Raw genomic sequence first — 72,089 nt, forward strand, 5'->3', positions numbered from 1 at the left:
TACCAATTGGCACGGCCGTGCAGATCCATACCTAACCCGACCGTGTCTAAGACACGGCCGTGCCCCTGCCCATGTGTGCCGCCCACCTATCCAAAATACCCTATTTCCTTCTCTTTCTTTCCCAAAAGCCTTCTCCTCCCTACTACACCTCATCAAACCCTAATTTTCCACCTCTAGAGCTCACTTTTCCTTAGATCTACATCTAGATCTAACATTTCTTCAAGCCACAAATCTGAAAAGAGAGAAGAAACTTCCCTATTTTCCCTTCCTTCTCCTCCTCTTCCACCCTCAAGACCCATTTCCACAAGAAACTCTTCAAAACCTTGCACCATGTCGTAGATCTTGAAGAGACTTCGTCGAAGAAGCGATGGATCTGGTGAAGGAGATGCACCGGGAGGCGACAAAGGCAAAGGGAAGACGTCTACTTCAAAAGGCAAAGGAAAAAGGGTGGCACGCAACGAAGGTAACGAAAATGAGTTCAATATTATTTTTAGAAATTATGAACAAAAAACTAAATATGATATCCTTATCGCTAGGAAAATTACATGTACTAAATATATGGATACCATTACTATGGGCATGTTAGGAATTAGGGATGATGTAGATTGGATGATAAGCTCTTTAGATTGGAATGATATTATATACGCTCATGCACTGACTTACCCCCGCCTAGTCCTTGAATTTTTGAGCTCACTTGATGTTAAATTTTCTTTTGAAAATGACTACGTAGGGGTCATAACTTTTAGGTTGATGAATAAAGAAGTTCAGTGGAATTTTAGTTATTTCAATAATTATTTTGGTTTACCCAATGGTGGTGCCCGAGGATTTGATGATGAAATTAGGTGGAATGAATTTTGAATGTCGATAACCGGATCAAAAGACCCTTATGAACCCTCTAGAGCCAAAGCATTCCTCATGCAAAACTCGACCTTTAGATACCTTCACCGAGTGATGAGCAAAACGATCTTTGGTCGAGGAGAGAGTGATGGGGTAGTTAGAAAGATAGAACTCTATTCTCTTTGGGTGATGTTAAATAAAGTTGATTTTGATTCGGGATTTTATTTTTTGCAAACTTTATGGAGGGCAGCTAAGGCATCTTCGGGGATGATAGTGTTTGGTGGATTAATCACCCAAGTAGCATCCAATTTGGGTTGTGCACTTGATGGATTAGAGGTGATTCATGGTAATGACAAGATCGATATCGATTCTTGTCATGCTATGAGGATGATTTGTCGGGATGAGAATGAGTTTGCTTTCCCTAGAACCAATGGTTTTCCATTACCCCTTCCTTGCCCCGAGCGCACTTCAGTTCGCGACCCCGCGAATTAGGTGATTATTGATTTACACCCTGATAATGTACCCTCCATTGTAGAAGAACTCGAGTACCACCAAGAGCCCTCATCATCAGGATTCCCGCAGCCTTCCGGACATCTGGACCCTCCTAGACACTCTTTTTCATATGGCACGGGATCCTCTAGGTTTGATTTTTCTGACTTCTGTACCTCTTTAGACTCCCTTCATGAGAAGCAAAATACCCAACAACGATTGTTGGAGGGTCGCTTCAAGTCATCTGAAGACTAGTTTAGGGAGGTACAGGATCATTTTCGGTTCACTAGGAACTTCTATAGTCAGGTGACAGGGTTCGTGCAGGACTATGATGTTGACCAGGAAAGAATGAGAAATTTTATGGATGATATGGATATCACTAGACAACAAGTAGATGCCTTGTATCAATATCATCAACACCTTAGCCATCTTCCTGGTATGCCTAGATTTCCCCCTGACACACATCGGGGACCCCCTTATCCCCACCCCCGCCACCGTATTGATTTCATCAGGACGATGAAAAGTCTAAGTCTTGGGGGGGGGGGTGTTGTGTCTGTCTGAACAACCCGAGTTAAGTTTTCTTTTCTTTTTTCATTTTCTTTCTACTTTGCATATTTTTATTTTTAGTCTGTTTTGTTTATCTACATTTTTCTAGTTTCATGTTTTTATTTGCATCTCATTTGCACTTTACTTTGTTTATTTGCATTTCTGGTTTTGAGGCATATTTGAGAATATCAAACCTTCTACTTTTTCTGCTACTTGTCCGATAGCAAAATGACTAGCATTTTCTTACTTTATAAGTTGTCAAGATAGTGTTAGTATGTTTGGTGTATCTCCTTTCTCTATCTCTAGTAGCATGAAATAAGATAAGTATTGTACGGAGTTTGGTATAAGTTTTGGCATAACCTTAAGGATCTTGTTTACACTACACCTAAATACTTAAGCTTGAATAGTAGAAATATTTTTGGAATAGTTATGATTCATCTGAATTGTTTAGTACTTGTGTTCCCATGGGGATTTCTTATTTACATTTTGGTTACTGGATGACCTCGGATCATGGAAGTTCATTTGGAAAAATCAAAATCCCAACATATGCATCCCACATGTGTGATTAGTGCTACACTATAGCACCAAAAAAAATAAGGGATAAAAAATAGTTGTCGTGAGTGGAAACTAACAATTCACCCATTTGAGACCGAGTTAGGTTACTGAAGAAATAAATGTTATGTTTCTCTTGATTCTAAGAAATATCCTTTGAGACCTTGTGTAACTTAAGAAAAATGAACCAAGTGTGTGACAAGTAAGTGTCTATCACCGCGAACATTAGGAACTCAATTGTATGATGACTTAACTAGGACAAAGAATGAAAACTTGAAGAGTTTGAGCTACTTATCACACCGAGCACAAAGGACTTATGCTTAGGACATACTTAGATAACTCTACGATCATGCTTATCGATGAAACTAGTTGATAGAGTTAGGCAAATACACTAGGGATTATGAAACACTGCCAGGCGCTCATGAATATAGTTTGTAGTGTTTTGCTTGAGGACAAGCAAAGGTTTAAGCCTAGGGGTGTGATGTGCGTAAATATTATGATAGTTTATGCATGCTTTTACACACATTCACTTGCTTTATACGTACGTATACTTTGTATGATCGCCTCTTTTATCATGTATTCATCATATATACTCTTTTGCACAGATATCTACTCTTTGTTTGGTTTTGTGTTGACAGGAACAACTTTCGGAGCGAAAACAACATTTGTCGACGCACGAGAGTGAACTAGAGAACATGGTCATGCAAGCTTGCACGGCCGTGTGGCCAACCAAAAGAGGAGAAATGCACGGTCGTGCAACCCTTGCACGGCCGTGCGACCAATCCAGAAGAGGATCAGAACACGGTCGTGCAACCCTACACGGTCGTGCCCCCCCTCCATGACCGAGGCCAAGCATCACACGGTTGTGTCCCAGAAGCTGTGTCCCAGCATCACATGACCGTGCCAATCGACACGGCCGTGCAGCGCATCCAGAGCCAAGTTAGGGCATGGTCGTGCCGCCGCGCCGCGCCCAAGCCTATAAAAGGTGTTTTTAACCCTTCTCCGAGGGGGGAGAGCCGAGAGGCGAGCCATTAGGAGTAGATTCATTTTGGTGTCGTTCCACGTCGTCCAAGACATCGATCCAGTGACCTTCCATCACCAAATCAACTCCAGAAGCAAAGAATTGGATCCAAAGATCCCTCATCTGTTGGGTTTTTTGGGCCGCGAAAACCGCATTTTCGCGTCGCGAAAACCCCGAATCACCCATGCCACTGGATCTCGTGCGAAGAAAAACTTTCGAAAATATGAGTATGAGTTTAAAGCTTCAATCTACAATAGATCTACAAAGGAAGAAAACATTTTTTATACTTTTGAAGCGTGCCTTTCACGTATCCCGCTTGTCCAAAATGTCGGATCTCTAGACCGTCAAGCGTACGGTCCTCTAGAAGTATCCACACGGACAACTTAGGTGGAGAAGACCTAAACAAAGGTGTGCTATCACCTTGATAGGTCACGGCAAGAAGAAGAGAGGGAGAGAGCAAGAAGAACTCAAGGAAGAAGAAGGAATCAATATGCCTTGAATGAAAAATCAATTTCATTCACAATGATAAGTGGCCGGCCACATCTCTAAGGTGTAACCCCCATTCTCATTAAATGTAGCCATTAAAGAGAATGGAGTTGTAACTCCCATGAGGTGGCACACTTTGATGATGTGGCACATCATCATTGGTCCACATCTTGTCATCTCACTAATGATGTGGCAATTAGTCAAGTCAAACTTGACTCTTCCTCTTCCTCTCAAGTCAAGTCAAACTTGACCAAATCTCTTCCATGGTTGATCGAATCCAACCATTTGATTCAAGCCAACCTAATATAATTGATTCAATGAGTCATAATATAAATTAGACTCATTGAACACATGAATCAACTTGAGTCCAACTCAAGTTAGCCCAATTAGGATTACTCTTGATCCAATTTGATTCATCAAATGAATCTAATCCTCTTGGTTCATCATATGAACCTAATCTCCATCTAATTGTCCTTAGTGTGTGACCCTATGGTTCTTGTAACATTGGCAATGCCCTAAATTCATTTAGGAGTATAAGTAATGAGTGGTATCTAGCAACACATCATTACTACCCAAGTTACAAGAATATTGAAATCCAACATCACCTTGTGACTACTAATTGTGACTCCTCACAATATATGACAAGTGTCCTTCTATCCTAGACATCTAGATTGGTCAATGTGAGGCATAGACCGTGTCATCCTCTGACCAATCTAAATCTTGAACTCCAAGTAGACTCACTAAATCAAATGAGCTCAATATCCTATATTGACTCATTTGGGCATGGGCATGCACTTCGTGGTCTCACTCTATCAAGAATACCGATGTCTCTCCCGTCATATAGGAGGGATAGATCCCATCTACATCACTCACATCCCTCTGCATAATTTGTTATATACCCAGTAATCGCCTTTATAGTCCACCCAGTTACGGGTGACGTTTGACAAAACCAAAGTACATAACTCCTTATGTAGGGATCTATAGTGATTTCAGGTCTAAGGACTAGTAGTCATACTAATAGCCACATGAGAAAGTATATGACACTCATATAACGATCCATGATATTTTCTCATGGCGGGTCATTCAGTATACATTCTCTAATGTATACCCATGTGTCAACTTGATATCTTTATATCCATGACTTGTGAGATCAAGTCATCGAGTTGACCTACATGCTAGTCTTATTGCATTAACATTGTCCCTGAATGTTAATACTCGACTAGGAATGATTAAGAGTAGTGTTCCCTATATCATCTCACTATCAGTTCAACTAACCGATTGATATAGGTGAGAACCATCTACTCAAGGACATTATTATACTTAGTTTATTTGACACCAATATAAGTAAGTATAATAACCAAAATCCAAATGCCTTTATTTATATAGGTAGAATATGATACAACAAGTCCAAAATACAATCATCAAATGATTGGCTCTAGAGCTCTAGCTAACAATCTCCCACTAGCACTAGTACTAATCAGTGTAGGCTCTAAGCCCAAATGACCTAGTGTGACCATCATGCTTCCTCTGTGCCAAAGCCTTGGTCAAGGGATCTGCGATGTTAGCCTCTGTAGGTACTCTGCAAATCTTCACATCTCCTCTCTCGATGATCTCTCGAATGAGATGGAAGCACCGTAGTATGTGTTTGGTCCGCTGGTGTGAGCGAGGTTCCTTTGCCTGTGCTATAGCTCCATTGTTGTCGCAATAGAGCTCAATGGGGTCAGCAATGCTAGGAACCACCCCAAGTTTAGTGATGAACTTGCGGATCCAAACTGCCTCCTTTGCTGCCTCTGATGCAGTAATATACTCGGCCTCTGTCGTAGAATCAGCTACTGTGTCCTGCTTCGAACTCTTCCAGCTCATAGCACCACCATTAATGCAAAATACGAACCCCGACTGCGATCTATAGTCATCCTGGTCGGTCTGGAAGCTAGCATCACTGTAACCCTTTACAGCTAGCTCATCATCGCCTCCATATATCAAGAAATATTCTTTAGTCCTTCTTAAGTACTTAAGAATATTCTTGACCGCTATCCAGTGACTTTCACCTGGATCTGACTGGTATCTGCTCGTCATGCTCAAAGCATACGAGAAATCAGGTTGAGTACATAGCACGGCGTACATGATCAATCCTATGGCTGAGGTATAAGGGATCTGATCCATGCGGTCTCTCTCCTCTCTAGAAGAGGGACCTTGAGTCTTCGAAAGACTCACGCCATGTGACATCGACAGAAATCCCTTTTTGGAGTTCTGCATGACAAACCGTAGGAGTACCTTGTCAATGTATGTACTCTAACTTAGGCCAAGCAATCTCTTAGATCTATCTCTATAGATCTGTATCCCTAGAATGTGGGATGCCTCAACTAAGTCCTTCATTGAGAAGCAACTCCCTAGCCAGGTCTTGACAGACTGAAGCATAGGGATGCCCTTCCCAATGAGTAGTATGTCATCCACATACAATATGAGGAAGACAACTATATCCCCTACAACCTTCTTGTAGACACAAGGCTCATCTTCGTTCTTGATGAAACCAAACTGTTTGATTGCATCATCGAATCGAAGATTCCAGCTCCGAGAAGCTTGCTTTAGTCCATAAATGGACCTATGCAGCTTGCATACTCTGCTAGTATGTTGTGGATCTACAAAACCTTCAGGTTGTGTCATGTACACATCCTCGAGCAGGTTTCCATTCAGAAACGCGATTTTGACATCCATCTGCCATATCTCATAGTCATGGTAGGCTACAATAGCAAGAATGATCCGAATGAACTTAAACATCGCTACTGGAGAAAAGGTTTCATCATAGTCAATACCATGAATCTGCTTGAAACCTTTAGCTACCAAGCGACCCTTATAGATAAGTTCATCCATGTTAGTCTTTCTCTTAAAGACCCACTTACACCCAATGGGTTTTACCCCTTCAGGTGGATCAACCAAAGTCCATACTTGGTTGGTGTACATGGATTCCATTTCGGATCTCATGGCTTCTAGCCATTTCTCGGAATCTGGTCTCATCACACCTTCCTGATAGGTGGTAGGCTCATCATCTATAAGCATAACGTCATCATGGTCAGACAAGAGAAATGAGTATCTCTTAGGCTGATGACGTACCCTATCAGACCTGCGAAGAGGTATGCCTACTTGAACTGGTTGTTGTTCCTCAACTCCTTGTGGAACAACATCATCCACAACACTTTGTGGTTCCAGTTCAACTTCCACCAAGGCTTCAGTGCTAGGATCCGCATCTTGAACTTCTTCAAGATCAAATGTACTCCCACTAGTCTTTCTAGAAACAAAGTCCCTTTCTAAAAAGACCTCAGTCTTTGCCACAACTACCTTGTGCTGACTGGAAATGTAGAAGTAATATCCCTTAGTTTCCTTGGGATATCCTATAAAATAGCACTTGTCGGATTTGGGTCCTAACTTGTCTGAGACTTGACGTCGAATGTAAGCCTCACAACCCCAAATCCTCATGAAAGACACCTGGGCATCTCTCCCAGTCCATATCCTATATGGTGTCTTTATCACGGCCTTAGATGGAACTCGGTTGAGTATAAAAACTGTCGTGTCTAGAGCATAGCCCCAAAGGTATGTCGGAAGATCTGTGTGATTCATCATAGATCGTACCATATCTAATAGAGTACGATTTCTCCTTTCGGATACACTATTCCACTGTGGTGTTCCAGGAGGAGTGAGTTGAGATAGAATCCCACACTCAGCTAGATAGTCACGGAACTCATGGCTAAGGTATTCTCCACCTCGATCGGATCGAAGTATCTTAATACTCTTGCTAAGCTGGTTCTGTACTTCATTCTTGAAATCTTTGAACTTTTCAAAGGATTCAGACTTATGTGTCATCAAATACACATAACCATATCTACTGAAGTTATCAGTAAATGTGATGAAGTACCTATAACCGCCTCTAGCAGCGACATTGAAAGGGCCACATACATCACTATGTATGAGTCCTAACGAATTAGTCGCTCTCTCGCTGTGCCCACTAAAGGGAGTCTTGGTCATCTTGCCTCGTAGGCATGACTCGCATATCTCATATGATTCAAAATCAAATGAGTCCAACAAACCATCCTTATGGAGCTGGGATAAGCGCTTGTCATTTATATGACCTAAGCGGCAGTGCCAAAGGTAGGTTTGGTTCATGTCATTTGACTTGAACCTCTTGGTATTTACGTTATAGATAGGGCTCTCAAGGTCTAGAATATAGAGTCCGTTTATTAGAGGTGCACTACAATAGAACATATCGTTTTAATAGACGGAACAACATTTGTTCTTTATAGTAAACGAGAAACCTTTCTTGTCCAAACAAGAAACTGATATAATGTTCTTAGTTAATGCAAGCACATAACAACAATCGATTAACTCTAGTACAAGCCCAGAGGGCAGAGATAGAAAGTAAGTCCCTACAGCAACAGCAGCAACCCGTGCTCCATTGCCTACTCGTAGGTCCACCTCACCCTTTGTCAATGCTCTGCTATTTCTCAGCGCCTGCACATCAGTACAAATGTGAGAAGCACATCCAGTATCTAATACCCATGATGTAGAAATAGATAGATTGACTTCTATAACATATATACCTGAAGTGGAAGTCTCACTTCGCTTCTTCTTAAGATCATGCAGTTCCTCTTCCAATGCCCGGTCTAACCGCAGTGGAAGCAGGTAGCATCCTTGGCGACCCCTCCTTTAGGCTTCAGTGCCTTGCCTTTGCCCTTGGCTTGGGACTTTCCCTTGCCTTTGGGCTTGCCCTTGCCCTTATGTTTCTGAACCATCAGAACAGTGTTGGGCTTAGCCTTCTTAAGGTTTAGCTCAGCAGTTCTCAACATGCTAAGCAGCTCGGGCAGTGGCTTGTCAATCTCGTTCATATTATAGTTTAGAACGAATTGACTATAGCTATCCGGCAAGGATTGCAAGATTAGGTCAGTAGCCAGCTCTTGGCCAAGTGGGAACCCCAACCTTTGTAGGTTCTCTATGTACCCAATCATTTTGAGTACATATGGGCCTACAGGAGCCCCGTCTGACATCTTGCACTAAAACAGTGCCCTTGAGATCTCAAATCTCTCATGCCTCGCTTGACCTTGATACAGTTGACGAAGATGTTCAACCATATCGTAAGCGCCCATTAAATCATGTTGCTTCTGAAGCTCAGAGTTCATGGTCGCGAGCATTAGACAAGACACATCTAATGTGTCATCTTGATGCTTCTTGAAAGCATCTCGGTCAGCTCGCGGGGCAGTGGCAGGAGGAGCCTCCGGAATGGGCTGCTCCAGAACGTACAGTTTACGTTCTTGGGTGAGAACTATTCTCAGGTTCCTGTACCAGTCCAGGAAGTTTGCTCCGTTGAGCTTGTCCTTCTCAAGGACAGATCGCAGGGAGAAGGTGTTCGTATTCGACGTCATGGTAATCTACAATAGAAATGAAAGCATAAATAAATATCATATTCTTAATCATTTAATTAGGCCTTTAACTAAATGATGCTCCCACTGAATTCTATAATTCATGTGGGACAAGATCCACATCATACTAACCCTTGAGTTAGCTTTGGCTAATACGCCCAAGACTTAGTATGATTGGTAGGTAACGATTACCAATTACATCTCTATGCAACTCTTGTTTATAGAATCAAAAAATCCGCATTTATATTAAAACTCGAGTTAGCTTTGGCTAATACGCCCGAGAGTTAATATATATGTGATTTTGACCTAACTTTCCAACCTTTGGAAGAATGCCTATAGTTATACTCGATTCAACTGAGTTAACTAGGAATACTCAATCTAATTGAGTTGTACTCACCCATGCGTTGATAGGCGGGACCAAGATTGTCCCTCCGTACCCTACCAAGATAGTATGTGTTGCTTTGCTTTGGCAGATTCAACAACTACATGCGATCGAGGTAGTAGTAGGTATCACGACACGGTAGGCATTAGAGTTGACGTGATTTAGATCTAATCTAAATGATGATGTGTATCAAATACTTGATTTAGATCTAATCTAATCGTGGGGTGCATCATGTACACGATTTAGATCTTATCTAATCGCTAGGCACTAATTAACTACTTAATTAAACATGCATCACATACATATAAGCAATTAATTAAATTATTTTATGATTGTGTCATGGCCCTACTACGATCTTCTCAAGCCAATGAGAAGATCGGATGGTCAACCTAAGGTCAACATCTTCTGAAGCTTCTTCCTTTGACCACCTTGTGTTACTCGTGCCCTCCTCGTAACTCCGTCTCGTGTGGACCTTCCACCGCTTCAAAATTACATTACAATTTTGAAACTCGAGTTACATTCGAGTCTAAATCTAATTTACAACCAGAATAAAAGGAAGGCACGACGCGCAGGTCGCGAAAAATAAAATAAATAAAAATAAGATAAATACATCACGCACATCACATAACAGCACGCAGGCCGTATTATGAATTACAACACAATTGTCCAATCGAATTGGGTATTTGGGCCATGACTATCACAAAAATAATATATAATTCAAAATTATATATTTTTCATAATTTTTCTGTAATTTTTTCATAATTTTACAGATTTTATGAGTAAATTTTTCCCGGCGGTCCCGATTAGCGTTTCGGGCGCAATCGCGGAGCAAATCCCCTTGCGGGGTTAGGGGCAGTACCCCTACCCGCGATCTAACCATCGCGAGTTGCTCCTAAGCGATCCAAGAGCGCCTTAGCCTGCTGTCCCAAAAGATTTTGGGTTGAAACATTACCGTTTTGGAAAATTCTTCTCGGTAGTCGAAGCCTATAAGTGCCGAAACACTTATGCTTCGCTTCTACGAGAAAAATACCCATAAAATCATAAAAATTAGGAAATTCACAGAATGTTACAGTATGCATATTTTTCACAAAAATACTAATTTAAACTCGTACTCGCTTCGCACGTGGCTCTGATACCACTGTTGGATTTTTCGGGCCGCGAAAACCGCATTTTCGCGTTGCGGAAACCCCGAATCACCCATGCCACTGGATCTCGTGCGAAGAAAAACTTTCGAAAATACGAGTACGAGTTTAAAGCTTCAATCTACAGTAGATCTACAAAGGAAGAAAACATTTTTTATACCTTTGAAGCGTGCCTGTCGCGTATCCCGCTCGTCCAAAATGCCGGATCTCTAGACCGTCAAGCGTACGGTCCTCTAGAAGTATCCACACGGACAACTTAGGTGGAGAAGACCTAAACAAAGGTGTGCTAGCACCTTGATAGGTCACGGCAAGAAGAAGAGAGGGAGAGAGCAAGAAGAACTCAAGGAAGAAGAAGGAATCAATATGCCTTGAATGAAAAATCAATTTCATTCACAATGATAAGTGGCCGGCCACATCTCTAAGGAGTAACCCCCATTCTCATTAAATGTAGCCATTAAAGAGAATGGAGTTGTAATTCCCATGAGGTGGCACACTTTGATGATGTGGCACATCATCATTGGTCCACATCTTGCCATCTCACTAATGATGTGGCAATTAGTCAAGTCAAACTTGACTCTTCCTCTTCCTCTCAAGTTAAGTCAAACTTGACCAAATCTCTTCCATGGTTGATCGAATCCAACCATTTGATTCAAGCCAACTTAATATAATGAATCTAATTTATTTAACTAAATTGATTCAATGAGTCATAATCTAAATTAGACTCATTGAATACATGAATCAACTTGAGTCCAACTCAAGTTAGCCCAATTAGGATTACTCTTAATCCAATTTGATTCATCAAATGAATCTAATCCTCTTAGTTCATCATATGAACCTAATCTCCATCTAATTGTCCTTAGTGTGTGACCCTATAGGTTCTTGTAACGTTGGCAATGCCCTAAATTCATTTAGGAGCATAAGTAATGAGCGGTATCTAGCAACACATCATTACTACCCAAGTTACAAGAATGTTGAGATCCAACATCACCTTGTGACTACTAATTGTGACTCTTCACAATATATGACAAGTGTCCTTCTATCCTAGACATCTAGATTGGTCAATGTGAGGCATAGACCATGTCATCCTCTCACCAATCTAAATCTTGAACTCCAAGTAGACTCACTAAATCAAATGAGCTCAATATCCTATATTGACTCATTTGGGCATGGCCATGCACTTCGTGGTCTCACTCTATCAAGAATACCGATGTCTCTCCCGTCATATAGGAGGGATAGATCCCATCTACATCACTCACATCCCTCTGCATAATTTGTTATATACCCAGTAATTGCCTTTATAGTCCACCCAGTTACGGGTGACGTTTGACGAAACCAAAGTACATAACTCCTTATGTAGGGATCTATGGTGACTTCAGGTCTAAGGACTAGTAGTTATACTAATAGCCACATGAGAAAGTATATGACACTCATATAACGATCCATGATACTTTCTCATGGCGGGTCATTCAGTATACATTCTCTAATGTATACCCATGTGTCAACTTGATATCTCTATATCCATGACTTGTGAGATCAAGTCATCGAGTTGACCTACATGCTAGTCTTATTGCATTAACATTGTCCCTGAATGTTAATACTCGACTAGGAATGAGTAAGAGTAGTGTTCCCTATATCATCTCACTATCAGTTCAACTAACCGATTGATATAGGTGAGAACCATCTACTCAAGGACATTATTATACTTAGTTTATTTGGCACCAATACAAGTAAGTATAATAACCAAAATCCAAATGCCTTTATTTATATAGATAGAATATGATACAACAAGTCCAAAATACAATCATCAAATGATTGGCTCTAGGGCTCTAGCTAACATCATCGTCATTGGATAAACATACTTCTTCTTTCTCTCTTTGTGTTTGAGGATTGTATGTTTAGATTCACCATGTCTTCGGGTTTTTCTACGTCTATGGAGTAGAATCTTTGTTCTAGTACGAGGGAGTAATTGTGGATTGATTTTGATGTAAAACTCATATTATCTTTATATTCATTGGATGATTTCGCTTGCTTTGTTTCGACTCCTCGATCTCTTTGTTGTGTTGATTGATTGTGTAGGAATTGCCAATCTCATAGAGGGAATACCTTAAAAAAATGTGGAACCGCCACATCAGCGGCCCCCCTAGAGCCGGTCCCACGGATATGGAGGGAGGTAAATGCAGGTACACAGGTGGAAAGTGCATGGCGGAGATGTTAACCCCAGGCAGTGACACCCCGGGGATCGACCCCTGGACCTTTCAGTCACAGAACCATGCACTCCCCATCTGTGATATGCCCTGGGGACAAATACCTTAGATCGTACACCCGAGGGACCCTAGTGACAGGGGTAATCCATTCATTGACATCTAGGATACTTCCTGGAAAGGAGAGGCGACTCCTTCACAAGGAAGTAAGAGACCAAACTAAGCTTCTTAATTCTATCCTTGATAACATCAGTAAGAGTCATGTCCTTGTGATCTACCGAGGTGCCCTAGTGACAGGGGTTAACCGTAACAAGATTTCATAGGGATCGTCTTTGTCTGGTGCTCAAAGATAGTTGCTTTAGCTTTCGGTGAATGCATGCCGATGGACAATGAATATAGGATAGTATGAGACACATCAATACCACCACAATGAAACCGAACTCCTAGAACTCTTCATTAACCAGGTTGATTTCTTCTCGTTGCTAGTTCTAATTCCTCGCTTTCCTATCTCTTTTCTTAGATTACTTACAACCATCGATAGTATAGCTAATCCTAAATGTGCCATCACTAGTGCTTATAACCAATCCCTATGGGTTCGACAATCTTTTATATTACTGACGATGAATTCGTGCACTTGTTGAATTGTAACAGTATTCCCTACCTCGATCTGATCGAAGCATCTTAATACTCTTACCAAGTTGGTTTTGTACTTCATTCTTGAATTCTTTGAACTTTTTAAAGGATTCTGACTTATGTCTCATCAGATACACATAGCCGTATCTACTGAAATCATCAGTGAAGGTAATGAAGTAATAATAGCCTCCTCTAGCTGCTATTATGAAAAGGCCACATACATCAGTATGTATGAGTCCTGACAGATCATTAGCCTTTTCTCCATGTCCACTAAATGGAGTCTTTGTCATCTTACCTTGAAGACAAGATTCGTAACCCTCATATGATTTAAAATCAAATGAGTCCAAAAGTCCATCCTTATGGAGTTGGGATATGCGACTCTCATTTATGTAACCCAAGCAACAATGCCAAAGACATGTTTGGTTCAAATGGTTAGATTTAAACCATTTGGTATTTATGTTATAGATTGGGTTTTCAAAGTTTAGAACATAGAGGCCATTCATAAGAGGTGCGCTACAATAGAACATATCATTGAAATAAACGGAGCAACATTTGTCCTTTATTACAAATGCAAAATCTTTCTTGTCCAAACAAGAAACAGAGATAATGTTCTTTGTCAAAGCGAGCACATAGCAACACTCTTCTAGTTCTAAAACAAGCACAGTGGGCAAAGATAAGGAATATGTTCCTACAGCGACAACAGCAACTCTTGCACCATTGCCTACTCGTAGGTCCACTTCGCCCTTTGCCAACGCTCTACTATTTCTCAGCCCCTGCATATTAGTACAAATGTGAGATGCACATCCGGTATCTAATACCCATGAAGAAGAAATAGATAGATTGACTTCTATAACATATATACCTGAGGCAGAAGTCTCACTTCTCTTCCATTTCAGTTCCTCTAGGTATATCTTGCAGTTCCTCTTCTAATGTTCAGTCTCACTACAGTGGAAGCAGGTTCCTTCCTTAGTAACCCCACCTTTGGGTTTTAGTGCATGAGTCTTGCCCTTTCCTTTGGCTTGAGTCTTACCTTTACCTTTAGGCTTCCACTTGCCTTTGCCCTTAGACACCATCAAAATGGTATTAGGCTTTGCCTTCTTAAAGTTTAGTTCAACAGTTCTCAACATTCTAAACATCTCAGGCAGTGATTTGTCAATTTCATTTATTTTGTAGTTCATGACAAATTGACTATAGCTATCGGGTAATGACTGCAAGATAAGATCAGTGGCTAATTCTGGGCCTAGTGGAAATCCCAACCATTGTAGGTTTTCTACATACCTAATCATTTTGAGTACATATGGCCCTACGGGACTTCCTTCTTGCATTCTGCATTGAAACAGTGCTTTAGAGATCTCAAATCTCTCGTGCCTTGCTTGTCCTTGATATAGTTGTCTAAGGTGTTCAACCATATCATAAGCATCTATGTTCTCATGTTGTTTCTGAAGCTCAGAGTTCATGGTGGCAAGAATAAGGTATGACACATCTAATGCATCATCTTGATGCTTTTTGTAAGCATCCCTATCAACTCTAGTGGTAGAAGTGGGGGGTGCTTTAGGAATAGACTACTCTAGGATGTACAGTTTCCATTTTTGCTTGAGAACTATTCTCAAGTTTCTGTACCAGTTCTTTCTGTACCAGTTCAGGAAGTTAGCTCCATTAAGCTTGTCCTTATCAAGGACAGATCGCAGAGAGAGAGAGTGTTCAACGTATTTGATGACATGGTAATCTACAACAACATAATGCAGAACTTAGTATCATATATCAACCATTTAATTAGGCCTTTAATTAAATGATTCTCCCACAGAATTGTAAATCTTGGTAGGAGCGAGTCATGGTTGTGGTTTTACCCACACTACTAGCTCCAAATCCAATCGTAATGACATTCATGTGGGACAAGATCCATATTATACCTTATCTTGAGTTAGCTTTAGCTAATTGCCCAAGACTCCTATAATGTAAGTAGGCACCATATACCAATTACATTAAATGAAACTCTTGTATAGCTAGATGAATAATACTATTTATTCATTTGCCCATCTTATGAAATTCATATTATAGCTCATCTTGAGTTAGCTTTGGCTAATCGCCCAAGATTAGTACAATTTGAATTCCATCTTATGGGATATGCCTCTAAGCTCTCAATCTAAATAAGTCAACTTAGTTAAGTTGCACCCAAGTTTAATAGTCAGACATCACAATTATCCTGTCGCACTCTAGCAAGATAAATTGAATCACTTTACTTTGGCAAAACCTGATTACAATTGATCGAGCCAGAAGTGAGTACTAAACTTTGGTAGACATATATTAAAAAGACCTAATTATATTTAAACTAGACATGTATCGAATACAATCAAAGCACACATCACATATATGCATAAATTAAAATGTGATATGGTTATGACCCCCATAAACTACGATCTTCTCAAGCCAATGAGATGAGCGATAAGTCAACCTAGGTTAAAGAAGCTTCTCCAAGCGCTTCCTTGGTCGTCGTGTGTTGTTGTCCTTCCTTCCTTTTCACCCATCGTCTAGTAGACTAACTCCTTCCTTCCTTCCTTTTCACCCGTCGTCTAGTAGACTAACTCCTTTCTAATTTGTACATTACAAAATCTAAAGAAACTCGAGTTACATTTGAGTGTAGTCTAAAATTACAACAAGAATAAAAGGATGAAGGCACGACACGCAGGTCGTATTATGAATTACAACATCACACATAATAAGGGCGATAACCATGCACCATGTCATTTATATTCACAATATACTTATGACATAAATCAATTATGATGTGAACAACAAATTATGAGCCGCAACGCCACGGCAGTCCCATCGCCAAGACCTTGCTGGTCACATACTAACTATGCTTCGTTCTCAACAAAATACCAATTTTTGGCCGAAACTCATAATTTGCAGATCATAGTAAACATATCATGCATTTCTATATCACATATAAAAATTCTAACAACTTAGTATATCCCTTCGCAAGTGGCTCTGAAACCATTGTAAGAAACTAGAGCGCTAAACACGCTTATGCGCAGCGGAAACCATCTAGTTCCTCCAGGAGATCCATGCGAAGGAAAAGAAAATATACTAAGATTTGAACAACAACATGATAGTATACCTTTGATGCGTGCTCACAGACTCCAGACAGCTTGGATTTCAGCACGATCGCACGTTGGCACTTACGGTATCCACACGAACAAGTATCTCTGTTTGTCTCATAAACTCACAAAAATGGAGAAGAGAAGTACCTAAGGTTGTGCTAGGAACCAAGCAAGGTAATTTCGGCCAAGAGGAGTAGAGAAGAGAAAGGAGAATGAAGAAGTTACTCAAAAATGAGAGAAAACACTTAATGAGCCTTAATGAGCATTCACTCTCCATTAAGGACCACACTTGAAACTCTTCATTTTTGAATTCAATTTTGAAAATTGAATGACTCATTGAATTTCGAAAATTCAATGAATTAATCTCCATTAATCCTCACATGAGTCTAACTCGAGTCTAATACACTTGAGTCTAACTCAAGTCTAATTCACTTGAGTCTAACTCAAGTCTAATTCAATTGAGTCTTACTCAATTAATCTTATGCAATTTCAAATTCAACAAATCACTATTTCATTAATTTGAATTGACTCCTTGAGTCTAGTTTGAATTGGATTTAATCCAATAATTAGATCCAATTGAGTCTAACTCAATAAGTCCAATTCGGATTAGACTTAATCCAATGATTCATCATATGAACTCATCTCCAAATCTACTTGTTCTTTATGTGTGACCCAATAGGTTCTTGTAACATTGGCAATGTATCCAAATCAACATTTAGATACATGAGAAATGAGTGGCATTTAGCAAGGCATCATTGCTACCCAAGTGACGAGAAAGTCGAGATTCGACCTAACTTGTCTATGGCTATTATATTATATGACTTGGTCTTTCTATCCTTGATATCTAGATTGATCAATGAGACATAGACCGTGTCATCCTCTTATCGACCTTTATGTTTTTTGAATTCTAAGTAGACACACTCAATCAAATAAGCTTAATATCTCATATTGAGTCATTTGAGCATGACTATGATTTCTTGTGTCCTACTAATTAAGGAGCCCACAGATATCGCTTTCCTCATATGGAAGGGATAGATCTCATCTACATCACTCACATCCCTCCGCATAATTTATTACATACCCAGTGATCAACTTTATTGTCCACCTTGTTATAGGTGACGTTTGCCGATACCAAAGTACACAACTTCTTATATAGGGAACCGTAGTGACTTCAGGTCTATGGACTATTCATACCAATAGTCACATGAGAATATTTATGACACTTATATAATGATCTATGAAACATTCTCATGGCGGGTCATTCAGTACATATTCTCTAATATATACCCATGTATTAACCTGATATCTCATATCCATGATTGTTAACTTTCTGACCATGTATTAACATAAAAATCATTTGATGATTGTTATATGGACTCGTTATATCATATTCTTATGTATATAAAGGCATTTGTTTATGGTTATTATTCTTACTTGTATTGATGCCAAATAACTAAGTATAATAGCGTCCTTGAGTAGAAGGTTCTTACCTATATCAATCGATTGGTTGAATCGATATTGAGATGATATAGGGAACACTACTCTTAATCATTTCTAGTCAAGTATTAACATTCAGGGACAATGTTAATGCAACAAGACTAGCATGTAGGTCAACTCGATGACTTGATCTCACAAGTTATGGATATGGAGATATCAAGTTGACACATGGGTATGCATTGGAGAATGTATACTGAATGGCCCGCCTTGAGAAAGTATCATAGATCGTTATATGAGTGTCATATACTTTCTCATGTGGCTATTAGTATGACTATTAGTCCTTAGACCTGAAGTCATCATGGTTCCCTACATAAGGAGTTACATACTTTGGCTTCGTCAAATGTCACCCGTAACTGGGTGGACTATAAAGGCGATTACTGGGTATGTAACAAATTATGCGGAGGGATGTGAGTGATGTAGATGGGATCTATCCCTCCTATATGACGGGAGTGACATCATTATTCTTGATAGAGTGAGACCACTAAGTTGCATGGTCATGCCCAAATGAGTCAATATGAGATGTTGAGCTCATTTGATTGAGTGAGTCTACTTGGGATTTAAGATTTAGATTGATTAGAGGATGACACGGTCTATGCCTCATATTGATCAATCTAGATGTCAAGGATAGAAGGACACTTGTCATATATTGTGAGGGGTCACAATTAGTAGTCACAAGGTGATGTTGGATCTCAACATTCTTGTAACTTGGGTAGTAATGATGTGTTGCTAGATACCGCTCATTACTTATACTTCTAAATGAGTTTAGGAGCATTGCTAACGTTACAAGAACCTATAGGGTCACACACAAAGGGCAATTAGATGGAGATTAGGTTCATATGATGAACCAAGAGGATTAGGTTCATATGATGAACTAAATTGGATTAAGAGTAATCCAAAGTAAACTAATTGAGTTGGACTCAATTTGGTTCATGTGTGAAATGAGTCTAATTTGGACTTATACTCATTGAGCCAATTTAATTCAATGAATAGAGATTCATTAAATTAAAATTGACTTGAACCAATGGTTAGATTTAATCAACCATGGGAGAGAAGTGGTTAAGTTTGACTTGACTTGAGAGGAAGATGAAAGGTCAAGTTTAACTTGACTATTGCCACCTTATTTATGAGTTAGCATTAAGTGGACTAATGATGATGTGCCACATCATCAAGGCTAGCACATGTGTGTGCCACCTCATGAGGGAGATCAAGAGTTGTGACTCTTGAAATCCCATGGAGGTTTATAAGCCTCAAAAAAGGTGGCCGACCACTTAATTCACAAGTGTGAGTTTCATTTGGTTTTGGTAACCTCCTTCTTCTTCCTCTCTACCTTTCTTCTCTCCCTCTCCTCCACCATTGCTGATCCTCTAAGGTTGCTAGCACATCTTTAGAGGTTCTCTCCATAGATTTGTTCGTGTGGATACACATAGAGGGTTGTACACTTGACAACCTTGAGATCCGACGAACCTTGGACGAGCGAGATTTGCGAAGGGCATCACATCAATGGTAAACTCTTTTCTTTGTAGATCTAGTGTAGATCTAGGTTAGAGAAACTCGTATACGTAGAAAATTTTTGTTTTATAACTTCGCACGGATCCGGTGGTATGAGATTCGGGGTTTCTGCAATGAAAAAAATGGTTTATGCGGCCCGAAAAACTCTACTCTAGCATGCATCACATACATCACAGATTAGTATCTAGTTCGGACGATTCCAACTCCACTGTAAGTCCATTAGTAGTTAGATTAGAAAATTTAATTTCTTATTTTTCAAGAAAACTAGCTAAGTTTAATATTCAGGTCAAGTCACTCCAAAAGGAGGTTAAAGCCCTTAAGGGAGTGACTAGCCTAAGTTCCTTAATTGATCAAGTTCAAGAAGGATTAGTCAACTAAATTGGGTTGGGCCTGGTGTGACCTGAGTTAAGTTCGGCTTACTTCGAACTTGGTCTAGCTATGTTCAATTACATTAGTTTGCTCTCTATTTTTCTTCCAGCTCCAAGCTCATGCAAAACATCTATACAAAGAAAAAGTAAACACTCAAGCTTAATTTGTAGTCTACCTGACCTACTAGGCTTATCTCTTGCTTGGAGTCCACTCCTACAAGACTTTACCACCTAAGGTTCACTCCTTTAGAATTAAGCCTAACATTGTAAGTCTACTTAACCTACTAGGTTTCTTGCTTAGAGTTCCTCTAAAACTTCTCATTACTCCCTTAGGATTTAACGTTGCCAAGCATCCGATCATCTTGATCTATTTAGACTTGCCACTTGTCTCTTACCAGACATCCGACCATCCTTAACCTGCTAGTCTCTCCCTTGACCAACATCCTGCTCTCTCCTAAACTTTTAGGACTTTCCCATGCCAAACATCTAGTCACCCTTTACCTGCTTAAACTTTTCCTTGCTAGTCATCAAGTTAACTTTTGACTCAACTAGACTTTACCTTAGCTAGTCATTAAGTCAACCTTTGAGTTGACTAGACTTAACTCACTTCCAAACATCAAGTCCTATTTAAATCAACCTTTAGCCAAACTTGACTAGACATAAGTATATTATCAAATATCAAAACCTTGAAGGTTGATTACACCAAAAATTCTCTATTTAACCCCGACTTTAAGAGTTTACCTAAGGTCTTATGATTGAGTTTTCTCTATCTTTTATGGACCCCAAAGGTATGCCCAAGGTCACAAAATCAAGTTCTCTTTACCTCTCCTTATTCTTAACATTTGTCCAAGGTGTGTGATTAAGTTTTCTTTATCTATCTTCGACTTTAGAGGCTCACCTATAATTGGAGGTCTGATTTCTCTATCTATCCTCATTGTAAGAAATTTGCTCAATCCCAAAGAGAACAAGGCTTGAGTTATCTTTATTCCTTGATCCTAGAGGTTAGTCTAAGGTCATAAGATTGATTTTCTATCTATCCCTACTTAGAAGTTTCTTGTTTTGATTTTTCTCTATCTCTCCTTGGAGGTGTGCCCAAGGTTGTGGGATTGAGAGTTCTTATCTCTCTCTCTCCCTTAAATATTCATCCAAGGTGGTAGGAACAAATGTATCCAGGGCTATAGTGTCATGGTAGAACATCTAAGTTATCACCCAGGCACCCGCGGTTCGATCCCCAACTATGACGTATTTGTAGAAATTTTTTCTCTAAATGGGGGGGGGGGGGGGTGCAACCAAGAGATACTAGGCTTCTGAGCTGGCTACCGCGTGCACTTCCCAATTTACCCCTGTGGTCAGTGGAAAATTTCCATGGGACTGGGCCGATCATCCTCAGGGATAGTCAATGAAGCTAACTAGGATTATTAGAAGGTGGTAGAACAAACACTCTTTATCTCTTCTTAACCTCAAAGATTCATCTAAGGTCATTGATCTAGTTCTCTTTATCACTCTTTGGCATCAAAGGCTTATCTAAGGTAGAGACAGATTTAAATGGGGGATATAGTCCAACCAAAATTTTTTTTTGTAAGGGAGCAAATTTAATTTTAATGTATTATATTTTTTTGTGTGTCTCTCTGTCGCTCTGTGTATCTCTTTAAAGACATCTCCACAGACAAGGACAGGCGGATAGTGAATCAGGTAACTCTAAGGCTTAATATTTTTCTTCTCCTCTTCTTTGTTGTTGCATTCGCATCCACATCCTGCATAATCGAGTTATGTGATGCTTTAGTTGTGCAAATGACCAACTCACGAGACCTTTGTCATGGCCGCTGCCACAGCACGACCAAAGTATTATCCAACCGTTGTTGTTGCCATCACTACCAAAGCATCTCACGGTCGCTACTATGGCCATCACCATCTTGATTTTGTGTCGTTAATCACTTGATTTTGTCTATTTTATTCTATTTTTAATTCTTCAATAAGATTTTTATTGTACTTTTGGAAACAAAGGGGTTGTCATGACCAAAAAGAAGTGAGCTAAATTGAAATTACTATTAGTATCTTACTTGAATTTTTCTCAAATAGACATTGTTGTTGCGCTCTAGGCCCTCACCCATGGAGGAGTAGTTATCGACATGGTTGCCCTCGGGCATGGCTTCCATGACCAAATAGACATGTCCTCCACGCCAACGTACTCTTATGAGTTACGTCGACACCGGAAGAAAGAAATTATGGATTCAGGTCCTGCATAAAATGTGTGAGCATGACCTTATGTTACGCTTATGACCACGCGCTAACTACCTCTACCTCACTATCGATGACATGATCTCTAATGCGACATCAGCAGCTAGACCTTTCGATATGACTCCCAAATTTCTAACATCTACTGGTAAATTAAATTAACTTAATCATTTCATAAATAATAAAAAAAACTCATTCAATAAAATATTAAAATTTGATGAAATATATGAAAAGGCGAGATGGTAACGTGCTCGTGCAAAGTGAACTCAGACCTCTTTTATGGCATCATAATGGACTTTGATATCTCAGGATCAGCCTAGTCCTTCTGTAATAATTCTTGGGTGTCCGTCCCTATTATGAGGTCTCAAGATCAAATTCTCTTTATTTCTCCTTGGCCTTAGAAGTTCATCTAAGGTCACGAGATCAAGTTCTCTTTCTTTTTCTAACCTTAGAGTTTGCTCAAGGTGTAATATTGACAACCACTACCTCAATGATAGAGAACTTGATATCACTGATCGTGATGTCACTGGAATTTCACATGTGTCATGATGATAATTTCCACCCCCAATGACCTCATGTAAGTCCTCTCGGGATGGTCTAGTGGCTAGCACATGAGGTACTATCAAGTTGAGGTCTAAGGTTAGAACCTTAGCATAGCTAAAGTAGTTAGGACCAATTGAGCTAGGGGGGGGGGGGGGGGGAATAACTCACTTTGATTTCTTGGTTAACTTGATTTTGCACAGCGGAGACTTGAGATCAATGCTAACTTCTTGTATTTACTTGGTATCCATCTCCTTCTCAAGGAGGTGACTCGTCCAAGGATCGACACCACCAAAGTCACCCTTCCATTATGGAAATTCTCCTTCTTGAAGCTATGCCGAACGTGGAGAAACCTTACAAGATTTAAAGCTCTCTTCCTCAAAATAAATAGCTCACAACAAGAAAGAAGAGGAGAAGATTACAGACTTTGAAATAGCTTCTTCTTCTTGGTGGTAGCTTGAAAATTTAGCTGGAGGAGAGCATGAGTTGATCTTGAGCACTTGAGAGATCTTGAGCACTTAGGAGTAATAAAATAGTGTTTTGCAAGAGTTCTACTATTTTTCCTCGGTGATAAGCTTTTTATGTCTTCGAAAATATAGCTATTTCTCATAGACATTCTGCCATAAATCAATTCGAGTAAATCTCCAATCGATTCCAAGATATCCATTGGACGCTACCAACTCCAGATCAACGGTGTAGATTATTTTAATCTCAATCGATCAGCTGATCAATTGGTTACCTCAATTGATTGGTTGATCGATCTAGGTGCACTATGTTTTCAAGTAAAAGACTTGTTAATCGATCGGCTAATCAATTGGTTACCATCAATCGATCAGCCGATCGATCTAGGAGCATTCTGTGCTTTCATGTAAAAACCTCTTCAATCGATCGGCTGATTGATTGGTTACCACTAATCGATTGCCTGATCGATCTAGGAACATTTTGTTTTTTCATGCAAAAGCATCTTCAATCGATTGGCTGATCGATTGGTTATGACCAATCGATCGCCTGATCGATTCAGGAGCATTCTATGCATTTGCGTAAAATCCTCTTCAATCGATCAGTTGATCGATTGGCTACCACCAATCGATTACATGATCAATCCAGGAGCATTCTGTTCTCAACAAATGCTTCTTAATCAATTAACCAATTGATTGGTTGTTTCCCAATCGATCGGTTAATTAATTGATACACATTTTAGCTCACAATTCAATATTTTACACAATTCCAAATCATTTCAAGTACCTCATGCCAGATGAACCTCCTGTTCCCTGGACTTTGTGTCTAGAGCTTCCTCATCTTTGGGTCTTCATGCCAAGAATCCGGTCCTCGACCTCCTTGGACTTCTCTTGCCTTGTATCTAGTCTTTCAACCTACAAGGATTTCTCTTTCCAAGAATCTGGTCCTTGATCTCCTTGGACTTTCCTTGCCTCGCATCCGGTCTTCCGACCTGCAAGGGCTTCTCCTATAAACTCGCAACTCATGTTAGATCCAACATATTAACCCAAACTTAAATAATTGTCAACACATTGAAACTTTTAGGGCATGATTGCACCAATAGAAGTAAATGCTTTCCTCATGTGCAGTCATTATTTCAAGGACTAGTAGCCACCCATAATTTACCTTCTTCGTGTTGGCCCTGGGATGGATTAGCGGGGGCATTGGGGGCAAGCATAATTGCCTTTTGCCAAATTGTGTAAGACATCCTGCATCTAAAAATCAAATAGTAGAATGAGAGGAAGATAAAATTACAAAGAAGATTTTGTGCTGCTTTTGTACTAAATAACATGTCAACCAAGTTTGCAATAGACATGATTTAAAAGATAAGCATCATCACTATTGACTTATAAATAAGGAAGAACAACTTATAAATAAGGATGAAAAAACTAGAGCACCTCAAAATTAGAGCTCTCCTTTTCATCCATAGAGATTTTGTTAGTCCTGGTGCGACCGGCTAGGAGAGGGGTGAATAACCTAAAATAAAAATAGCCCCTTCTCGTTCTTTCAACTTAGATTAGTAGCATAATTATAATAATTAATTGAACAGCTAATGAAATAAAAGAGATGAAAGAATTACTTAGTTACAACCTAGGTGATAGTTAATCAAAGGTAGATGAAAGCACTATAAAATCTCCTTCGTTGAAGGCGGAGAAGTCTCTTACACTTATTGAAAGCTCAGAAATAATCTAGGAAATGAATACAAGAGTTGTTATCTATTTTATAACTCCAGGAGTCATTTTATAACCCTAAAAAACTATATCCGAAGCTAAAAGGCGTCTTCAATAGAGTTCAAGACGCCTTCAAGTGGAAAACTTTATCTATCAAAGATAAAGTTTTATCTTCAACTAACGGCTAAGGAAGACACCTCCAACAGGCTAGAAGGCACATTCGACACTGTTCATGGAAGGCGCCTTCCAAGCCATGGAAGACGCCTTCTATGAGGTAGATTAACTCCTTAGCTGATCTCTTCACGTGGGTGATACTCTGGCTAACCGGAGTTGAGTTCATCCGAATCCAACTTCGACCTTCTCCTTAAGCAAACTTCCTTCTCGGCTTCTCGTCCCTCGAACGTCACACACATCCTTCCTATCCATCGGTGTACTTTTCTGCAACACCTCGTCTGTCGGATGTACTAAGCCCGTTGGCTCCTTTCCCATACCATCCATCTTGTTAGCTGTCTTCCGCTAGACTTCTTGTGTTCATAAGCTCCTACACACTTAAACACAAGGATCAAATACAAGAGGACCTAACTTAACTTGATTAATCACATCAAAACTACCATGGGGTACTTACAGTCTTTTCCTTTTGATGTACATCAATCCAAGTTAAAGTTAGGGCTAAAAATAAAACAAAAAAAGTAAAATAACAAGTAAATAATTTGCAATTAATGTTATGCAATGCAAAAAAATGTACCTCCCCCTAGACTTAATTTATAATTTTTCCCTTTTGGTCACATTAAAAATAGGAGTATTCTCTAAATATAAATTTGAAATCAATTCTAAGGGATACAAAAATAGTGACTAATATTTAAAAAAATTATCAAGTTTATATTTCAAAAATATAAATTTTTATGATTTATAAATCAATTTTCAAAAAAATAATTTTAAAATTATATTTAATTATTGAAAAATTCTAAAATTTTTTGTAATGGTTAAAAAGGCATATCCAAAATAGTGATAAAATTTTCACAAATAAAAAAAGTTAATATAAGAAGCATAAATTATTTCTATAAAAAGATGTATTTTTTTTAAAAAAATACTTAACAAATAGATTTTGAGCTAAAAAATTCTTGAAACTTTTTCTAAATATGTAAAAGAGAAGTAATATCTTTAGAAAAATTAAATTCTCGACTTTTTGAGAATTTTTAATATTAAAAATTAATATTTTTTAAAGAATTAATAGAAATTTAATAATGGTAAAATAATTTTGAAAATATTTTCTTTGATAGAGAACATAATATTTTAGCATAGAAAATAAAATTTTCAAAAATAACTTTGGAAAATAATTTTAAATTTAAAGATATTAATTTTTTTGAAAACTTCATAAAAAATAATATATCAGTCAAAATTTTCAAATTTTTTTTTTACAGATAGATAATAAATTCCTTTTCCACGGGAAAAAAATTAAGAATTAATTTCAAACAAAATGCATACAAAATAATTTATTTAAAAATTTTAACAAATTTAAACATGTAAAAAAATTAAAATAAATTAAAATTAAAACATGCATAAAAATTTTAATCTAAGCATAATTTTATAATTTAATATAGATTCTTTCCTACTGGATTAATCAGATACTTTCTAGAATAAATTTTTATGATATTTTTCTGATTTAACCCTTGTGAAATCGTAAATACCAGTTTAGTTTTCTAGAAAATTAAAAATTATTTTGTGGAGCATATATATGTGAACATGCAAGATTTCCTTTTGGTTTTAATTTTTCTATCTCTTTTTTTTTAATTTCTCATTTTTAATTTTTAAGTTATCACACATATCTTAGGGACAAGAATTTGCTAAGTTTAATTTTAACTTAGCATTATCTTTTTCTAATTTTATCATATTTTTAGATAATATCTTAATAAATTTGAAAGACTGCGTGGGAGATAGTGTACTTACCTCACTTATCTTAATGACTTCGTTATCCAATGCTCCCTCTTCATCGTTGCTTTCTTCCGAATATTCTCCTAAAAATTTTCCCCCTTTATCGATGCTTTTTTCGGACAAGCTTTCTTCATCGTCTTTAGGTAGGTATTTAGCTATCAGTGCTGCTTCAGCAATCTCTTCGGTCTTGGAGTTTTATGAAGATGAGTCGGTATCCATAGAAGAGTTGGATTTAGCTTTTTTTGGTTCTTCATAGAGTTCCAGAAACTTATCCCAGAGAACTTTGGCGGATGTGTATGTGTCGATTCTATCGAGTTCTTCAATCGGTAGTACACTTATAAGATGAAATTCAACCTTATAATTTGCCATAAACTCATCGCGTTACTTTTTGGTCTAGAGGTGTTCTTCGAGTTCTTTACCATTCATGTTCTTTGGTACTTTAAAACTATATTTCATTATTAATAAAATAATAAAATATATCTTAAAGAATATCTCTATTCATTGCTTCCAAAACGTGAACTCCCCCTTGAACATTTGTGGGTGAATACTTATTTCGGCCATCGTCTTCTGTGCTTCGGTCGACGATTATTCCTTCTGAAGTGATTGGGCTCTGATACCACTTATTGGTTTTTATACGCCCGGTTAGAAGGAGGTGAATTGCCTAAAATAAAAAGAGTCTCCTTCTTATTCTTTCAACTTATATTAGTAGCATAATTATAATAAATTAATTGAACAACTAATAAAATAAAAGAGACGAAAGCATTACTTAGTTACAACCTAGGTGGTTGTTAATTCAAGGTAGATGAAAGGACTATAAAGTCTCATTCGTCGAAAGCAGAGAAGCCTCTAATACTCGTTGGAAGTTCAGAAATAATCTAAGAAATAAATACAGGAGTTGTTATCTATTTCTTAGTTCCAGAGGTCTTTTTATAGTCCATAAAAAACTCTATCCGAAGCTAGAATGTGCCTTCAATAGAGTTTAAGGCGCCTTGAGTGGAAAACTTTATCTGCTGAAGATAAAGTTTTATCTTCAGCTAACGACTAGTGAAGGTGCCTCCAACAAGTTGGAAGACGCTTTCGATATTGTTCATCGAAAGCGCCTTCTATGAGGTAGATAAGCTCCTTAGCTGATCTCTTTGCATGTGTAATGCTCTAGTTAATTGGAGTTGAGCTCATCCAAACTCAACTTTGATATTTTCCTCGAGCAAACTTCCTTCCTGGCTTCTCGTCCCTTGAACATCGCGCACGCCCTTCTCGTCCATCGATGCACTCTTCCGCAACATCTTATCCTTCGGATGCACCGAGCCCTTCGGATGCACCGAGCCCTTCGGATGCACCGAGCCCCTTGGCTCATTTCCCGTGTTATCCTTCTTGCTAGTTACGTTTTCCACTCGACTTCTTGTATTCCTAAGCTCCTTCACATTTAGATACAAGAATCAAACATAATAAAACTTAACTTGATTAATCATATCAAAATTATCATAGGGTACTTATAAATTTACCTTGGCAAACAAGCACTAAACTCTTATCATATTTAGGCGACTTTTTTTTCCCTTTTCTTAAGAAAATCTTAATCAAATCAAACTCTATTATTTTTTTTAAAATTTTGTTTATATATTATTATTATTATTATTATTTTACTTCTCTCAAGTCTCTAGGTGTGATTTGACTTGGGTTATGGTTTGATGAACCACATCGTGATGTGGTTTAAACCACGTTAACATATGCCACCCTTCCATTTTCCTTGTTGTCTATAAATACCCCCTTCTTGCACAGCCCCTCGCTTCTCTTTCGCCCCCATCGATGGTTCGATCAGAGAAGAAAAGGGGCCGCAGTTTTGGCCAATCCCCCCGGTAGAACGAAAGCGAACAAACCCCCTCTGCCTCTTTTCTCCTTCGGCGGAGACGATTTCGCCTCCGATCCGCGCGTATACCTATCGATAGTCCTACTCCGGAGGTAATTTGGAGAGAAAGATTGGATCTTTCTTGTTCTCTAGCCGCTAACTCCTTATCGGAACCCTTTTCCCAGCCAAAATCCCGATATCTTTGCTACTCTTTTCAGCAAAAGTGTTCCATCTTTGCCCCATTTGTGTTTCATCCTTTCCCCTTGCCAAGCTCAAGCCCTTTTGTGAGCCCCTGTTAAATTCCCTCTCTTCGGTCTCTTTTTCGGATTTGGAACGTTTTCCCCAAGCTTCTCCTCGGCTCCGAGCATTTAGTTCTCAGAAGGTGAACCGAACTCTAGAAGGTTTCCTGATTATTATTATTGTGGAGATCGGAATTTGTGAGTTCGGATCTTTGTGGCTGCGAGAGCTACGGTGTTCTTTGTTAGGGTTTGCTCCCTTATTAGGAGGAACAAATGATGGTCTTCTGATCTCTGACGATGTTTACTTGACTGCGCATGGTCACGTTTTGAGCCATGGAGGCGGATCCCACTGATGGATTCGGTTGGATATTGTGCTGATTCGGGTAGATCACTTCGTTGATTTCTGTAGTTTGTTTTGGAAGTTTAGGAGGCAGGCAATGCTCCATTTGCGTCATATGAACTTGGTTGTTTTCAGGTCTGTGGCTTGCTTGCTCTTCACTACTAGTTCAAGGTTGATTTTGTTTCGAGAGGGAAAAGGAGGATCTTGATTGGTGGTTGTTGAGTTACAGACTGTTTGTATCCAACTTGAAAGCTATATGGTTTGCTTAGGCAATTGCTAGTGGTGATTTGCTGAAAGAGCAATGGAGAGGACCTGAATTTGGAAATGAGTGTGGGGACATGTTGCAGAGACAGGAGCTTGGCTGGTCTGTTCCCTTACTGGAACAGTTGTGTTGGACACTAGGTTACCTGACCAACCGAGGCTCACCGTGCAATGTCTCGCTGTTTCCCATTTCCACCACCAGGATATGAAAAGAAGACGAGGAGCGACCAATTAGACTCACTAGCCGAGGTGCCTCTTTTATGATTAAATCAATTTAATCGATATTTTTCTCTATGCTGTTTTCTTCTCCAATTGTACCACTTGGCCCCTGTACTTTCTAATCGGCAAATTGTTAGGGTGAGTTAAGTAGTTGTTTTATGTGAACTTGTATATTGGTTTATCTTAGCATTTTAGTCATGGATAACTTTCTGATTTTATACCATGAAGCACATTATAGTTCAGCAGCTTGGTTGTTTGTTTTTTTTACTGAGATAGGTAGTGCCGAATTTCTCCTACTTTCTGAACTGGCTCTTCCTGTATTATCATGTGAAATTTTAATTGATGTTATGCGATGTATTGAAGTTAATGATATGAATCGGATGCCAAACTCTGCTAATGATGTTATGGTATAAACATTAGAAAAGTGCTTTTGTTATGTTTTTACAGTGAAATTTGGACCCAATGTAGTAAATTTAATGCATTGGTGAATTTGATGAATTGTCACATATTTCAAGCCATGAACTTTATCTTCTACATCACATATGGCTTTTCATTCAACTTACAGAAACTGATGACTAGTCGTAGTTGTGCATATGACCTCTTATTCAACTTACAGAAACAGATGACTGGTGGTAGTCACACCTTACTACAAAAGTCTTATGGCAATCTACTGATTTAACTGTAGATGGATGTTCAAACTAGTAAATATGAACTTCTTTACTGGAGCTATTTGATATTCACCTCATGTTTTGGCTATATGTGATGAAACTATGATTGATCTCTACTTTACATTTTTATTTTCAGTGTTGTTTACCTGATTACTTTTGTTTCAGCCAGTGGGTTTGCAACTTTATGATTCATTTCATCTTGTTGCTTTAGTCGTCTATACCATATTTCACTGAAAGTCTAGTAACTAAGGATCTGGAGCATCTCTGTTAGATGTTTGTAAATAAAAGCTAGGGCAGTCTCCCATTGGCTTTTAAACCTACCCTTTGTCATAGTGTATAAGTCATACCTCTCAGTTATGTACCATCATCACAAAACTTCTCTTAGGAATGCAAGACCTTTCTTTAATAGTTGTATAGATTATGCTCCTAAGAAGTTATGGTCAAAACTAGAAGATTTGTTAGGTTTCCCAGCATTTGAGATGCATTACTTCTGGGGATGGAACTTATTTTGATTTTTATTCAATCTGATAATATCAATCTGTGGAGTTGATTATCCACTGAGTTTTCGTGGAGTTGAAAGTAAGTTTATGAGGCTAGGAGGTTATCAATTTTATGCTTGAGATAGTGGCATGCATGTGTTTGCATAGGTGGTCATCATACTTGGTTGAAAAAGCTAGTAGTGGGAAAACTATTTTGTGTAAGTTGATACATAGATAGCAATTGGTTCTTGTTGTTTGCCTCTTTACCTGCAGTCGGAACATCCACCCTCATGAGTCTGTGTTGTAGGTGTAGCCCCCATGGTGAAGTTGTGGAGAGTCACCTAGGATCACATGCTGCACGGCCAACATGGCAGAACCCTTTGCAGATGGGCAGAATCATTTGCAGATGACTTTAGTTGCCCGACCCACTTCTGGGTTTGTTTGAGCCTTGATCCAGCACTTGGTTTCTCTAGGTCTTTCACAAAGCCTTTCTATTATGTAACACTAACCAGCTAGTATGCATTACTATTGCTATTGCACTTCAAATATATAGGCGTCCTTTACTGCAATGGAAACTTTTTCTTCTTAACTTTTTTGAGATCGTTGAAACAATACTTCTTAGTTAGGTATTTTTCAGTCATTAGAGATGAACAAAATGAGTTTTTGAACAGGGTGATTTTTACATAATAAACCAAGGGTTTTAATATGCATGTTTCTTCTTCCTGGTATCTCATGGGTTTTCAATTTCAGAAGTAGAAGAATGATGGTATTTCTTATCATTGGCTTTGATTTTCTGATGTTAGTATGTTTACATGTTGACCGTTAAGAAACCTTGTTGGCATGAGTTATCTTGATGTATATATTTGCTATTAGATACTAATTATGGAACTTGGTTGTCTTCGAGGAAAAAACTATTGAAAAAAATATAAAACTTCGGATTGGAATTATTTTATATTAGTGTTGGGTTGATAAGAAAACAACAGAAAAAAATTAATGTTCTCCAGATAAGAATGTTAGAACTGTCAATGAGGCACCATTATCTAATGATTGTGTCAGAATATTTCCATCTATTAGGGATGTTTTCATACTTAATATTTTTGCAAAGTTTTTGTGTCTCTGGACTCATGATGGCGGATACTAGGTCTCATTTAATTATGAGGCATTCTTCGAAAAGAAGTTAATTTAATTGCATTACTACTAATTGTTGGTCAATAAAACAGATTCTTAGCATTGAATATTTTGGATCTCTCTTAGTATTTTACTGCATTGACTACGTGTTACTTTTTGTATTTAAAATTTGTTGTGTATAGTTATAGGAGATAATATTGGCTTGTTGATTCAAACAAATAAAATGAATCAGTGGGATATAGCTTCCCTACCCGTTTTGAGTACAAAATGTGATCTTCATTGTTTTCCAGTGGAAGAAATATATTGTTTTAAGGTTTTTTTTTATATGGCCACCTGCAACCCTTTATAATATAGTTTTTCCCACTACGAAATTCATGGGAAATTAAATATATTACACCATTATTAAGTTAGAGAATAATCTAGCCTTTCGAGATTCTACCATGATTGTCCAGGGTCCTGCTGTTCCTTGGTGGGGCACAAGTAGTTGCGTTTCTATTGCTTAACTTGTTTATTCAGTGACTGAATAGTTTTCATTGACTTATGTGATTGAGAATGTTTTACTTAACTTTAGAGGTTAAGCTTTGGAAGAAGCATAACTTTTGTTGCATCTGCTGTTAAATCACTTATTATGGTGACTTAACTGAAATTATACCGGTGAGAGAGATAAATATTATATAGACACAAATTCATTGGGGTAACCTTCTTGGAGGATGCATCAATTTGTCAATAGTAATGGAAGTAGATGTAGATTTATTGGGTAGGGCATGGCTTTCTGATGCATCAATCAATTTAAACCAGCTTGCTATGTTAACTATTGAGTGGTGAATGTATTTTTAAAGTTGAAACAAATTGATATGGTCTACATGTTGGCAATTTCTGTCTGGTTGAGGATCTGGTTTTTTGGAATTGATATGCCTTGATTGTCAATCATTAACTTTCAGGAGAAACGCAAAGAGAAGAAGCATAAAAAGGAGAAGAAGGAAAAGAGAGAAGGTAAAGAGAAAAAAGAGAAACATCGAAGTAAAGAAAAGCACAAGGAGAAGAAAGATCGAAAAGAAAAGCACAAAGACAAGAAAAAAAAGGATAAAGACAAGGATAAAAGCAGGTCACAGAATGATAGGCCTGACAAAGAGAGTCAGACTTCCCATGCAGAAGTGCTTGGAGACTGCAGCCATAAACCTGAGGAGATCAATCATTCTAAGTTTAAGGAGGAGTTGGACAGGAGGATCAAAGATGAACAAAAGGTGGCAACAAGCACAAAGGTTGAGAACTTCTACAGCCCAATCCAAAAAAGTGTTGGCAGCTTGGGTGCTGCAACTGCAATGGTTAAAGAAAGTGTTGCATGTCATAGTACATTTTCATCCTCCATGGTTGCTCCGCAAAGGCAAGTTGGTTGCATGGAAAAGCCAGCTGACAAATTTAATAATTCAACTCACAGAAAAAATGAGGTCTTTGCAAATACCATACGAAAGGAAAAAATTACAAGTGATAACTTGGTACAGAAGCTCCTTAGTACTGGACAAAGAGGAAATGGCGTCATGTCACTACCAACGGAAAATTCAGCAGGCTCTCTTTATAGAAGATTTGAAGGCCTATCCTCTACAACTTCTATCGAGAGTGATAATCGCAAGAGTGATAAAGTTCCCTTTAATTCCAGTACGGTACAAAGAACAAGTAATGGAATGGGACAATCAACACAAAGCCTTTCTGCTCCCAAAAATGTCAACTCAATTAGCCTTCCACTTAAGATGGAAGGAAGAGCAGATGCTGGCAAAAGTATTGCTAACAAGGGCCATATGGTTGCAAAAAGAATTGATGGGATCAGTCAACCAGTGGAGAAGGATGCAGATACCAAGAGCAAGGAAGAGAAAGCAAAGAACAAAGAGAGAGAAGCTGATGTTAATAGAGAAGAGAAATACAAGGACAGGGATCGTGGTAAGAAGGTCAAGGATAAACACAAGCATAAGGACAAAGAAAAAGAAAAGGCAAAAGTAAAAGAGAAATCTGAACATCTCAAGGACCAAAATGAACCTAGTGAAGACAGGAAGAAGAGTCAGCCGGATATTCTCAAACTAAAGCCTTTAGGCCCTCAAACATATAATTCAAAGAATCATCTTATCGATGGCAATATCAAGAAGAGGAAGGAAACTGATAAAAATGGCTTTCTTGATGGTAAGTCATCTGTAGTACTTACAGATATCTGTAATTCTGCAAGAAGTTTTACTTATATGGTGTTATGAACCTATTTTATTTGGTTTATATCACTACATTTCTCATGGCATTGCAGACACTAATTTGCGGCCTAACAAGGTCCAAAGAACAAATTGTTCCCCTCATCTTCATGAAGAGAATGGGAGGACACTTGGGTCATCCTGGATTGCTGTTCCTTCATTAAAACCTGAAGCCACAGGTAATAAACTACCTACAAAAGCAGTAGGTCAAAACCAACAAATGATAAATGGCATCTCTAAAGCTCAGCCATCCTCAGCTGGCTTGATGTACCCAGTTGCTGTAGAAATGAACATAACCAGTAAAGTTCGTGCAAGTCCTCACCCCGATTCTGTGTTTCTCGAACAACTGTACACAATTCCCAAAGTGGATGAGTATCCTGAGCATGACAACCAGGAGTGGCTTTTCAGCAGTCATCATGCTCAAAAACCGAAGGCAAAGCTTGAAGCTAGTGAAGTTCCCCATGTTTGGTCGGAAGCTATGAGGATTGAATTAGCAGATATTGTGGCTTTGCCGTATGTTGTTCCTTTTTGATACATGATATCCTCATCTTGAAGTGGCTCAGTTACGACTGAAAGATAAAGCAGCATGAAGAACTTGTTGATTTGGCAATTTTGCTGTCTTCAGTTCCTGCAACCTGTTGTTTCTGGTTTGAGCTCAGACTTGTTGAAGATTCAACAAATGGCACACTCAAAAGTAGAGTGACTTGCAATACTAGTATAACTTGCATTTGTTTGGTTTCAATTGGGTTACCGAACACATTTCATCCGAAATCAAGTTAAGCTTCAGTATTTCCAACGCAGAAAAACAGGAGGTAGAAATGAGAGTGTTGTTCAAGTTGTGTTGGAGTATCAGATCATGTGAGGAGTGGTTTTGCTGCAATGTGCACAATTTTGATTTTGTATCAATGTACATTTTTTCAGGAAAAAGAAGTAATGTACAATAGAGGGGAGGTGGAAATGAAAGACGATATTTTTCATTTTTGTTAGAGATTTTGTCGTGGCTCCAAAGTGACCTGACTTGATTTGCTTTTTGATTGGAACTTTGCACTGATCGGAAAACAGTCAATAGCAAAGAGTGATTACGCTTATCTATCCTATTATAGTTCATCCTTAAGTTACATGAAAAAAGGTAAATTATGAGATTAATTTATAGTGACCGTTAAATGATTAGAAGTTGGAAAGAATTTTTTTCCAAGGCTATATGTCTGTTGAAATTTAATCTCTATCTTATTATGGTAAATTTGTGATCCTCACTTTGTTGAGATAAACAATCATCTTTTATGAAAAAATAATTAATAAGATTGGGTAACGTCGAATCTGGGATGATCGGTTCAACTCCATAGAAATTTTCCATCTGCCACCAGGGTAAATCAGGATGCACTTGCAGTAGGCGGTCTAGAAGCCGAGCATCCCTTAATTGTAAATTTCATTTGAAGGAAAAATTTATAACCATGGATAAATAATCATTTTTTATATGACAAAAGACGATTCGTTCGACCCCAGTACTCCAACCAATCCGTTTCTAGGTTAATACGGATGAGATAAATTATAGATGAGTACTAAGTATTAGTGCATGTGGCTAAGATATAAGGAAGGTACATTGAATCCAAAATAGATTCCATGTGTTGGAATTTGTGTGCTAATATTAATTAAGACTGTGCTTCTTAATTCTAAGAAAGATCGGAGTAGCTTAAAAGTGTGATTTAAAAGGCAAAGCATTTCCTTAATGAGAAGCGATGGATGACATGGTGAGCTATTTCAGGATTTATTGCTATAAAATGGGCTGATTAATTTTTCAGAATCAAGTTTTTGTTAATTCAGCCTTTAAGTTTTAAACAATTGAACTAAGTTTTAACTGAACTAATTTGACTGCTTATATTAATTGATTAATTGTCTAGAATTTGTATTTGTGTTTGGTTCATGGATACTATAATTCATAATTAGTTATTTATTATTTAGTCATCGTGGCATAATGAGTTGGTACTTTGGGTTAGATTATCCATGTGAGAGAGAGATTGAATTCCTAGGAACAATTTCTCGGATAATAAAATCTCTTCCATTTAAAGAGGCCGCTTATTATGATTTACTTCATCTCGATGTGAGATCGACGATAAATGGCATTTTGGATGAGCTAATCATATTTGACCACATGAATATTATACTTCCATAATTAGTTATTTATTATCTTGTCATCGTGCCCATACTAAGTCATATTGACAATTAATGTCGACAACTTTGCACTTTAGTTCAATTTCAAATATACAAAATTTTATTCAAATTTGTTTAGTAATAATTCTTTTTGTTAACCTTAACATTAAACATACTGTCAAAAGGTCACTCACAATCTGGTTTGCACCGTCTACCTTGTGCTCGGCACAACTTGTCAAATTCGAGCATATCTATTTGTTTCTTTTATTGTTCAATATATGAATGCAAATACAGGATAAAGTGTACAAGGCCGGCCATGAGTTTTTAATTAGGCCTAATAAAGCACAAGGTCAGAGTACAAAACCAAGAACTGATACACATGCACATGTACTCTCTTGAATATACTCACTACATAACACTTCATCAGCTCAAACAACCAACTATTCTTAGCCAAACAAAAATAGTATATCGTAGAAGAGTCCCACCGTAAGATTGCTGGAAGACTTGTAGCATCCTTCTGTAGGTGGACATTTGATAACCAATATTTTAACATATTATTTTGACGTTTATACTTGATGTTTTAATTATCTCGTGTGCTTTAATCCATCTTTATATCACAATTTATGAGTTTGGATCTAATTTCATGTTTCGATGTATTTTTTTTCCTATATTTATGGTATTATATCTAAAAATAGGAATTTGTCTTGTATGGTATTGAAGATGAACCATGGACTAAGGCTTGGATAAAAGCAATTGAACTTAAAGCTAGGGTAGAGGAGAGGTTGGTTCAATTGAGAATGGTTCACATGAGAGTTGGTTCAAGTGTTGAACGAGTTCTTCCAGTTCTTCATCTAAGGTGGTTCACAACTTAAGAGTTGATTCAATTGATGATGATTCATATGAAGCATCAACCGGTTCATCATTTCAACTTGGAGGGCCCGTTCAATTTGAAGAGAGTTGGTTGAATTCCTCAAGCAATCAATGGTTTAACTAATCAATGGTTCAACCAATCAATCATTCACAAATTGGTTTAATTTGGAGAAGGATCCACAACTTAAAAGTCGGTTCGTTTGAAGCAAGGTTCACCTTCTCAAGCCATCAATGGTTCAAGCCCTCAATTCGGTTCAATGGATGTAGTTCAATTTGATTGGGCGGTGTTAGAATATATACTAAAAGTCTAGCTTTTTGTATAGACATTTATTTTGAAATAAGAATCACATTAGTCAAATATCTACATTTATATGCTAAATGTAGTTGTTCATTTAATTTATGTTGAAGATAACATGGTGTGTGGTGTCACACAGAAGATCATGTTATCAGTTCCTTATAAATTATAAATAGTTGCTTACAACCAAGATAGAATGGGACAAATCATTGGAATGGTTGTAGTGTAATTTGGTATTAGTTTATCTTGAATATAAAATTACATTAGTATATTCTGAGTGTATTGAGTAGGACCATTTGAGATTGTTCTTTTTATACTGACTGTAAAAAAGAACAGGACCTCTATTATTATCGAAGTACGTACTCTTAATCATGATATAATAACAAGCACGTATACTTAATATTTATTTCTTTAATTTATCAAAGGGTGAGATTTAGTTCGTTAAATCAATAGGTCCGATAAGTTGGGAAATGATATTATTTATATGGTATATTATTGATTATAGAATGAAACTGTGCCCTAGTAATCTAGGTTGATGACGTCCCTTTGAGGAGCTCATAAGGATTGTCATGTAAACCCTGCAGGTGGACTTAGTCAGATATGATAATCAGGTTGAGTGGTACTACTCTTGGAGCCAGATGTTAATTAAGTGAGTGTCAGTAACTTATTTAATTAATGGACATTCGATATCTTAAACACAGGGAGACTAACCCACTCATGATAAGAAGGAGCTCATATTGTAATACGGGATTGGTGCGGTAGTGCAATAATAATTCTTTAGTGGTATGAGTTATTATTGATGAACTTGAGTTGGGTGTTCCGAGCGAACACGGGAAGCTCAAGCTCATCAGGAGACCAAAACCAATTTCTCCTCTCGATCCCTATTGTAGCCTCTTATTTATAAAGCCTTATATCTATCCAAAGCCCAGCTTCTTAACCAAGCTTAGGGGCCGGCCACATCCTTGCTTGGAGTCTAAGCAAGGGGACGACTAAGCCAAGCTTGGAGATCAAGCTAGGGCAAACCACATGGTTTTAAAAGAGAGTTTTAAATTTTAAAATATTTCCTTTTATAACTTTCTACAAAGGATTAAAAGAGAGATTTGAAATCTTTCCTTATTTGTAGTTATCTATAATGTTAAAAGAAAGATTTTATTTTTAAACTTTCCTTTTTTGTAACCATGTTATAAAAGGAGTTTTATTTTAAATCTTTTCTTTTATAGACATCCACAAAAGGATTTAAAAGAGAAGATTTTAATTTTATAAAACATGCCTTTTATAGCTAACCACAAAAGAGATTTTAAAAGAGATATTTTAATTTTTGTTTAAAATCTTTCCTTGTTTGGACATGATGTGGCCGGCCATGTAAATGAATAAAAGGAAGTTTTAATTTAAAACTTTCCTTTTTTGCCAAGACCAAAGATTATAAAAGAGAAGGAGGGGGTGTCTCATGAGATAACATATCTTCTATTCCTCTCTTCCAATTCCTTGGTGGCCGACTCTCTTCCTTCTCTCTTCTCCTTTTGTTTTCTACCTTGGAGGCCGGTGGCATCAAGCTAGGTTTTCTCTTGGTGGCCGGTTGCTTGAAGGAGAAGAAGAAGAGAAGGAAGCTATCTTGTCTAGCATCCCTTGGAGGTTAGTTGGTGGCTGAAACTTTGGAGCAAAGGAAGAAGCTTCGGTAGATTTCATCTTGGAAGATTGTTGCCCACACGACATCCAAGAGAAGGAGAGGAATACAGCAGAAGATCAAGAGGTCTATAAGCTACAAAAAGTATAACTAGTTATTCGTTTCCGCATCATAACTAGTTCATCCTTTTGTATAGATCTTGAAAAACCAAACACAAGAGGTTATCGGTTTTAGGTTATCGATTTTATTTTTTTTCATATTTCGATATTGTGTCTCTATTGAGGTCTCTGTAGTTAAATCTAGTTTACTGTAAGAAGTTAAATATCCATTTTCTTTGAAAGACTTTGTCTAGAAAGTGGTGGATGATCCCATACCCAAGAAAGCCTAGTGCCTCGCTATGTTTAACCTGGAAGCCGATCTTTGAAATAGATATTTAATTAACTTCTGTAATATGATTTAATTTAGGAAGATCACATTGGTTAAACTTGGAGTAAAAATGTTAAGTATCGTTTCCAATCCAAGTTTAACTTCTGAAGGACAATTTGGATTAATAATGTTAAGCATCGTTTGCAATCCAAATTTAACTTCAGTAGAGCACATGGGTAGCTAGGATAGTTCTATGCTTGTACAAATTTTTGTGCAGGGGAACTAGAACGGTATTCCGAGCAGCAACCAACAAATGATACATGAAATATTCTTATAGCGAGTCATTAAGTACAGATTCTCTAATATATATACCTATATGTCAACCTAATATCTTATATCCATGACTTGTGAGATTAAGTCATTCATTGATCTACATGCTAGTCTAAACTCATTAATATTATCCTTGTATATTAATAGTTGATAAGAAATAGTTAAGAGTAGCGTTGTATATATATCTACATTATCCCATTATTAATTCAACCAATTGATATATATGTTGTAGACTATAACCTACTATCCTAAGACATTATTATATTTATTCATTCAACACTAAATTGAAGTAATATAATAACCAACTTTACCTTTTATTAATTAATGAAATATAATACAAAAAGTGTCAATGTCAATCATCTCATAATTGGTACAAAGAGCCAATACTAACAATCTCCCACTAGCACTAGTGTCAATCACTGAAATATCTAATACCCAATGATCTAGTGTGACCATCATACTTCCTCTGTGCCAAAGCCTTGGTCAAAGAATTAGCAATATTAGAATCTATCGGTACTCTACATATCCTCATATCTCCTCTATTGATAGTCTCTCGAATGAGATGTAATCGCTGTAGTATGTGTTTGAATAGTTGACGAGAGTGAGGTTCCTTATATTGTGCAATAGCTCCATTGTTATCACAATAGAGGTCTATTGGGTTTGCTATACTATGAATGATACCAAGTTCTGTAATAAACTTCCTGATCCAAATAACATCTTTTGTTGCAGCTGAAGCAACAATTTACTCGACCTCTGTTGTAGAATCAGTGATTATGTCTTACTTTGAACTCTTCTAGCTCACAATACCACCATTTAAGCAAAATACATACCTTGACTGGAATATGGAATCATCCTTGTCAATTTGGAAGCTAGCATCTGTGTAACCCTTTACAGCAAGCTCTTCATCCCCTCCAAAGATCAAGAAATAATCTTGAGTTCTTCTCAAGTACTTAAAAATATTCTTAAATGTTATCCAGTGACCTTCACTTAGATCTGACTGGTATATACTAGTGATGCTTAATGCATACAAGACATCAGGGCGAGTACAAAGCATGATGCACATGATAGACCCTATAGTAGATACATAAGGAATTTGATCCATGCGGTCCCTTTCTTCCTTAGAAGAGGGGGATTGAGTCTTCGAAAGTATCACACCATCTGACATTGGCAGAAATCCTCTTTTGGAATTCTGCATGATAAAATGATTAAGCACCTTATCAATATATGTACTCTAACTTAGGCCAAATAATCTTGTAGATCTATCTCTATAGATTTTGATGCCTAAAATATAGGCTGCTTCACCTAAGTCTTTTATTGAAAAATAATTCCCAAGCCAAGTGTTCACTAACTAAAGAGTAGGGATATCATTTTTAATGAGAAGTATGTCATCTACATATAATATGATAAAGATGACTATGCTCCCACTAATCCTCTTATAGACACAAGGTTCATCTTCATTCTTGATGAAACCAAACATTTTAATTGCATCATTGAATTAAATATTTTAGCTACTAGATGCTTGCTTTAATCCATAAATGGATCTTTGCAACTTCACACCTTTCCAACATATTTTGGATCTACAAAACCCTTAGGTTATGTTATGTACACATCCTTGAGTAGATTTTCATTAAGAAATAGAGTTTTGATATCCATCTACCAAATTTCATAATCATAATAAATTACAACAGTAAGCATGATCTGAATAAACTTGAGCATCACAATTGGTGAAAAGGTTTCATCATAGTCTATATCATGAATTTACTTAAATCCTTTAGCCACCAATCTACCTTTATAGGTATGCATAATGTAAGGGATCAGTGGCCGGCTAGAAGGGGGGTTGGATTACTAGGCCACCCCCAAATCGTGTTTCTTCTCCTACAAGGTTAGTTTATGCAAGCGGAAATACAAAAACTAAAGCAATAAAGATAAACAAGAATACAAACACTAACACAATTCCTTTACGTGGTTCGGAGATTGCTTGCTCCTACTCCACGGTGTGTCCTTGAGGTAGACGAACCCTTGATCCTTCGGTGGATCAATCCCCGACAATCTCCAGCTAGAGCTTACTCCTTCTCGGTGGAGTACAACCTCTCACAAGGCTCTCTTCCTCTTACAAGATGAACTTAGGTTTAGGAGGAAGAGAGTATGGCTTGGAAGCTTTGGGCAAAGACTAGGAGTTATTCAACAAGCATGAGTCACCTCCTTGAAGCCCCAAAACTTCCTATAAATAAGAGGAGAGAGTTGATCATCATATCAACTCATCTCGGCACCAGTCGACTGGAAAAACCATCAGTCGACTGGTGCTATCGTTGGAGGTAGCCAGCAGCTACTTCGTACCACCAACGGTTGACCAACGGTCATTTACCAGTTGACTGCTAGTTTTAGCAGTCGACTGGTCACTGCCGATTGAGCGAACAGAATGCTTCCGTTCGCTGCCAGTCGACTGCTAAAACACAATCGACTGGTGCAGTCGACTGCTAAAACATGTAGTCGACTGGTGCAGTTGACTGCTAAAAGTTGCAACCGACTAGACTGCATCTTGTTACACACTCACACTCATCCTCTCTGAAGTTGCCCTTGAAGTCCTCTTCCTCCGCCTTCGTCCCTCAGATGCACCCGAGCCCGTGGCTCCTCTTCGTGCCATCCTTCATGTTGCCTTGAAGTCTGCTTCCCTCGGCTCCACTTCATTGCTCCTCGTCCGACGACCCCTCGGATGTCTTCCAAACCATCCTTCACCGACTCAAGGATCCGAGCCCTAGGATGAGCTTCCCAAGCTTAGCTGCACCAAGCTCCTCATGTGTGTTTTACCAAGTCCTGCAAGACTCAAACACACATATCAAACACCTATGAAAGCCTAACTTGAACTCTTTGACACACACATCAAAATCATGATCGTACCGATCAAAACTTAGGTCGATTGCACCAACCCATAAGACCATCCATGTCAGTCTTCACTTTGAAGACTCATTTACACCCAATGGGTTTGATCCCTTTAGGTAGATCAACCAAAGTCCATACTTGATTAGTGTACATGAATTCCATTTCAAATCTCATGGCCTCTAGCCATTCTTAGAATTTAGGCCCTGTATAGCTTCTTAATAAGATGTCTCATTGAGACCAACAAGCATTATATCTCCATGGTCAGACAAGAGAAAAGAATATCTCTAAGGTTGACGATAGGTTCTATCAGATCTGCGTAGAGCTTATACTACTTGAACAGGTTGTTGCTCCACAACTTCTTACGATATAACAAAATCATTATCTACAACATCTTGTGGTATCTGTTCAATTTCCATCAAGGCTTCGGTGTTAGTTTGTGTATCTTGAATTTCTTCAAGATTGACTTTACTTCCACTAGTTTTTCTAGAAATAGACTCCCTTTCTAGAAAGATACCATCTTTGGCAACAAAAACTTTACTTGTATGGGATTATAAAAGTAATATCCCTTTGTTTCCTTGGGATATCCTATAAAATAGTACTTGTCTGATTTGGATCCTAGTTTATCTAAGACTTGTCATCGAACATAAGTGTCATAACCCCAAATCTTCATGAAAGACATCTTGGGACTCTTTCCAGTCTATATGGTATATGGTGTCTTTATGACGACTTTAGATGGAATGCAGCTAAGTGTGAAAGCAGTCATCTCAAGAGCATGTTCCCAGAAGGAAATAGGAAGATATGTTTGACTTATCATCGATCATACCATATCTAATAAAGTACGATTTCTCCTTTCTAATTCACCATTCCACTGTAATATTTTAGGTGGAGTAAGTTGAGATATGATCATAAACTCAATGTGATGGTCGTGAAACTCTTGGCTAAGGTATTCCCCGCCTCGATCTAATTAAAGCATCTTAATATGCTTATCAAGTTAGTTTTTCACTTCATTCTTGAATTCTTTGAATTTCTCAAAGGATTCTGACTTATGTCTCATCAGATATACATAGCTGTATCTACTGACATCATAAGTAAAAGTAATAAAGTATTGATAGTCTTCTCTATCTGCTATTCTGAAAGAGCTGCATACATCAGTATGTATGAGTCCCAATAATTCATTATCTCTTTTGCTATGTGTTACAATTTCGCAAGTGCACAGATTCGTCGTCAGTAATATAAAAGATTGTCGAACCCACAAGGACTGGTTATAAGCACTAGTGATGGCATACTTAGGATTAGCTACACTATCGATGGTTGTAAGTAATCTAAGAAAAGAGATTAGAAAGTGGGGGATGAGAACTAGAAATGAGAAGAAATCAACTTGGTTAATGAAGAGTTCTAGGAGTTCGGTTTCATTGTGGTGGTATTGATGTGTCTCATACTATCCTATACTAATTGTCCGTCAGCATGCATTCGGCAGAAGCTAAAGCAACTATCCTTGAGCACCAAACAAAGATGATCCCTATGAAATCCTATTACGGTTAACCCATGTCACTAGAGCGCCTCCGTAGATCACAAGGACACGACTCTTATTGATGTTATCAAGGATAGAATTAAGAAGCTTAGTTTGGTCTCTTACTTCCTTGTGGAGGAGTCGCTTCTCCTTTCAAGGAAGAACCCTAGATGTCCGTGAACGGGTTACCCCTATTACTAGGGCCCCTCGGGTGTACGATCTAAGGTATTTCCTCTACGAGGTTGGCAATTTCCACACAATCAATCAACATGACAAAGAGATCGAGTAGTTGAAACAAAGCAAGTGAAATCATCCAATGAATATAAGCATAGTATGAGTTTTACATCAAATACAATCCACAATTACTCCCTCATCCTAGAACAAGGACTCTACTCCATAGACACCGGAGAAAAACCTGAAGACATAATGAATCTAAACATACAATCCTCAAAAACAAAAAGAGAAAGAAGAACTATACTTATCCAACGACGATGAGTGATCTTCGGATCTAATCCTTTGCTTCTGGAGTTGATGTGGTGATGAAAGGTCATTGGATCGATGTCCTGGATGGCGTGGAACGACACCAGAGTGATTCTCCTCTTGACGGCTCACCTCCCGGCTCTCACCCCTCGGAAAAAGGTTAAAACCCCTTTTATAGGTTAGGGCGCGACACGGCGGCAAGGCCGTGCAAGGATGGCACAACCGTGCCATTTCTTGGCTCTGGATGCGCTGCACGACCGTGCTAATTGGCAATGCCATGTGATGCTGGGACTCGGCTTCTGGGGACACGGCCGTGCAGGGTTGCATGACCGTGTGCTGCTTGGTCTTGGTCATGGGGAGCACGGCCGTGCAGGGTTGCACGACCGTGTTCTGATCCGCCTCTGGGTTGGCCGCACGACCGTGCAAGGGTTGCACGACCGTGCACTTCTCCTCTTCTGTTTGGTTACACAACCGTGCAAGGTTTGCATGGCTGTGCTCTCTAGCTCACTCCTGTGCATCGACAAACGCTGTTTTCGCTCCGAAAGTTGTTCCTATCAACACAAAACCAAACAAAGAACAGATATCTGTGCAAAAGAGTATATATGATGAGTACACGATAAAAGAGGCAATCATACAAAGAATATGTACGTATAAAGCAAGTGAATGTGTGTAAAAATATACATGAGCCATCATAATATTTACACACATCACACCCCTAGACTTGAACCTTTGCTTGTCCTCAAGAAAAACACTACAAACTATGTTCATGAGCGCTTGATAGTGTTTCATAATCCCTAGTGCATTCGCCTAACTCTATCGACTAGTTTCATTGATAAGCATGATTGTGGAGTTACCTAAGTATGGCCTAAGCATAAGTTCTTCGTGCTCGGTGCAATAAGTAGCTCAAACTCTTCAAGTTTCAATTCTCTGTCCTAGTTAAGTCGTCATACAATTGAGTTCCTAATGTTCCCGGTGATAGGCACTTACCTGCCACACACTTGGTTCGTTTTCCTTAAACTACACAAGGTCTCAAAGGATACTACTCGGAGTCAAGAGAAACATAACATTCATTTCCCCAATAACCTAACTCGGTCTCAAAGGGGTGAATTATTAGACTCGCGACAACTATTTTTTTATCCCTTATTTTTTTTGGTGCTATGTAGCACTAATCATACATGCGGGATGCATATGTTGGGATTTAGATATTTTCAAATGAGCTTTCATGATCCAAGGTCATCCAGTAACCAAAATGTAAATAAGAAATCCCCATGGGAACAATAGTACTAAACAATTTGGATGAATCATAACTATTACAAAAGTATTTCTACTATTCAACCTCAAGTACTTAAGTGTAGTGTAAATAAGATCCTTAAGGTTAGGCTAAAATTTATACCAAACTCCGTACAATACTTAGCTTATTTCATGCTACTAGAGATAGAGAAAGGAGATACACCAAACATACTAACACTATCTTGACATCTCATAAACTAAGAAAATGCTAGTCATTTTGCTATCGGACAAGTAGCAGAAAAGTAGAAGGTTTGATGTTCTCAAATATGCCTCAAAACTAGAAATGCGATTAAACAAAGCAAAGTGCAAATGAGATGCAAATAAAAACATGACACTAGAGAAATGTAGATAAACAAAACAGACTAAGAATAAAAATATGCAAAGTAGAAAGAAAATGTAAAAAGAAAAGAAAACTCGAAAACTCGACTCAGGTTGTGCAAATAGATAAAACACCCCCCAGATTTAGACTTTTCATCATCCCGATGAAATCAATAGGTGGCGGGGGTATCGGATAAGGGGGTCTTCGATGTGTGTCAGGGGAAATCTAGGCATACCCGGAAGATGGCCAAGGTATTGATGATATTGATATAGGGCATCTACTTGTTGTCTAGTGATATCCAGATCATTCATAAAATTTCTCATTCTTTCCTGGTCAACGGCATAGTCCTGAACAAACCTCGTCACCTGACTATAGAAGTCCCTAGTAGACTGAAAATGATCCTGTACCTCCCTAAACTAGTCGTCAGATAACTTGAAGCGACCCTCCAATAATCGTTGTTAGGTATTATGCTTCTCATGAAGGGAGTCTAAAGAGGCACGAAAGTCAGAAAAATCAAACCTAGAGGATCCCGTGCCATATGCAAAAGAGTGCCTAGGAGGTTCCGGATGTCTAGAAGGCTGCGGGAATCCTGATAACGAGGGATCTTGGTGGTACTCAGTTTATTCTACAATGGAGGGTACAATCTCGGGGTGTAAATCAGTAATCACCCAATTCGCATGGCCGTGTGATGCTGGGACTCGGCTTCTGGGGACACGGCCATGTAGGGTTGCACGGCCGTGTGCTGCTTGGTCTCGATTATGGGGAGCACGACCGTGCAGGGTTGCACGACAGTGTTCTGATCTGCCTCTGGGTTGGCCACATGGCCGTGCAAGGGTTGCACGGCCGTGCACTTCTCCTCTTCTGTTTGGCCACACAGCCATGCAAGGTTTGCACGACCGTGCTCTCTAGCTCACTCCGGTGCATCGACAAACACTATTTTCGCTCCGAAAGTTGTTCCTGTCAACACAAATCCAAACAAAGAGCAGATATCTATGCAAAAGAGTATATATGATGAGTACACGATAAAAGAGGCAATCATACAAATAATATGTATGTATAAAGCAAGTGAATGTCTGTAAAAACATACATAAACCATCATAATATTTACGCACATCACTATGTCCACTAAATGGAGTCTTCATCATCTTGTATTGTAAATAAGATTCATATACCTCATATGATTCAAAATCAAATGAGTCCAAAAGTCCTTCCTTAGAGAGTTGTGAAATACAATTCTTATTTAGGTGACCCAAGCGATAATGCTAGAGATATATTTAGTTCAAATCATTAGGTTTGAACTGTTTGGTATTTATATTATAGAATGAGTTTTCAAAGTCTAGAACATAGAGTTTATTTATAAGAAGTGCACTACAATAGAACATGCTCTTTAAATAAACAGAACAACATTTGTCCTTTATTATAAATGAAAAACCTTTCTTGTCTAAATAAGAAATAGATATAATGTTCTTGGTTAAAGCAAGAACCTAACAACACTCTTACAGTTCTATAATAAGGCCAGTGGGAAAAGATAAGAAATATGTTCCTTCAGTGACAGCAGCAACTCTTGCACCATTGCCTACTCATAGGTTCACTTCGCCCTTCGCCAATGATATAGTGTTTCAAAGGCCCTACACATTTGTACAAATGTGAAATGCACAACCGATATCTAATACCCAAGAAGACGAGAGAAATAAATTGACTTCTATAACATATATACCTTTGGTAGAAGTCTCACTTAGTTTATTTTTAACTTCCTCTATATATGATTTATAGTTCCTCTTCCAGTGTCCAGTCTCATCATAGTGGAAGTAGGTTCCTTCCTTAGGCACCCCACTTTAGATTTCAATGCATGAGTTTTGAGCTTCTATTTGGCTTGGGCCTTACCCTTACCTTTAGGTTATCGTTTGCTTTTGCCCTTTTGCACAATTAGTACATTACTAGGCTTTACTTTCTTAAGGTTGAGTTCAGCAGTTCTCAACATGCTTAGCAGCTCAAGTAATGACTTGCTAAGTTCATTCATGTTATAGTTCATGACGAATTGACTGTAGCCTTTTGGCAAGGATTGTAGAATAAGGTCAGTGGCCAATTCTTGGTCCAATAGAAATCCCAATCTTTATAGGTTCTCTGTATACCCAATCCTTTTGAGTACATATGGTCCTATGAGACTTCCTTTTTTCATCTTGCATTGAAATAGAACCTTAGAGATCTCAAACATCTCATTCCTTGCTTGTCCTTGATATATTTATCTAATATGTTTAACCATATCATAAACATCCATGTTCTCATGTTGCTTCTGAAGCTCAGAGTTCATGATGGCAAGCATAAGGTATGACACATCTAATGCATCATCTTGATGCTTCTTATAAGTATCTTTATCAGTTCTAGTGGCAGTAGTGGGGGATATTCAGGAATGGGCTACTCTAGGATGTACAATTTTCTTTCTTGCTTGAGAACTATTCTCAAGTTTCTATACCAGTCAAGGAAATTAGCTTCATTAAGCTTGTGCTTATTAAGGATAGATTGCAGAGAGAGTGTATTCGACGTATTTGACGAGATGGTGATCTACAATAATAAAATATAAAATAAGTATCATATTTAAATAATTTAATTAGACCTTTAATTAAATAATTTTTCCACTAAATTGTAAAGCTAGGTAGGAGCAAGTCATGGATGTGGGCAACCGAAGTTTACCCACACAACTAGCTCCAAATCCAATAGCAATGGCATTCATGTGGGACATGATCCATATTATATCTCATATTGAGTTAGCTTTGGCTAATCACCCAAGACTCATATAGTGTAGGTAAGAAACTTGCACCAATTACACAAATGTAACTCTTGTATAGCTAGATGAATAATACTATTTGTTCATTTGCCTAACATATGGGATATGCCTCTAAGTTCTCAATCTAATTGTGCTAATCTAGTTAAGTCACACCCAAAGTTTAATAGTTAGACATCATAATTCTTCTATCGCACTCTACCATGATAAATTGAGTCATTTTGCTTTGGTAAATATGTCTACAATTGATCTAGGTAAAAGTGAATACCAAACTTTGGTAGACATATTAAAAGAACCTAATTATGATTAAACTACACATGCATTGTACACAATCATGGCTATCATGATATACATCAACATATATGTTAAATAGAATGTGACATGATTATGGTTCCATCTACTATGATCTTCTCAAGCTGATGAGAAGATCGAAAGGTCAACCTAAGCAAAAGCATCTTATCCAAGTGCTTCTAATTTGACAATAAGAATGAAAAAGAGGAAAGAAACAACACACAGGCCGTATTATAAATTACAACATACACACAATCATATCAGGGTAAAGGTCCATAACCATACACCATGCCATATAACATTCACAATAGATCTATGACATATAATTTACTAAATTATGAGCCACAACACCATATGAATCTTGCCCCAGAAGTAAAATTATTTTGCAAACTCATTTTAATGAGTTGTTGCCATACCCAAGACTACCCATAAACCCGAGACAAATAAAACTATTCACAATAGTTTTTGTATTTCACACAATCTGTTCTTAATAGATGCCACCCGAGACCACCCATAGTCATGTATACCCAATCATCTCAGGTTAACACCTCTAAGAGATGCTTACTTAAGTTGTCAAAGTATAAGTCTCTATGACCAAGATGACTTGTATATCTCAAATCAAAGGAAACTTATATTCGAGTTATAGTAAGAACTTCACAGACATATCCATATATGTAGAGAACCATATGAAGTCTTATAGCAAGTCACTCCAATGAACTAGTCGCCATAACTAACATTTACATTTAACTCTTGATATCCCAATGTCTCCAGCTAGTGAGAAATAGCTGCTGACTAAACCAAGAAGTATAACCCATGTTAGTCTTATAGAATTGATGATGCTCGAATGCACCAATTTGATGACTAGGAAAATTCTAATATGTTCATAATTATACATATAGAGATAATCATAAGTTGTGATCCAATCATAAATTCTCTTAAGCTATGAATTATATTACGAACATTCAGTAAATGAGTTAAGACTATTCAAACATATAATATACACACAAATAGTAAATCTATATTTATCAAATAAATAATAAAAAAAAAGATTACCTTAGGATATCTCTCAAAATCTAACATATATCATAATTAAAACATTAATACAACCTAGTATATGCCTTCATAAGTGGCTTTGATACCACTGTTAGGATCTTGAGCATAAAACAACACAAGCGTAGCGAAATATTATCAAGATCTTTTCTAGAAGATCTATTTGAAGGAAACTATATACTAGTTGAATTGAGAGTTCTACCTTTGTTGTTTAAATACGTCAATCTAAATTGACTCAATGAGTCTAATTTAAATTGGACTCAATCTAATAGTTGGATCTAATTGAATCTAACTCAATGAGTCTAATTCGGATTAGACTTAATCCAATGATCCATCTGTTGGTATAATTTTCCTAGGTCAAGATTGACCAGTTTGACTAAGCTTGGTTGGCTCAAACTAGAGTCTTGATGTTTGAGTTTTGACGTTTGATAATATATAGAGATTGCAGATGCAATTATTTATTTGGAGAGATTGGTCAAGGTTGATCAGTTTGATGTGAAGAAGAGTCAAGTATATTAAGGTTGACTAAATGCTTAACTGGGAAGTCCTATCTGGAGGTTAGGTAACAACAAGACTAACGTGATGGTTGAGAGAAGAAGAAGAGTCGAGTAGGTCAAAGTAAATTGGATACTTCACTATAAAGTCCTGGTGAGTAAAGCCAGGTAATTGAAAAATCTCAATGAGTGAAGCTGGACAGTTGGAGAATCCTGATGAGTGAATCCAGGTGAAACCCCTAGTGAGTGAATGTTACACTATCGCAAGTGTACGGTTTCGTCATCAGTAATAAAAAGATATCGAATCTATAGGGACTAGTTATAAGCACTAGAGATATCTCACAACGAATTAGCTAAACAATCGACAAAGGAAGCGAATGTACTAAGTAGCAACTAGAAATAGAAATAGAAAAGCAAATGTAAGAACTTGGGTTTTATGAGAGTTCTAGGAGTTCAGTTTCATTGTGATATTTATCAATGTAAGGTGATCTACCAATTCTTATCCTCAATTGCCATATATTTATAGGAAGTTGCCAGTTTTCTCCTACAGAAGTCAACCAGCAAGGAACTTTTATCTATACCTCTAGTAATTTAATAGTCATGATTCCTATGAAGTCCGTTAGCGGGACAGCCTATCACCAACGCCCCTCGGTCATACTGTTGGAACCCCAAGGTTGTTTTGGTGTGATCAACAAGTTAAGTTAGGTCCTGTGTGTTTCTAACCTTGTGTCTAAGTGTGCAGGAGCTTAGGAGTACAGGTATTCGAGCGGAAGACGCAGCTAGCGAGAAGGACGACACGCGGTGCGTCCGAGGGACGAGGTGCTGTGGAAGAGTAACCCGGTGGACGAGAAGAAAGCGTGTGGTGGTTCCGAGGGACGAAAGCCGGAGCAAAAGATTGCTCAGGGAGCAAGAAACGCAGCTAGCGAGAAGGTTGGCACGGGGGGCACGGGGTACGACCGAGGGACGAAGACTGCGGATGAGTACGCTGATGGACGAGAAGGAAACATGCGGCGATTCCAAGAGACGAGAAGCCGGAGCAGAAGGCTGCTCAAGAAGACCGGAACTTAGGTTCGGGTGAGCCCTTTTCCGGATGGCAGAGATCACCCAAGTGAGCGGATCCGGAGGAGAAGAACCGGACCGAGGCGGGACTGAACCAGAGAAGAGGTCCCGGACGAAAAAGTCAACATCTGTTGACTTTGGGCTCCGGGGCGCCCGGAACCCTTCCGGGTGCCCGAACTAGACTTTTGACCAGGATCGAGATTTGACTCGATCTGATCGTTGGGGGATAAAGTTTATCCCCCCAAGGCGCCCGGAACCCCTTCGGGGCGCCCCGACCAAGGCTATAAATATAGCCTTGGTCTAGAAGCTTTTTAACGAACTCTGAATTGTAATTCCAACGCTTGTAAGCTTTAGTCTAGAGTTGGGCTTCTGTTTTCTGCACTTCAACGTTGTACGAGGCTTCTCCGCCTGAAGGAGTTTTAAGTGAGCTTAATCTTCCTTGGATTAACAACCACATCGGTTGTAACCAAGTAAATCCTTGTGCCTCGCTTTTTCTTTATGTTTTTAATTTATTAGCTTACTTTATAAGTGTTAGCTTAAAGAGTTCAAGGAAGGGTTGTTTTGTTTTTTATTTTACAGGACTATCCAACAACCCCCCTTCTAGCCGACCGCAATGGTCCAACAAGTGGTATCAGAGCCGAGACGCTTTAGGAGGACTAACCGCCGAACGAAGCAACAAAGTGATGGCCGGAGCCTACGACTACCCACCTACATTCGAGGGGGAGTTTGTCGTTTGGAAGCAAAAAATGGAGGTATACCTTAACTTAGACTTTGGTATTTCTTTAATATTAAAATTTGGTTATGAAGAACCGAAGAACACGAACGGAGAAAGAATCGATCTACGCCTCTGGACCAGCAAACAATGTAACGAATCGATGCAAACGGACGGGAAGAATTTCATCTTCTAACCGTGATACCGAATGAAGATCTCGACAGAATTGGTGAATACAACAGCGCAAAAGAACTTTGGGAAAAGTTCTTGAAGCTCTATGAAAAACCTTTGGAAGCCGACGACTCAATAGACACCGAGCCACCGACAGAACAGTCCGAGACCGAAGAAATTGCCGAGACAACAATCATAACGGAAGACCCACCTACAGATGAAGAAAGCTCAACCGAGACAAGCATCGAGAAAGGGGGAGAGTCTTTAGAAGAAAGCAATTCAACAGGGGGAGAATCAACAGCTGACAAGGTAAGTCAGGTATGGTCTCCACCTTTTGAACATTTAGTTGAATCAATCAAAATATCGTCGAAAGAATTTTGTGAATTAAAAATTAAATCATCGAAAGAGTGTTTCGGTTTACCAATTATCTTGAAAAATTCTTACGAATTACAAAATATTTTGTTAAAAGAATTTTGCAAGTTAGAAAATATTTTGACAAAAGAATTTTGCAATGTAAAGACATTGCCGAAAGAATTTTTACAAATTATACTGTCGAAAAATTCTATTAAAAATTAGAATTTATACTATCAAAATATCTTTGCAAATTAGGAATTCAAAATACAATAGAAAATGACATGTTACAATTTATACAAATTTCTACATGTTCAAATTTTCTTGCTTCAAAGTTAAGAAATTATGATAAATTAAAATGGAAATTTAAAATTTTCTAATAAAAGCATTAGAATAAAATAAATAAATACATAGGAATTTTTTTTTATTATCAATTGTCTTAAAGTTTTTCTTGCATAAAGTTTTGGGCTCAGAAAGATTTTTTCTTGATAGCGAATACTAAGAAATTTTTTTCACAAGTTATTTTTGACTTAGAAATTTTTTCTTGACTTGGAAATATTTTATCTGAAAATCATTGAAATAGATTTTTATAAGTTTCTAAGTGTCAACCTTTAGACTTTTCTTGCAATCCCAATTTTTTATGTGATCAAAGGGGGAGAAGAAAAAGTATAAGTCTAGGGGGAGGTAGAAAAATTGAAAATTAGAATTTTTGAAATTTAATTTTTCTATCTTGTTGCACGTTATTGAAAATTGTTTAATTTTTCATATCAAAATTTTGACCCTAGTTTAACTTGGGTTGATCACATCAAAAAGGAGGAGATTGTTGGAACCCCAAGGTTGTTTTGGTGTGATCAACAAGTTAAGTAAGGTCCTATGTGTTTCTAACCTTATGTCTAAGTGTGTAGGAGCTTAGGAGCACAGGTACTCGAGCAGAAGATGAAGTTAGCGAGAAGGACGGCACGCGGTGCGTTCGAGGGACGAGGTGCTGCGGAAGAGTACCCCGGTGGACAAGAAGGAAGCGTTCAGTGGTTCCGAGGGACGAAAGCCGGAGCGGAAGATTGCTCAGGGAGCAAGAGACACAGCTAGCGAGAAGGTCAGCATGGGGTGCGACCGAGGGACGAAGACTGTGAATTAGTACGTTGGTGGACGAGAAGGAAACACGCAGCGATTCCGAGGGACGAGAAGCCGAAGCGGAAGCCTGCTCGAGAAGACCGGAACTTGGGTTCGGGTGAGCCCTTTTCCGGATGGCAGAGATCACCCAAGTGAGCGGATCCGGAGGAGAAGAATCGGACCGAGGCGGGACTGAACCAGAGAAGAGGTTCCAGACGAAAAAGTCAACATTTGTTGACTTTGGACTCTGGGGCGCCCGGAGCAGTCCGCGGCACCCGGAGCCCTCCAGGGCGCCCGGAACCCTTCTGAGTGCCCAGACTAGACTTTTGACCAGGATCGAGATTTGACTCGATCTGATCGTTGGGGGATAAAGTTTATCCCCCCAGGGTACCCGAAATCCCTTCGGGGCGCCCCGACCAAGGCTAGAAATATAGCCTTGGTCTAGAAGCTTTTTAACGAACTCTGAATTGTAATTCCAATGCTTGTAAGCTTTAGTCTAGAGTTGGACTTTTGTTTTCTGCACTTCAACGTTGTACGAGGCTTCTCCGCCTGAAGGAGTTTTTAGTGAGCTTAATCTTCCTTGGATTAACAACCACATCGGTTGTAACCAAGTAAATCCTTGTGTCTCGCTTTTTCTTTATGCTTTTAATTTATCAACTTACTTTATATATACAAGTGTTAGCTTAAAGAGTTCGAGGAAGGGTTGTTTTGTTTTTTATTTAACAGGACTATCCAACAACCCCCTTCTAGCCGGCCGCAATGGTCCAACACATACGACATAGAAACACATCACCATTCAATCCACATAAAGGCATAGGGGATAAATGCACTCAACTATTCCACCTCCTTGTAGAGACTAGCTTCACCTTTCAAGGTGATCCCCTAGATGTCCGTTAGCGGGGCATCCTGTCACTTGTGCCCCTCGGTCATACGATCTAGGGGATCCCTCTACAAGATCCACAAGTATCACAAACATCCAATCGAGCATGGTAATTAAATCCAAACACAACAATCCACAAAAGATCAAATAGATACAAAACATAATAACATCACTGAGATAGGAAATTGGCATATCCATGAGATTCTTACATCAAATCACACCACAAATACTCCCTTAGTCTTAGAACAATGAATCTACTCCATAATATAAAGATAGAGATCCGAAGATAAAGAGTTCACAAACATTTCAGTCCCAATCAAGAGAAGAGATTAGAAATGCTTATCTAGTGACGAGGAGTGATCTTTAGAACCAATCCCTAGCTTATGGAGTTGAATCAGAGATGGACATGGCTTTGCAATGCTAGATCAAGGCTATAGAAGGTGAAGGTTGGCCCTAAACTTTATCTCCCCAAAAGGGAGAGCCCTCCTACTTCAAGAAAGAGGAAGAAGTTCTTTATATAGGGTAGGGCACGGGCACAACATGACCTGTGCCATGGTCGTGTGGCACACACGACCCCAGCTATTTTCCTCTCGGTCAAGGTCACACGGCTGCGTACTATTCCTTCTTTGTTTGCTCACACGGCCGTGTGGCTCACACGGCCGTGCCAATCTTTGCCTATGGATCCCTTCCACGGCCGTGTGGCACACACTGCCTAGCCTTGCCTCTTCTCTGGAAATGCTGCACGACTGTGCAGAGATGTTACTTGGGCCGTGTAGATCTACGCGACCATGTTCTGGTCATGCTTGCTGAGGTGACATGGTCGTGTCGATCTACACGGCCATGTCATTCTCCTTCTCTGGTGAAGCTACACGGCTTGACTACTCCACACGGCCAAGGTCATTTTCCTCCATGCTCCTTTAGCATAGCCATGTGGCTCACAAGGCCAGTGTCGTCTTCCTTTGCTTGTTTCCTAGATCAACCACGAACATCATTTCTTCTTCAAATTCAACTCCTGTAGACAGAAAATACACAAGAGCAGATCTCCGAACAAAGAAATGTATTTATGCTGAAAGTAAGACAAAGAGTATGAAAGTGCATAGACAAAACATGCATAAAATATGTGAATGCACGTCAAAACATGCTAAACAGGTGTATATAATTTACGCAGATCATTCCCCCAGACTTAAAGCAAAATGTCACAATCTAAACTCATGTGCTCTATAATACATCATAATCCCTAGTGCACTTTCTTAACCCTATCTAAAAGTTTCATTGATAAGCATGATCATGGAAACAACTCAAGTATGGCCTAAGCAATAGGATGAATCATGACTATTTCAATGATTTCAACTATTCAAGTTCAAGTAAAGTGAACGTAAGATCCTTAAGGTTAAGCCAAAACTCAAATTTATCTCCGTACAATACTTAGCTCATATCATGCTACTTAAGATAGAAAAAAAAGGTACACTAAACATACTAGCATTATACCTGTTGGATTTTTCGGGCCGCGAAAACCGCTTTTCGCGTCATGGAAACCCCGAAAGCCCCAGCCACCGGATCTCGTGCAAAGAAAAACCATACGAAAAATCGAGTACGTGTTTAAAACTCCGATCTACAGTAGATCTATAAAAGAAAACTTTTATACCTTCGATGCGTGCCCTTTTCGTAATCCCGCAAGTCCAAGATATGCCGGATCTCGAAGTTGTCAACGTAGACAACTCTCTAATGATATCCACACGAACAAGAAGCAAAGATGGAGAAGAGAGTACCCCAAGTGTGCTAGCACTTTCTAGGGCTCTCGGGTAGGATTTAAAAAGAGAGAAAAAGAGAAAACAACAAGGAATCTCATACACTCACTAGTAGTATCCTCCTTTGTGACCTTCACTTTCCCTTATTCTCTTGGATGACAACTCACACACCTTCTCCCTCCATGAAACCTCATGGCAACAGCAAGAGAAGGAGAGGAAGAAGCTAAGGAAGAAGATGAAGCATTAACACACATCTATTGCCACAAAAACAAAACCTCCTTTTGCATTAGTGTGGCCGGCCACACCATTGTAACCTCCCCATTTAATGTGGCCGACCACATTAAATGGAATGGGAGGTGTAACCTCCATGAGGTAGCACACCTCATGAGGTGGAGATGATGTGGCTGCTATGTAGGATGAGTCATCCTCCATGAAGTGGCAATACATCAAGTCAAACTTGATGTTTCAACTTCCCATTTGGTCAAGTCAAAATTGACCAATTTTTCTTCCTTTGTTGAGTTGAATCCAACCTTTGACTCAAGTCAATTTCAATCTAATGAATCTCAATTCATTAATATAAATTGACTCAATAAATCAAATTTAAATTAAACTCATTCAACAATTGAATCTAATTGAGTCTAACTCAATAAGTCTAATTTAAATCAATCTGAATCCAATTGGTTCATCATATGAACCTAACCTCCATCCACTTGTTCTTTGTGTGTGACCCAATAGGTTCTTGTAACGTTGGCAATGTTTCTAAACTCCTTTAAAAACATAAGCAATGAGCGGCATCTAGCAATACATCATTGCTACCCAAGTTACAAGAAATGTTGAGATCCAACATCACCTTGTGACTACTAATTGTAACTCCTCACAATATATGACAAGTGTTCTTCTATCCTAGACATCTAGATTAGTCAATGTGAGGCATAGACCGTGTCATCCTCTGACCAATCTAAATCTTGAACTCCAAGTAGACTCACTAAATCAAATGAGCTCAATATCCTATATTGACCCATTTGGGCATGGCCATGCACTTCGTGGTCTCACTCTATCAAGAATACCGATGTCGCTCCCGTCATATGGGAGAGATAGATCCCATCTACATCACTCACATCCCTCTGCATAATTCGTTATATACCCAGTAATCGCCTTTATAGTCCACCCAATTACGGGTGACGTTTGACGAAACCAAAGTACATAACTCCTTATGTAGGGATCTATGGTGACTTCAGGTCTAAGGACTAGTAGTCATACTAATAGCCACATGAGAAAGTATATGACACTCATATAACGATCCATGATACTTTCTCATGGCGGGTCATTCAGTATACATTCTCCAATGCATACCCATGTGTCAACTTGATATCTTCATATCCATGACTTGTGAGATCAAGTCATCGAGTTGACCTACATGCTAGTCTTATTGCATTAACATTGTCCCTGAATGTTAATACTCGACTAGAAATGATTAAGAGTAGTGTTCCCTATATCATCTCACTATCGATTCAACCAATCGATTGATATAGGTAAGAACCTTCTACTCAAGGACATTATTATATTTAGTTTATTTGTCACCAATACAAGTAAGTATAATAACCAAACAAATGCCTTTATTAATATAAAAATATGATACAATAAGTCCATAATACAATCATCAAATGATTGGCTCTAGGGCTCTAGCTAACAATCTCCCACTAGCACTAGTGCCAATCAGTGTAGGCTCTAAGCCCAAATGACCTAGTGTGACCATCATGCTTCCTCTGTGCCAAAGCCTTGGTCAAGGGATCTGCGATGTTAGCCTCTGTAGGTACTCTGCAAATCTTCACATCTCCTCTCTCGATGATCTCTCGAATGAGATGGAAGCGCCGTAGTATGTGTTTGGTCCGCTGGTGTGAGCGAGGTTCCTTCGCCTGTGCTATAGCTCCATTGTTGTCACAATAGAGCTCAATGGGGTCAGCAATGCTAGGAACCACCCCAAGTTCAGTGATGAACTTGCGGATCCAAACTACCTCCTTTGCTGCCTCTGATGCAGCAATGTACTCGGCTTCTGTTGTAGAATCAGCTACTGTATCCTGCTTCGAACTCTTCCAGCTGACAACGCCACCATTAATGCAAAATACGAACCCCGACTACGATCTATAGTCATCCTGGTTGGTCTGGAAGCTAGCATCACTGTAACCCTTTACAGCTAGCTCATCATCGCCTCCATATATCAAGAAATATTCTTTAGTCCTTCTTAAGTACTTAAGAATATTCTTGACCGCTATCCAGTGACTTTCACCTGGATCTGACTGGTATCTGCTCGTCATGCTCAAAGCATACGAGACATCAGGTCGAGTACATAGCATGGCGTACATGATCGATCCTATGGCTGAGGCATAAGGGATCTGATCCATGCGGTCTCTCTCCTCTCTAGAAGATGGACCTTGAGTCTTCGAAAGACTCACGCCATGTGACATCGGCAGAAATCCCTTCTTGGATTTCTGCATGGCAAACCGAAGGAGTACCTTGTCAATGTATGTACTCTGACTTAGGCCAAGCAATCTCTTAGATCTATCTCTATAGATCTGTATCCCTAGAATGCGGGATGCCTCACCTAAGTCCTTCATTGAGAAGCAACTCCCTAGCCAAGTCTTGACAGACTGAAGCATAAGGATGTCCTTCCCAATGAGTAGTATGTCATCCACATACAATATGAGGAAGACAACTATGTCCCCTACAACCTTCTTGTAGACACAAGGTTCATCTTCGTTCTTGATGAAACCAAACTGTTTGATTGCATCATCGAATCGAAGATTCCATCTTCGAGAAGCTTGCTTTAGTCCATAAATGGACCTATGCAGCTTACATACTCTGCTAGTATGCTTTGGATCTACAAAACCCTCAGGTTGTGTCATGTACACATCCTCGAGTAGGTTTCCATTCAGAAACGCGGTTTTGACGTCCATCTGCCAGATCTCATAATCGTGGTAAGCTGCAATAGCAAGCATGATTCGAATGGACTTATACATCGCTACTGGAGAAAAGGTTTCATCATAGTCAATACCATGAATCTGCTTGAAACCTTTAGCTACCAAGCGACCCTTATAGATAAGTCCATCCATGTCAGTCTTTCTCTTAAAGACCCACTTGCACCCAATGGGTTTTACCCCTTCAGGTGGATCAACCAAAGTCCATACTTGGTTGGTGTACATGGATTCCATCTCGGAAATCATGGCCTCTAGCCATTTCTCGGAATCTGGTCTCATCACAACTTCCTGATAGGTGGTAAGCTCATCCTCTATGAGCATAACGTCATCATGGTCAGACAAGAGAATTGAGTATCTCTCAGGCTGACGACGTACCCTATCAGTCCTGCGAAGAGGTATGTCTACTTGAACCGGTTTTTGTTCCTCAACTCCTTGTGGAACAACATCATCCACAAGACTTTGTGGTTCCAGTTCAATTTCCATCGAGGCATCAGTGCTATTGTTCTCATCTTGAACTTCTTCAAGATCGAACGCTCTCACTAGTCTTTCTAGAAACAAAGTCCCTTTCTAGAAAGACCCCAGTCTTTGCCACAACTACCTTGTGCTGACTGGGAATGTAGAATTAATATCCCTTAGTTTCCTTGGGATATCCGATAAAATAGCACTTGTCGGATTTGGGTCCTAACTTGTCTGAGACTTGACGTCGAACGTAAGCCTCACAACCCCAAATCCTCATGAAAGACACCTGGGCATCTCTCCCAGTCCATATCCTATATGGTGTCTTTATCACGGCCTTGGATGGAACTCGGTTGAGAATGAAAGCTGCCGTGTCTAGAGCATATCCCCATAGATATGTCGGAAGATCTGTGTGACTCATCATAGATCGTACCATATCTAATAAGGTACGATTCCTCTGTTCGGATACACCATTCCACTGTGATGTTCTAGGAGGAGTGAGTTGGGATAGAATCCCACACTCAGCTAGATAGTCACGGAACTCATGGCTAAGGTATTCTCCACCTCGATCGGATCAAAGTATCTTAATACTCTTGCCAAGCTGGTTCTGTTCTTTATTCTTGAATTCTTTGAACTTTTCAAAGGATTCAGACTTATGTGTCATCAAGTACACATAACCATATCTACTGAAATCATCAGTAAATGTGATGAAGTACCTATAACCGCCTCTAGTAGCGACATTGAAAGGGCCACATACATCACTATGTATGAGTCCTAACAAATCAGTCGCTCTTTCGCTGTGCCCACTAAAGGGAGTCTTGGTAATCTTGCCTCATAGGCATGACTCGCATACCTCATATGATTCAAAATCAAATGAGTCCAGCATACCATCCTTATGGAGCTGGGATAAGCGCTTGTCATTTATATGACCTAAGCGACAGTGCCAGAGATAGGTTTGGTTCAGGTCATTTGACTTGAACCTCTTGGTATTTATGTTATAGATAGGGCTCTCAAGGTCTAGAATGTAGAGTCCGTTTATCAGAGGTGCACTACAATAGAACATATCGTTTAAATAGACGGAACAACATTGGTTCTTTATTGTAAACGAAAATCCTTTCTTGTCCAAACAAGAAACTGAAATTATGTTCTTAGTCAAGGCAGGCACATAACAACAAGCATCTAATTCTAGTACAAGCCCAGAGGGAAGAGATAGATGATAAGTTCCTACAGCAATAGCAGCAACTCGTGCTCCATTGCCTACTCGTAGGTCTATCTCACCCTTCGTCAATGCCCTGCAATTCCTCAGCGCTTGTACATTAGTACAAATGTGCGAAGCACATCCGGTATCTAATACCCACGATGAAGAAATAGAGAGGTTGACTTCTATAACATGTATACCTGAAGTAGAAATCTTATTTCTCTTCTTCTTAAGATCTTCCAGGTATTCTTTGGAGTTCCTCTTCCAGTGCCTTGCTTGTCCTTGATATAGGTGACAAAGATGTTCAACCATATCGTAAGCACCCATCAACTCATGTTGCTTCTGAAGCTCAGAATTCATGGTCGCGAGCATAAGACAGGACACATCTAATGCGTCATCTTGATGCTTCTTGTAAGCATCTCGGTCTGCTCGCGTGGCAGTGGCAGGAGGAGCCTCCGGAATGGGCTGCTCCAGAACGTACAGTTTACGTTCTTGGGTGAGAACTATTCTCAGGTTCCTGTACCAGTCCAGGAAATTTGCTCCGTTGAGCTTGTCCTTCTTAAGGACAGATCGCAGGGAGAAGATGTTCGTGTTTGACGTCATGGCAATTCTACAACAGAAATAAATGCAGAAATAAGTATCATATTCTTAATCATTTAATTAGGCCTTTGAATAAATGATGCTCCCACTAAATTCTATAATTCATGTGGGACAAGATCCACATCATACTAACCCTTGAGTTAGCTTTGGCTAATACGCCCAAGACTTAGTATGATCGGTAGGTAACGATTACCAATTACATCTCTATGCAACTCTTGTTTATAGGATAAAATCCGCATTTATATTAAAACTCAAGTTAGCTTTGGCTAATATGCCCGATAATTAATATAAACGTGATTTTGTCCTACCTTTCCAATCATTGGAAGAATGCCTATAGTTGTACTCGATCCAACCGAGTAAACTAGAAATACTCAATCTGATTGAGTTTGTATTCACCCATGCGTTGATAGGCGGGACCAAGATTGTCCCTCCGTACCCTACCAAGATAGTATGTGTTGCTCTGCTTTGGCAGATTCAACAACAGCATGCGATCGAGGTAGTGGTAGGTATCACGGCATGGTAGGCATTACGAGTTGACGCGTTTTAGATCTAATCTAAACGATGATGCGTATCATATACTCGATAGATCTAATCTAATCGAAGGGTGCATCATGTGCACGACTTACATCTAATCTAATCGTTAAACACTAATTAATTATTTAATTAACTAGCATGCATCACATACAAAAACAATTAATTAAATAATTAATTAAATAATTTTGTGATTATGTCATGGCCCTACTACGATCTTCTCAAGCCAATGAGAAGATCGGATGGTCAACCTAATGTCAACAGCTTCTCAAGCTCCTTCCTTTGACCACCTCGTGTTGCTCGCGCCCTCCTCGTAAGTCCGTCTCGAGTGGACCTTCCACAGCTCCAATTTTGTACATTACAATTTTGAAACTCGAGTTACATTCGAGTCTAAATCTAATTTACGACAAGAATAAAAATAAAGGCACGATGCGCAGGTCGCGAAAAATAAAAATACAACACGCACATCACATCACGGCACGCAGGCCGTATTATGAAATACAACACGAATAATCCAATCAAATTGGGTCTTTGGGCCACGACTATCAATTTCCCGGCGGTTCCGTTTTGCGGTTTTTGGGCGCAATCGCAGAACGAATCCCCTTGCGGGGCTAGGGGCAGCGCCTCTACCCGCGATCTAACCATCGCGAGGGTTCCATTGCGATCTAACAGCGCCTTATCCCGCTGTCCCCAAAAGTTTTTGGGGCGAAACTTGGCCGTTTTGGAAAATTCTTCTCGGTAGTCGAAGCCTACAAGTGTCGAAACACTTGTGCTTCGCTTCTACGAGAAAAATACCCATAAAAACTATAAAAATCCTAAATTTACAGAATATTACAGAACTGAAAATTTTTCATAAAACACAAAATAAACTCGTACTCGTCTTTGCACGTGGCTCTGATACCACTGTTGGGTTTTTCGGGCCACGAAAACCGCTTTTCGCGTCGCGGAAATCCCGAAAGCCCTAGCCACCGGATCTCGTGCAAAGAAAAACCATACGAAAAATCGAGTACGTGCTTAAAACTCCGATCTACAGTAGATCTATAAAAGAAAACTTTTATACCTTCGATGCGTGCCCTTTTCGTAATCCCGCAAGTCCAAGGTATGCCGGATCTCGAAGTTGTCAACGTAGACAACTCTCTAATGATATCCACACGAACAAGAAGTGGTCTCTAACACTCAAAGATGGAGAAGAGAGTACCCCAAGTGTGCTAGCACTTTCTAGGGCTCTCGGGTAGGATTTAAAAAGAGAGAAAAAGAGAAAACAACAAGGAATCTCATACACTCACTAGTAGTATCTTCCTTTGTGACCTTCACTTTCCCTTATTCTCTTGGATGACAACTCACACACCTTCTCCCTCCATGAAACCTCACGGCAACAGCAAGAGAAGGAGAGGAAGAAGCTAAGGAAGAAGATGAAGCATTAACACACATCTATTGCCACAAAAACAAAACCTCCTTTTGCATTAGTGTGGCCGGCCACACCATTGTAACCTCCCCATTTAATGTGGCCGACCACATTAAATGGAATGGGAGGTGTAACCTCCATGAGGTAGCACACCTCATGAGGTGGAGATGATGTGGCTGCTATGTAGGATGAGTCATCCTCCATGAAGTGGCAATACATCAAGTCAAACTTGATGTTTCAACTTCCCATTTGGTCAAGTCAAAATTGACCAATTTTTCTTCCTTTGTTGAGTTGAATCCAACCTTTGACTCAAGTCAATTTCAATCTAATGAATCTCAATTCATTAATATAAATTGACTCAATGAATCAAATTTAAATTAAACTCATTCAACAATTGAATCTAATTGAGTCTAACTCAATTAGTCTAATTTAAATCAATCCGAATCCAATTGGTTCATCATATGAACCTAATCTCCATCCACTTGTTCTTTGTGTGTGACCCAATAGGCCTTTATTCGGTTGTGTGTGCCTCCTGCTAAGGCGACGGGGGTTACTTGCGACACATACATACTTAACACAGCGGAAGTCTTGCTTAGAGAATGTAAAAACCTTTTCTTACTTAAAGATCACCATAGACATGAAAGAACCACATGGCATACCTATCATAATTTTATGATGTCTTAATACCCAAACATATACTTAAGGTCATGGAGTTATAAAATAAAAACATCAACATGGCATATTTCTTATTAAACAAAAGCAGGTCTTTTCCTTTAACCAGTCCACTACCGTACACATCCTTCTAGCCCCTCCTGCTGCTCCCCTAGTACATCCATTCCTTGCCTTTATCTGTGGTACAAGAAAGTAAGCTGTGAGCACTCATGGCTCAGTAAGTTCCTTTCCTACTCACAAAAACCGTAAAGCATATTAAAATCACAAGTCATAAGGCATAAAGACAAATGTATCATATCAAGAGCATATCATGGCATATCGTAACATAACATAAAGTATCATGGCATAACATAACATGATCATCAAACGTATCCTGTCATAGCATAACCTCATCATAACTATCATGGCATGATCATAAAGTATAAGAAAGGTAAATTCCTAAACTTATATCATGCAACATATGCAACATGTCTTTTGAAAACTTATAAAATACATACTTAAACATAATTTCAACATGATTGGGGCCCCGGCTTGTACCACATACATAAATGCACGCGTCCTATGTAGGTCCAAGGTAGCAAGTCTTGAACCCTACAAGGCATACATACTAGGCCCGTTTCTTAGTCCATCGACCTAGGGGCACTTAGGAGCCCATCCCTAACGAGGCCCGTTTCTTAGTCCATCGACCCCGGGGCGCTTATGGAGCCCACCCTTGGTACAAGCCATACATAAAGTAAAGTAGCATGTCATACATATCATAGTTCTTATTCTTTCATGCATATCATGTTTCTTGACATATCATAAAACATGCATTTTTTTGGGCACACAGCACATGCATGAATCATAGCATACAACATGAACATATCACTTATCATATCATAAAGTATGCATATTTGGGCACACAGCACATGCATGAATCATAAGCTTGCACAATGAATATATCATTTTATCATATCCCAAAGCATGCATGATTGAACACATAACACATACATGGATCATAAGCATATATAAAAGAGCATATCACTTATCATAAAAAGACATAACCATTCATGGAATCATTAAATAACATCTCTTGATTCATTTATAGCATGTGAGGTACATCTAGGTCACTAAACCCATATGGCCGAAAGTCATGAGTAGAGGCATAATCTCTAGACAACATACAAATATAAAAATCTCATGCTATCTTCACATACCAGCATAAGAAAGGTCATAAGCATGTTAACCTAAATTTTTAAGCCCTCCTAGGTTTCCAATTCTTTCATGGCCGAAACCTTTCATGAAGAGAAATCAAGTTCTAAGCAACATGCAAACATGTAAACCCTAGACCCATATCATATCATATTTCATAAGGAACTACTTAAGCATATTTAGTTTGGGTTCTAAGTTCCTTAAGCTCCTAATCTTATCATGGCCGAACCCTAGCATGTCTCATTCTAGGTTACAAATAGCATGGAAATGTTGAACCTTAAGCCAATATCTTATACATTTTCATGAGGAACAACATAAGCACATTTGTTTTAAATTTCAAACTTCCTAGACCCATTCACTTGTAGTGGCCGAACCATATCTATCATGGAACTAGGTTTTTAGTGGCATAAGAGCATGGAAAACACAACTACATTTCATAGCATACATCACAAGACATCATAAACATATATAAGTTGGATTCTAAATTTTCTCTAGGCCTTTAAACTTGTAGTGGCCGAAACACATCAAGCATGGGACTAAGCTTCTAGTGGCATAAGAGCATGGAAACCACAATTACATTTCATAGTACTTATCACAAGAAACATCATGAACATATGTAAGTTGGTTTCAAAATTTCTCTAGGCCTTTACACTAGTATTGGCCGAAACCTATCAAGCATGAAACTAAGTTTCTAGTGGCATAAGAGCATGGAAAACACAACTACATTTCATAGCATACATCACAAGACATCATAAGCATATATAAGTTGGGTTCTAAATTTTCCTAGGCCTTTAATCCAAAGGTGGCCGAAACATGTGAGCTTGGTTTTGTTTTTCATATGGCCTAAAAGTATGGAAACCCTACACAATTTTCATGGCATCATAACAAGGAACAACATGAGTAAACTTAGTTAAAAATCTACACATCCTAGTTTTAAAACTTAGTGTGGCTGAAAGTTACATGTAACCAAAATTCTATGTAACAAGCAACCATAAAACATCAACTTGTTTCATATCATTTTATCAAGAAGGTCATGATCCTCCTAGCCTTGATTTAAACTTTCCTAGACCTCAAATCTCATCATAACTGAATCTTCATAAGCATGAAATAAGATTCATAACTAACATACAATCATGGCATAACATTTTAGCTTCATGTCTTGTCTTAGGAGAAATCTTAGCATGCTTAGTTTTAGGTTTAAAACTCTCCTAGGCCTTTACTTCTTCCATGGCCGAATATTCATGAGCATGGAAATGGAGTTTCAAACAACATACAAGTAAGAGAAAAAGTTAACAACCTCATTATCATAGGGTACATAACACAAGAATAAGGAAACATGCCTAGTTTGAGTCTTAAACTTACCTAGTCTTCTTGTTCATGCTTGGCCGAGAGTCTAAGGCTTATGGATCTAAGTTTTCATTATTTATTCTAGCATGGAAACCTTAGATTAACCTCTTACATAATATACATGTCACAAGAAAAATAATGAGCATATCTAGTTACAATTTTCTTAGGCTCTTCTTCTTGTTTTGGCCGAATTTTTCATAAAGCAAGTCCTAGGTTTTTAAGCGATCTATCTTCATGGAAAACCATATAAACTATTGTACCACAGGTGAGGGGAAGCTTACCTAGTGTTCACTTATTAATCTTTAAAGAATTGGTACCCTTGGTGAAGAGGAAGAAGGGAGCTTTCTTCTTCTAACACTCCTTTTGATTTCTCTTGCTTGGAAGGGTACACCTTGAAGGCTCCTTCTTGTAGTTTAGTTTTCTCTTAGGGAGAAACCTAAACTTGGCTTGTGGAAATGAGGGAGGAGGCTTCTAGTTTCGGCAAGGGTGAGGGAGAAGGAAAAAAAATGAAATCCTTTAGTTCCTTTCCTTTTTATGCTAAGTGGGTGGAAGTTACAAAGATGAACTTTGCTTCCTTTCCTCCTTAATTCATGCATGTATTTTTCTAATGAGAATATGTCCTCATTCCTTCCCCTTAACTCTTCTCTTCATTGTTCTCTTAAACTCCACGAAAATAGAGAAGAAAAAGGAAGAAAGACAACTTGTCTTTTGCTACTCCTTTCCTTAACCAAGAGGTAAACAAGGGGAAGAAAGTTACTTGATTTTCTATTGTTCCCTCACTTAATTATATCTTTACTTTTAACTACAATTTCCATCATTTCCCATTCACATGTTATTCATTATCCTAGTGGTTATCATACATAATTTTATTTCTATCCTTTGTGAGTGGTTCAAGGTTCAAACCTTCACCTCTTCTTTTATTTCTCTTATTTCTTTTTTTTTTCTTTTTGATTCTTCTAACCTTTTAGGCTCTAAAGCAACTAACACCCATATACTTATCTTATAATTTTGTGGGTGTTACATGATCAATCTAAATCCTGAACTCCAAGTAGACTCACTAAATCAAATGAGCTCAATATCTCATATTGACTCATTTGGGCATGGCCATGCACTTCGTGGTCTCACTCTATCAAGAATACCGATGTCTCTCCCGTCATATAGGAGGGATAGATCTCATCTACATCACTCACATCCCTCCGTATAATTTGTTACATACCCAGTAATCGCCTTTATAGTCCACCCAGTTACGGGTGATGTTTGACGAAACCAAAGTACATAACTCCTTATGTAGGGAACCATGGTGACTTCAGGTCTAAGGACTAGTAGTCATATTAATAGCCACATGAGAAAGTATATGACACTCATATAACAATCCATGATACTTTCTCATGGCGGGTCATTCAGTATACATTCTCTAATGTATACCCATGTGTCAACTTGATATCTCTATATCCATGACTTGTGAGATCAAGTCATTGAGTTGACCTACATGCTAGTCTTATTGCATTAACATTGTCCCTGAATGTTAATACTCGACGAGGAATGATTAAGAGTAGTGTTCCCTATATCATTTCACTATCGATTCAACCAATCGATTGATATAGGTAAGAACCTTCTACTCAAGGACGTTATTATACTTAGTTTATTTGACACCAATACAAGTAAGTATAATAATCAAAAACCAAATGCCTTTATTTATATAGAATATGATACAACAAGTCCAAAATACAATCATCAAATGATTGGCTCTAGGGCTCTAGCTAACAGTCCCAACAGCTGGGCCTCTCCAACCTCATCCCAGAGAGTGGGTGTCCGACACGGCCTATCATACAATGCTTCAAACGGTGCCATCTGAATAGCCGAATGAAAGCTGTTGTTGTAGGCGAACTCTACCAACGGCAAATGGTCCTCCCAACTGCCTCCGAAATCTAATACACATGACCTCAGTAAGTCCTCCAGAGTCTGAATAGTCCGCTCTGACTATCCATCTTTCTGCGGATGGAAAGCTGTACTAAATCGGAGCTGTGTGTCCAAGGCCTGCTGCAGACTCTGCCAGAAATGAGACGTAAACCGTGGATCTCTATCCGAAATGATACTCAATGGAACGCCATGTAGTCTGATGATCTCTCGGCAATACAGATCTGCCAATCGATCCAGGGAATCAGTCCTCTGGATTGCTAAGAAGTGCGCAGATTTGGTTAATCGATCAACGATTACCCAAATCGCGTCATGACCTCATCGTGTCCTCGACAACCCTACCACAAAGTCCATGGTAATGTGATCCCACTTCCACTCATGAATAGGAATCCGCTGAAGTAATCCTGCAGGTCTCTGGTGCTCAGCCTTCACCTGCTGACAAACAAGACATCTAGCTACGAAATCCACGATGTCTTTCTTCATGCCGTTCCACCAATAGGAACGCCTCAAGTCTCGATACATACGGGTCCCGCATGGATGGATCACAAATCGAGAGCGGTGTGCCTCCTAGAGTAGCTCCTGTAAGATCGGATGAGACTGAGATACGCATAACCTGCCTCGGATGTATATAATACCCTCCTCGTCGCGTGTAAACTCGGTCTGCTGCCCGGAAGCTATCTGACTGCTAATGAACTGCAAATGTTGATCACCAGCCTGGGCCTCTTGGATCCTCGTCCTGATCGACGACTGAGCAACCATGGTAATCAGAATACCCTGCTCTGTCGATCCCTGCTCCTCAAGATCTAACTCAGAGAAACCCTGAACCAAGTCTGTAACTGAAACTCGGTGGCAAGCCAAAGTCCCTCTGGACTTCCTGCTGAGTGCATTTGCAACCACATTAGCTTTCCCCGGGTGGTAACTAATGGTACAATCGTAGTCCTTCAGGAACTCCATCCATCTCCTCTGTCGGAGATTAAGCTCCTTCTGAGTGAAAATATATTTGAGACTCTTATGATTAGTGAGAATCTCAAATGTAATACCGTATAAATGATGCCGCCAAAGCTTCAGAGCAAAGATGATGGTAGCTAACTCCAGATCATGAACTGGGTAGTTCTTCTCATGCTCCTTCAACTGTCGAGAAGCATAGGAGACTACCCTGCTGTGCTGCATCAGAACAGCGCCCAAACCCTGAAGAGATGCATCGGTGTAGAGTACAAATCCATCCTCTCCAGAAGGTAAAATCAAAACTGGAGTCGACACTAATCTTCGCTTTAGCTCCTAAAAGCTGGTCTTGTAATCCTCGGACCACGTGAACTTCACGCCTTTCCTGGTAAGACATGTCAACGGCATAGCAATACGCGAGAAACCCTCGATAAAACGTCGGCAATATCCTGCTAGTCCCAGAAAACTGCGGATCTCCTGCACTGACTTCGGCTGCTCCCAACTGGTGATAGCCTCAATCTTCTGAGGGTCTACTGAAATACCTCTGCTCGAGACCACATGCCCCAGAAAACCGACTGAGGATAGCCAGAATGCACACTTGCTGAACTTCGCGTACAGCTGATGTCGTCTAAGTGTCTCCAAGACTATGCGAAGATGCTGTGCATGTTCCTCCTCGGAACGCGAGTAGACCAATATGTCATCAATGAAAATGATAACAAACTAATCCAGATACTCCAAAAGGACACGGTTCATCAAGTCCATAAATACCGCTAGAGCATTGGTAAGCCCAAATGGCATTACCAAAAACTCATAATGATCGTATCTGGTACGGAAAGCTGTCTTCTGAATATCTGAGTCTCTGACTCTCAGCTGATGATATCTGGATCACAGATCAATCTTAGAATACACTGATGTACCTCTGAGCTAATCAAACAAATCCTCGATCCGTGGTAAAGGATATTTATTTCTGACGGTCACTGTATTTAGCTGTCTGTAGTCAATACATAACCTCATAGTGCCATCCTTTTTCTTGACAAATAATACCGGAGAATCCCATGGAGAAACACTAGGGCGAATAAATCCCCTATCCAAAAGCTCCTGGAGTTGAACCTTCAGCTCGTTCAACTCTTTTAGTGTCATACGATAAGGAGCTTTCGATGCCGGTGCGGTCCCTAGAATCAGCTCAATAGTGAACTCCACTTGCCTTCTGGGAGGCAGACCTAGTAACTCCTCTGGGAATACATCCGGATACTCACGAACTACCGGAACGTTAGAGAGCTGTGAACTACCGCTGTCCTCAGTACTAATCAAAGATAACAGAAAACCCTGACAGCCATGTGACAGCAGCTTTTGAGCCTGAATCGCCGAAATGATCGATATGCCGTCGTCTTTGATGCCAGTGAAATCCCACGAGGGTTGGTTCGGAGGCCGGAATGTGACCACCCTCGTCTGACAATCAACTGTGGCATGATATGCTGACCAATAGTCCATGCCAAGTATAATATCAAAATCGACCATTTCTAGTACTAATAAATCCACCATGAGTATATTGTTGTCGAAATCTAATGGACACCCGCTAACCTCTTGAGTGACGTCCAATGTATCACCGGACGATAGAGAGATGATCAATCGTTGTGATG

At 39.0% G+C, this 72,089-nt stretch overlaps 1 protein-coding gene across 1 annotated transcript; it reads left to right on the plus strand.

Moving 5' to 3' along the window:
• Nucleotides 1-28,835: 28,835 nt before the first annotated feature.
• Nucleotides 28,836-35,441, plus strand: LOC122001460 (DNA ligase 1-like). The gene is made up of 4 exons (XM_042556207.1): nt 28,836-29,512; nt 29,605-29,979; nt 33,166-34,396; nt 34,512-35,441. The coding sequence occupies exons 2-4, from the start codon at nt 29,902-29,904 to the stop codon at nt 34,985-34,987; spliced, it is 1,785 nt and encodes a 594-aa protein (XP_042412141.1). The 5' UTR covers nt 28,836-29,512; nt 29,605-29,901; the 3' UTR covers nt 34,988-35,441.
• Nucleotides 35,442-72,089: the final 36,648 nt, after the last annotated feature.

The sequence above is a fragment of the Zingiber officinale genome, chromosome 7A, assembly GCF_018446385.1.
Source record: "Zingiber officinale cultivar Zhangliang chromosome 7A, Zo_v1.1, whole genome shotgun sequence".
In the NCBI taxonomy this organism is placed as follows: Eukaryota; Viridiplantae; Streptophyta; class Magnoliopsida; order Zingiberales; family Zingiberaceae; genus Zingiber; species Zingiber officinale.

What these genes read in the sequence shown, in the direction of transcription:
- LOC122001460 (XM_042556207.1), top strand. Translation starts at nt 29,902, where the DNA reads ATGTCTCGCTGTTTCCCATTTCCACCACCAGGATATGAAAAGAAGACG. An exon ending in AATTAGACTCACTAGCCGAG is followed by an intron (nt 29,980 to 33,165) that starts GTGCCTCTTTTA and finishes ATTAACTTTCAG; the next exon opens with GAGAAACGCAAAGAGAAGAA. An exon ending in TAAAAATGGCTTTCTTGATG is followed by an intron (nt 34,397 to 34,511) that starts GTAAGTCATCTG and finishes ATGGCATTGCAG; the next exon opens with ACACTAATTTGCGGCCTAAC.